This window comes from Oncorhynchus mykiss, chromosome 5 (genome assembly GCF_013265735.2).
Source record: "Oncorhynchus mykiss isolate Arlee chromosome 5, USDA_OmykA_1.1, whole genome shotgun sequence".
In the NCBI taxonomy this organism is placed as follows: domain Eukaryota; kingdom Metazoa; phylum Chordata; class Actinopteri; order Salmoniformes; family Salmonidae; genus Oncorhynchus; species Oncorhynchus mykiss.
In genome coordinates, this window is record NC_048569.1 from 47,085,963 (window position 1) to 47,158,051 (window position 72,089).

Sequence of the window (72,089 nt, forward strand, 5' to 3'; positions counted from 1 at the left end):
TCTTGCAACTAAGCTCAGAAAAGAATGGCTAAACATCACAATTAATCTTTGGAATCAGGCTAGGAATACAAGTGCCTGTTTAATTGATATTAGAGTGGAATATATTAGGTTTTTTCATTTCTTATTCCACAGAAACAAATCTCTATGGTTGTGTCCCAAATTGCAAACCTATTCCTTGCATAGTGCATAGAGCCCTAGTCAAACTATATAGAGAATAAAGTGCCATTTGGGACGCATTCTATATTCTCTGTGATGCAACATAAAGGTTGGGAGTTAGAAGACAATATACAGGACATTTTCCATAGGCTTTTTCCCAAGTGTTTGTAGCATTATCTAGAGAGTTTGGTCTTATATGATGTAAACAATGCTGGGAAGGGAGGCATGGAGGGAAGACAAGAGGAGATACTGAATGATGTACAGTCAGATGGCCTGGGACTTTGCGGTGAATCCGGTGTAGATTTTGAGAGCACAAAGTGCACAACTTTACTAAAAACACCCTATTCTATCGTAATTCACATCTTCCTATCCTCCTACCATATTTGTAGTGTGGACTGAGAAGATGATGTCCACAAGCTTTGTGCTGAGCTATGATGGTGGCTAACTGAATGCCCAGTTTGCCCATCCACCCTCCTACTACTGAAGCTTAGACAGATTGATGTGATAGTCCTGCAGATGCTCACAACAGTCCTTGCAGCCCCTGGCTGCTTATGAGATTGATCCAGCACGCTGCCACCATGTCTGCTGCTGCTGCTTCGTGATAAGTATTATTTCATTTGTATTTCTAACAAAGTGTCTTCACAGTCATTGTCGTGCATGTTATAGAATGCCATTTGGCAACCATTCCTATAATTATGAGAAAGACCGCGGTCAAATCCAAGTGTATTTGTCACATGCAGAGAATGCAACAGGGGTAAACAATGCAGGTAGAATTTTGCGTTCAAGCTCTTCCTTAACAGTGCAGTGTCAATGTCAAAGGGAAGAAAATATAAAATCCAGAATAGTACCTTAAAGAGAGATATGCTCAAATGAAAACTAATTAGAAATAAAAACACAATAATTAATGCTACATACAAGGCCAGTACTGTTGGATCCTGTGTTTTACATTATAGCCATTACCATATATATGATTGAATATTATCTGCTGTTGGCTTGTGTGGATGTATGTATGTGTTATGCAACATAGCTGACTTGAAACATTGTTAAAAGCTTCAGGGCCATGGGCCTTTCTTATGATGGAAAAATACAGAGTAGCATGAAGACAGGAACTGTTCAAATTAGTTGGGAGGGGGGCACATTCAGAGCGGGGTGTTGTGAGAACAAGCGGTCTTTTGTTAGATAACAGGAGCCAGGTGCGAGATAACGGTATCGAGCATGAGCGCATGGATGTTCTTCACAGCAAGAGTTACATCTATCAACAGAAGCGCCAAGAGGCGGGGACCCGCCTGAGCGCCTGCAATAGGCTGAGCAAGTTTAAACCACGCCCAGCCTCTATAAACAGTATAAAGAATACTGTTTACATACATCTTGTCAGTTCTCTGTTCTGCCCTGCGTGGTATTACAGTGAGCCCGTATATACGAAAGTTGCATTTGCCATTTATTACTTAGCTAATAAAAAATACATAGTATACAATCGGTGACTCATTGTTATATTTATCCTGATACCAGATTTGAATTTACGCAACTCTAACAGTACCATTATCATATCAATGTGCAGGGATACAGTGGTAGTAGAGGTAGATACAATATGTACATGAAGGCATGTATAAAAGTGACTGGACAGCAGTATTTCTGAGTGACGTTCAATGTGTGTGTGTGCGTGTGTGTGTGTGTGTTTTTCGTGGAAATTTCCTCTATTTACCAAATCATGGGAGCAAACCACAACACAAGTCAGAGTTAGTTATCAAAGTCCATCTTTAATTATATCAGCTCTATCACAATCCTGTGACTCTCAGATAAATTCAGTGTCTCTCAATGAATTCTCTGAGAGCCCCTTCTACATTTCAAATGAGGTCCTTTATAGCAAAGACACACAGGATAAGACAGCATCGGCATAATTCATCGTTCAGCTTTGTCTCCTTACTCAAACCCCAGAACCATAAACCAACCCTCCATATCTACAGGCATATATCAAATTGTCATTTAGATACAACCAACTCTAAATACAACCTGTGTGTGTGTGTGTGTGTGTGTGTGTGTGTGTGTGTGTGTGTGTGTGTATGTGTGTGTGTGTGCAAAGTGTCAGTGTAAGTGTGTGTGAGTGTGTGGTTAGAGACCTGTGACTCAGTGTAGTTAGAGTCGGTGCAGAATGGAGGTTGAGCAGCCATCACTTAGCTGTTCAACAGTCTCATTGCTTGGAGATAGAAGCTGTCTCTGAGCCTGTTTGTCTGAGCGCTGATGCACCGGTGCCATTTTCCAGGGGGTAGCGGAGTGAACAGCCCATGGCTGGGGTGGCTGATGTCTTTGGCAATTTTCAGGTCCTTACCCAGATCAGGTAATATAGCCCAAGGTGAATGTACAGTGCCTTGCGAAAGTATTCGGCCCCCTTGAACTTTGCGACCTTTTGCCACATTTCAGGCTTCAAACATAAAGATATAAAACTGTATTTTTTTGTGAAGAATCAACAACAAGTGAGACACAATCATGAAGTGGAACAACATTTATTGGATATTTCAAACTTTTTTAACAAATCAAAAACTGAAAAATTGGGCGTGCAAAATTATTCAGCCCCTTTACTTTCAGTGCAGCAAACTGTCTCCAGAAGTTCAGTGAGGATCTCTGAATGATCCAATGTTGACCTAAATGACTAATGATGATAAATACAATCACCCTGGATGAACTGCAGAGATCTACAGCTGAGGTGGGAGACTCTGTCCATAGGACAACAATCAGTCGTATATTGCACAAATCTGGCCTTTATGGAAGAGTGGCAAGAAGAAAGCCATTTCTTAAAGATATCCATAAAAAGTGTTGTTTAAAGTTTGCCACAAGCCACCTGGGAGACACACCAAACATGTGGAAGAAGGTGCTCTGGTCAGATGAAACCAAAATGGAACTTTTTGGCAACAATGCAAAACGTTATGTTTGGCGTAAAAGCAACACAGCTGAACACACCATCCCCACTGTCAAACATGGTGGTGGCAGCATCATGGTTTGGGCCTGCTTTTCTTCAGCAGGGACAGGGAAGATGGTTACATTTGATGGGAAGATGGATGGAGCCAAATACAGGACCATTCTGGAAGAAAACCTGATGGAGTCTGCAAAAGACCTGAGACTGGGATGGAGATTTGTCTTCCAACAAGAGAATGATCCAAAACATAAAGCAAAATCTACAATGGAATGGTTCAAAAATAAACATATCCAGGTGTTAGAATGGCCAAGTCAAAGTCCAGACCTGAATCCAATCGAGAATCTGTGGAAAGAACTGAAAACTGCTGTTCACAAATGCTCTCCATCCAACCTCACTGAGCTCGAGCTGTTTTGCAAGGAGGAATGGGAAAAAAATTCAGTCTCTCGATGTGCAAAACTGATAGAGACATACCCCAAGCGACTTACAGCTGTAATCACAGCAAAAGGTGGCGCTACAAAGTATTAACTTAAGGGGGCTGAATAATTTTGCATGCCCAATTTGTCAGTTTTTGATTTGTTAAAAAAGTTTAAAATATCCAATAAATGTCGTTCCACTTCATGATTGTGTCCCACTTGTTGTTGATTCTTCACAAAAAAATACAGTTTTATATCTTTATGTTTGAAGCCTGAAATGTGGCAAAAGGTCGCAAAGTTCAAGGGGGTCGAATACTTTCGCAAGGCACTGTAGTTACTGTACCACAAACACATCTTCTGTTGGAAAACTTCCATAGCACAACTGAGTTACACGAGTGAGTGAGTGAGTGAGTGAGTGAGTGAGTGAGTGAGTGAGTGAGTGAGTGAGTGAGTGAGTGAATGAGTGAGTGAGTGAGACAAGGAGAGACAGAAAGAAAGAGAGGGTGGAGAGAGAGAGACTCCGACTGGGCCCCCAGGGTGGTCCACAGGAAGTGGCAGGGCAGGGGTGGAGGAGGGAGAAGGGGGGGGGGGGCGAGGATTATGAGGGTGAGGGTGAGGATGAGGGGAGGGAGAGGATGGAGGAAGAAATAAAGGGGAGGGAAGTGGGTGATCAGACACAGATGCTATTTGTGATTACAGTGTGTAATCAGTGTGTAAGCATCATCCTCTCCCATGATGCTTGTTATCCATCCAAGATCCACTGTCACCATAACTGATTGAATGAGATGGGTAATGGAGAGGAGAGGGGAGGGGAGGGGATGTGTGTGGGGCGGCGCACGAGGTGGTGGGATGCAGACAGTAAAGCAGCCATTCTATCTCGAGCTCTCCCAGCATCAGCACCACGGAATTACGAGCAATCTCTGTCTGCTTCTGAAACGGAGAAGAGTATCGGTTTCAAACCTGCAGGGCGAAATCTAGACAAGGCGACACGGATTTCAGTGTCGAAAGGGGAAGTTGGAAGGCAAATAACAGGTGCGCAAACAATCCACAGGTTTGTAGCAATTCGAATGCCATTTTTTCAACACCAGTCAATTTTGTTTCAGAATTAATTATTCTCAATAAACTACAATTGTTATAATTTCCCTTCTCTATGAAAATGTAAGACCGAGCTGGTGTCGGAATTGTTCATGATACAATTAGGCTTGAGACATCGTTTCTGGAGGACAGATGTGATGTGTGCTGCCAACAGGTGTGGTAGACTAGGTTTAACCTAGTCGGAATCACCAAGGCTTCTAACGAGAAATACCTGGCTCTTGTTGTCCATAATCATTGTCATGCATGTAAAGGGGAATTGGAATACATGTTAAAGTGATGCTCCAGAACTTATGTATATATTTCAGCCAGTACTTTTGAATGTAGTGCAATTCATGATATGTTACGAATCCAATTCGTATGATATGTTACGAATCCAATTCGTATGATATGTTACAAATTTGCTGTGATTAAGATCCCAGACTGCGTCTATAAACGACATTAACCTGCCGAGTCTGTCAAAAGAAAGAGAATGGTGGGAGGTGGCATTTCTGCAAAACCCTAACCTCCTCCTCCTTCCCATCGTAACGCCACCGGTTACCGAGATAGAAGTTCTAGAAGTTCTTCACGGCACTGACTGCACTGCCCGGTTTGACATTTCCACAGCTGTCGCTGTGTCATTTTGGACACCATGGACGCGCTAATGAAGGGGTTCTCGAAAGCCAAGGATGGGGTCGTGGCAGCAGCGGAGAAGACGAAGCAGGGAGTAACTGGGGCGGCTGAGATGACAAAAGGTGGCGTTATCTTTGTCGGTAGGTCTTGACAATTGTAGCCGACCTGCTCTTTCCTTTAACTTGCTTTTTAAATCATTGCTGAGATGTCGAATGCTAAGTGTTGCTGAGATGAGATGCTGAGATGTTGAATGTTAGAAATGATGTACGAGCATGGTTAATCAGACCATGTAAAGAGATCATTTTATTGAATGACAGTGGTCCCATTGACATCAATGGGATGTTAAATATTTGTCACCCCTCCTTCACGTTTTTGTTCTTTTTCATAGGCAACAAAACAAAGGATGGAGTCACAACAGGTAGTCTACATGTCACCATTACCAACATTACTCAGTTGAGTACAGGCTTAACTGAATTACAGCAGAGACAGAATACGATATGGAATTGTATTGAATAGTTGGGGTAGGCCTTGTCTCCGAGCAATGGTCCATAGAACGGGGTTCCGATGATGGGCCTTCAGGTTATTATGCTGGTGGTGGTGGGGAGCTGGAAGGTCGTTGGAAGACTGTTGCTGCAAAACATCAAGTCAGAGACAAGGGGTAGGTTGACAAATACGCCCTACATTTATACCTATTGGTTGACAGAAAAGGAAGTGATTATTGCACAAGTGACCCCATAGGTTAATCAGCAAGCGTGGTGGAATTGCCTTAGTGTGCTATGCTCATTGGATGAAGTTAATAGGTGAATGACAGAGCTTTCCACACCTGGATTGTGTAACATTTGGCCATTATTATTTTCAAAATTCTCCAAACTCTGTCAAATTGATTGCTGATCATTGCTAGACAACCGTTTTCAAGTCTTGCCATAGATTTTCCTGTAAATTTAAGTCAAAATTGTAACTCAGCCATTCAGGATCATTCACTATCTTTTCGGTAAGCAACTCCAGTATAGATTTGGCTTTGTGTTTTAGGTTATTGTCCTGCTGAAAGGGGAATTCATCTCCCAGTGCCTGGTGGAAAGCACACTGAACTAGGTTTTCCTCTAGGATTTTGCTTGTGCTTAGCTCCATTCCATTTCTTTTTTATCCTGAAAAACTCCCCATTACTAAACAAGCATACCCATAACATGATGCACCCACCACTTTGCTGGTATATACGAAGAGTGGTACTCAGTAATGTGTTGTATTGGATTTGCCCAAAACGTAACACTTTGTATTCAGGACAAAAAGTGAATTGCTTTGCCACATTTTTTGCAGTATTACTTTAATGCCTTGTTAATTAAAAACAGGATGCATGTTTTGGAATATTTTTATTCTGTACAGACTTATTTATTTTCACTCTGTCAATTAGGTTAGTATTGTGGAGTAACCACGACATTGTTGACCTTCCTTCCCCTTTGTAGTGACTGGGTGTATTGATACACCATACAAAGTGTAATTAATAACTTCACTATGCTCAAAGGGATATTAAATGCCTGCTTTTTTTAACCCATCTACCAATAGGTGCCCTTCTTTGCGAGGCATTGGATAACCTCCCTGGTCTTTGTGGTTGAATCTGTGTTTGAAATTCACTGCTCAATTGAGGGATCTTACAGATAATTGTATGTGTGAGGTACAGAGATGAGGTAGTCATTCAAAAATCATGTTAAACACTATTATTGCACACAGTGAGTCCATGCAACTTATGTGACTTGTAAAGCAAATGTTTACTCCTGAACGTATTTAGGCTTGCCATTACAAAGGGGTTGAAGACTTATTGTCTCAAGACATTTCACCTTAAATATTTGTATTAATTTGTAAAAATTTCTAAAACATAATTACTTTGACATTATAAGGTATTGTGGGTAGGCCAGTGACCAAAGATCTAAATTTAAATCATTAGAGATTCAGGCTGTACACAACAACACACAAAATGTGGAATAAGTTAAGGGATACGAATACTTTCTGAAGGCATTTTCGTCGTTCCACCAATTTGGTGCCTTTTGAGAAGTGTTACTTGGTCCAAAAAAAACATTGATTTCACCTCATTTTAAAATTCTGTCATAAAGAGCACATATTCAACTTAATAAAAAACATGAAACAAAAAGATTATAGTAAATTATAGTAAATGTATTCTTATAAATCATATCTAATTTTATTTGTCACATGCCCTGAATATTTACAAGCCCATATTTATCTGTAAATAGCCCACCCAACTACCTCATCCCCATATTGTTATTTCTTTTTTTTGCTCCTTTGCATCATCATCATCTCTTCTTGCACATTCATCTTCTGCACATCTATCACTCCAGTGTTTAATTACTAAATTCTAATTATTGCGCCACTATGGCCTATTTATTGCCTTACCTCCCTAATCTTACTGCATTTGCACACACTGTATATAGACTTTTCTATTGTGTTATTGACTGTACGTTTGTTTATTCCATGTGTAACTCTGTGTTGTTTGTGTCACACTGCTTTGCTTTATCTTGGCCAGGTTGCAGTTGTAAATGAGAACTGGCTTACCAGGTTAAAGAAAGGTGAAATAAATTAAAATAAAAAATAAATAAAAAAGATTAACCAACACTGCAGTTTTAAGAAAAATTTGTCAAGAAAAAATGTACTTAATAAACTAAAGTAATAAAAAAAGTAACACAATAAAATAACAATAACAAGTTGACCATTTCTTCTTAAATCAGACAGAAATCCCCTTGTGACTGGGAATGGTAGCTTGTTTTTCAGAAATGACTGTCAAAGCAACAAAATAACTAGGGCTTTACAACGAAGGTGAAACTTGGAGAAATGTTAAGATTAAGTGGGTTAAAATCTTCCTAGAAGTGACCACCACATATGTTCTCCCTCTCCTGGTAGTTGCAGGTAAAACAGTGTCTGGCGTTTCCCAGGTGGGCGGAGCCATGGTAACAGGTGTGACAGCAGTGGCTCACAGGACTGTGGAGGGGGCGGGGAATATTGCTGCTGCGACTGGATTGGTCAAGAAAGACACAGCCAAACAGGTGAGAACCTGAGATACCTGACCCATACTCCTACCTTGTTCAATATTTGAAACCATCACTTACACAAACACTTTACAGCTCTCTATCTCTTAGTTTTAGCTCTACCTCTCTCTCACACAACATTTAAATTGAGATGAATGACAAACAAGTGGGGGTTACTTTTTATTCTTATACACATATACAGTGCATTCGGAAAGTTTTCAGACCCCTTGACTTTTTCCACATTTTGTTACATTACAGCCTTATTGTAATAATCAACACACAATACCCCGCTATGACAAAGCAAAAAATTTATATATATATATATATATATATTGCAAAAATAATTATTACCAAAATGCAATATCATATTTACATACGTATTCAGATCCTTCACTCAGTACTTTGTTGAAGCACCTTTGGCAGCAATTACAGCCTTGAGTCTTCTTGGGTATGATGCTACAAGCTTGGCACACCTGTTTTTGGGGTGTTTCTCCCATTTTTCTCTGCAGATCCTCTCAGGCTCTGTCAGGTTGGATGGGGAGCGTCGCTGCACGGCATTTTTCAGGTCTCTCCAGAGGTGTTCGATCGGGTTCAAGTCTGGGCTCTGGCTGGGCCACTCAAGGACATTCAGAGATTGTCCCGAAGCCACTCCTGTGTTGTCTTGGCCGTGTACTTAGGGTCATTGTCCTGTTGGAAGTTGAAGCTTCGCCCCAGTCTGAGGTCCTGAGCGCTCTGGAGCAGGTTTTCATCAAGGATCTCTCTGTATTTTGCTATGTTCATCTTTCCCTCGATCGTGACTCGTCTCCCAGCCCCTGCTGTTGAAACCACCCCACAGCATGATGCTACCACCAACATGCTTCACCGTAGGGATTGTGCCAAGTGTCCTCCAGACGCGACGCTTGGCATTTAGGCCAAAGAGTTCAATCTTGGTTTCATCAGACCAGAGAATCTTGTTTCTCATGGCCTGAGAGTCTTTAGGTGCCTTTTGGAAACTCCAATTGAGCTGTCATGAAGAGTGGCTTCCATCTGGTCAATCTACCATAAAGGCCTGATTGGTGGAGTGCTGCAGAAATGGTTGTCCTTCAAGAAAGTTTTCCCACCTCTGGTGCTCTGTCAGAGTGACCATCGTGTTCTTGGTCACCTCCCTGACCAAGGCCCTACTCCCCCAATTGCTCAATTTGGCCAGATCTAGGAAGAGTCTTGATGGTTTAAAACTTCTTCCATTTAAGAATGATGGAGGCCACTGTGTTCTTGTGGTTTTGCACATGCACTGTCAACTGTGGGACCTTACAAAGACAGGTGTGTGCCTTTCCAAATCATGTCCAATCAATTGAATTTACCACAAGTGGACTCCAATCAAGTTGTAGAAAAATCTCAAGGATGATCAATGGAAACAGGATGAACCTGAGCTCAATTTCTATTCTCATAGCAAAGGGTCTGAATATTTATATAAATAAGGTATTTCTGTAGTTAATTTTTAATACATTTGTTAACATTTATAAAAACCTGTTTTTGCTTTGACATTGTGGTGTATTGTGTGTAGATTGACGAGGGAAAAATAATAATTTAATCAAATTTAGAATAAGGCTGTAACGTAACAAAATGTGCAAAAAGTCAAGGGGTCTGAATACTTTCCAAATGCACTGTAAGAGAGAAAACAGAAGCAACCTTTGCTATTCATTTTAGTCTTGATACCGACATTTCATCAGAACCTATTTCCATCTGAATGCTGTCCTTTCCTTTCAGCACAGCATTTTTCAACCATTTTAAATGTGACAGCTAATTCACTTCTCTTTCCCCCCTGTCAAATGAAGCCTGACCTTGAGTCCTCTGGCTTGTTGCTTTTTCCTTTCTTATCCTCTTCCTCCGGCGTTCTTAGTTCTCTGTCATAAAAAGCAGGATGGATTCTCATTTGTCTGTCTGAAGGTCTGTTTATATAAAGGCAGAGAAAGATCCAGACAGACAGACAATTTGCAGCCCTGATGGTCTCTGAAGATGAAAAATGGATTGTCTCTCTTTCAAAACAAAACTAAACAGAATCGTGGACATATTAAAGTAAAGCTTGCCTGCAATGCTGGCCTTGTAATAGTAGTGATGATTCATCTTCAAACCAACAGCAAAGCAACAAGGTTTCTTCAGTCTGCCCTTCCATGTTCTTCCAATTAATGGGACAATCTGCAATATGTACAGCTGTTCAAATGGTCAATTCAATGAATGACAAAACACCCATTGATTCTTGAGGGAAAAAACTTGCCTCAAGAGTTTAGTAGAACTGAACTCAATCTATGCATTTGAGAATGGTTGCATTTCTCCAGCCCCATCCCTCAGCTTTATAGCAAAAGAAGTGGAGGGGCTGCCATCTGTATGAAAAACAAATGACAGATTGTTGCTTTAACAGTGTTAATCTGCCAAGTGAATTAGCCACCCCAAAGCACCCTGCTGACGTCACAGGTACTCAGCAATCATTGCATTCATTATCTGTATAGTGTCCTTACACACACACACACACACACACACACACACACACTGGCATTATTATTAGAAAAAAATCAACGACATCAATCAGAGAGAAAACCTCACTAATTAGAACAATAACTTTAGCTGCCTTCCTCCTTTGCCTTTGTTAGTTTATGACTAGATTAATAAATTGTTACATGACACACACACATCCGCACACACAGAGGTTAATAAAGTGTTAAATGGGACATAATTCTAGAGGGATTATACAATTAGGCTGTGGTTATGCTACTGAGAGGAAGTTATAAACAAATAGAAGCTCCCTGGGCAGAGAAGAGAACAGTGTACTGCTCAATTGAAGGTTTGTTGAGGAGCTCCTACTGTATGTAGATTTTAGAAGAGGACTGACCACTCCTCATAGCCTGGTTCCTCTCTAGGTTTCTTCCTAGGTTTTGGCCTTTCTAGGGAGTTTTTCCTAGCCACCGTGCTTCTACACCTGCATTGCTTGCTGTTTGGGGTTTTAGGCTGGGTTTCTGTACAGCACTTTGAGATATCAGCTGATGTACGAAGGGCTATATAAATACATTTGATTTGATTTAGGATTTAGAATTTAATGACTGACTGTTAACGAAAATGTTAAACAAATTGAGTAGCTGGCCAGTGTTCACACAGGATTTGGTTCTGGGTTCCAAGATCAAGAACTTCAGAACAATAATTACCGACACACACCCAGAATTGCTACTGATGAATAAGATAAAAGTAGTGGAATTTTTTGCTGCTAAAGGAATAAATATTTTGGTCTGGACAGGGGGCAATTCCATGGAACCACTCTGGTAATCCGAGTAATGTCTTCAGCATTATCTTTCAGCCAATTACAATCTTTGTTTTCTCTGTTAATCGCCTGTGTGTCGACACAATCCCCTGTCCATTTGATTTGTTTTTAAAGACGTTTGATTGTGGCATTTCCTGTGGCCATTGATTGGCTACCTAGCGGTTTATCTCCAAACCCTGTCTAATGCCTAATCGCGTCCTCTGTGTAAAACCTTAACGTGTCCTCCGAGTTTGACAGAAGAAACACAGAAATACAGAAACTACGTCCCAAATGGCACCCTAATTCCCTACATGGGTGCTGTTCAAAAGTAGGAATAGGGTGCCATTTGGAACGAAGCCAGAGATGGTGCACAGAATTGGATTGATCTCATTTAGACAGAGGTGGGTTAGGGAGCAGAGCGATCAATCTACTTTCATCTGGTTGTTCACAGCAGCCAGCCAACTCTCATCAGTTAGTTAGACAGTGTGAGAGATGGGGTGTCTGATGACGAGGGAGGAAGAGCGAGGCTGCTGCCTGTTTGTTTGTTGAATGGAACACCCATCCACCCACACACAAACAACTAGCAGCGCTAGCAGCGATGCTCCGGCTGGTAAATGGATTTGGGCTGGTAAGACAGAACAGAGAACACACCTCACCAGCTCCCGTAGACCGACTCATTGCACTCATGTCACAGATGCTGTTCTGTTGTATGTTCGGTTGTTGAGCCACAAGACAAGAGGAACACAATCAAAATCTTGTTAATGTTTCATATGGGAAAGGCTCAATTAAAAGTGAAAAAATGTATGTATTACAAGTTAATACTTACCTGGATAAGATATTCCAGTTTTTATTTATAATTTCAAATAACTATATCATGGGGCTTCATGGGTTTGGGTTTCTTAAAATTATTAGCAGAATAGAAAATAGCACAGTAGAGACAGTATTTATTGGCCACGGTGGGTGTTGAGAGACGCTGTGTGGTGTGCTTCTTTCTATGTGTGTGTGTGTGTGTGCGTGTGTGTGTGTGTTTCTGGCTGTGCTGCGTGAACAGATGGAGACGCAGTGGGCGGTGTTAAATGGAATGGCAGGAGGAGAGGGCACAAACACACACCTACACATACACACATACAGGAGGAGAGGGCACAAACACACACCTACACATACAGGAGAAGAGGGCACAAAAACACACCTACACACACACACATACAGGAGGAGAGGGCACGGTAATTGCTCTAAGGTTGTCAGCTGGTAGCCATGTCACACACACACACACACACAAACACACACACACACACACACACTAGGAGATGAGTGAAGCTGTATGTGTCACCGGCCTGTATCTTATTAAAGGTCACAACAATGACAAGCACCAATAAATGCCTTGTATTGTAGCACAGAATTTAATGTAATAGGTTTGTTTCCCACAGCCTGCAATTGTTAGCACACTTGTCTTGGAATACACTGAGTGTACAAAACATTAGGAACACCTTCCACCATCAGAACAGCCTCCGTTCGTCGAGGCATGGACACTACAAGGTATCGAAAGCTTTCCACAGGGATCCTGGTCCATGTTGAATCCAATGCTTCCCACAGTTATGTCAAGTTGTCTAAATGGCCATTGGGTGGTGGACCGTTCTTGATACACATGGGAAACTGTGCGTGAAAAACCCAGTAGCGATGCAGTTCTTGACACACTAAAACCGGTGAGTTTGATACCTACTACCATACCCCATTCAAAGGTACTTAAATATGTTGTCTTGCCCATTCACCCTCTGAATGGCACACATACACAATCCATGTCTCAATTGTCTCAAGGCTTAAAAAGCCTTCTTTAACCTCTACAGGATTTCCCAGGACATAGACATGTCTTTTAAGGGCAGAAAGCTTACATTCCTGTTAATCTATCTGCAGTGTCCAATTTACAGTATCTATTACAGTTAAAAAATACAATGCTATTGTTTGAGGAGAGTACACAACAACAAAAAACCTTTTTCATGGCAACTGGTTTGATACATTCACCTCTGAAGGTAAATAATGTACGTACTTACATTCAGTAATGTTGCTCTGATTTGTCATCCTGAGGGTCCCAGAGAGAAAATGTAGCATAGTTTTGTTTAATAAAATCCATTTTTATATTAAAATGTAGGAGCTGGGTTCTACAGTTTCGACCCCTGCTGTCTCTGACTCCACACCCACCCCACCCAGCCATCTAGATGTGTGAAAGTTAGTGTGTAAGCTACTGATCCATCATGTATGACATTCCTAGGAGTGTGTAAACTTACATTTTGCATTACCATATCATTGTTGTTTCTCTATAATGATTTACTTGAAAATGTATCAATTGACCAATTCGGTACATTTGGGCAGACTTGATACAAAATATTGTCCAGTATTGAAATGTGGCTCAATCTGAAATGTTGCACACACACTGCTGCCAAAATCTAAATTGCACCTAAACTGCAATAATACACTATGGTCTTTGTCTTGATGGAACAAAACAATTTTTTTTTGGAATGGTTTGTATTATCTTTTACCAGATCTAATGTGTCATATTCTCCTACATTAATTTCACATTTCCTCAAACTTCAGTGTTTCCTTTCAAATGGTATCAAGAATATGCATATCCTTGCTTCAGGTCCTGAGCTACAGGCAGTTAAATTGGGGTATGTCATTTTAGGAAACACTGAAAAAAGTTTCTGATCCTCTCTTTCATCTACACTGACTGAAGTGTAAGGGTGTAGCTTTCACCTGGATTCATCTGGTCAGTCTATGTCATGGAAAGAGCAGGTGTTTGTAATGTTTTGTGTATACAGCAACCAACTAACAAAAGTGGTCATTGTCTACTGTGGATATTTCCAACACTTCCCCACTGTTGACCTGGTCAGTGAATGTGTGTTATTATTGCAGGATGAAGATACTATGTCTAAAGACTCACCTATCAAGGAGTCACCAGTGGACCCAGAGGGTGGTGATACTGCTGCAGAGGTAGGATATTTACCTACTACTTAAAACATCTTCTAGAGCAGTGGCTCCCAACCTTTTTTAAACGGTGGCACACCTTGTTTTAAAAACAATCGAGATAAAACAGTCAAGATTAGGAAAGGTTTTGGGGCACACCTGAGCATAGGGATGTGAAGAGGTCTTCACGGGTTCAAAAAGTTAGACACGTTCCGAAATGGATCTATGGCTTTCCCACCCAACCCGATATGCATAAATATTACATTTATAAACTAAGACCCGTTCCGAATGGACCCGAGGGTAATCAGACCCATTCCGAAAAGGCTTTTGGAAAACAGAACCAAACAGACACATGACGGTTCGGATGAAAGAGACCCTTCCAGATCCGAGAGTAGAAAGAGAGAGAGAAAGAAACTTCCAACTGGGCACTGCCAGCGCCATCAATAAACAGGTGATATTGGCCAAAAATTACACAGTTCCTTATGTGTCCTTAAACTGCCTATAAGAAATATCAAAACAACAATTTATTGTGTTTCGATGTTAAAAACTTTATAGACTATTGTTGTATTGGTTTTTACTGTCCCAAAACCATAATTGTCCACCTGATTTGAACGCTAAATGCATCAGGGCATTGTATGCATATACAATTGAAGACGGAAGTTTACATACAGTCGTGGCCAGAAGTTTTGAGAATGACACAAATATTAATTTCCACAAAGTTTGCTGCCTCAGTCTCTTTAGATATTTATGTCAGATGTTACTATGGAATACTGAAGTATAATTACAAGCATTTCACAAGTGTCAAAGGCTTTTATTGACAATTACATGAAGTTGATGCAGAGTCAATATTTGCAGTGTTGACCCTTCTTTTTTAAAACCTCTGCAATCTGCCCTGGCATGCTGTCAATTAACTTCTGGGCCACATCCTGACTGATGCCAGCCCATTCTTGCATAATCAATGCTTGGAGTTTGTCAGAATTTGTGGGTTTTTGTTTGTCCACCCGCCTCTTGAGGAGGTTCTCAATGGGATTAAAAGGTCTGGGGAGTTTCCTGTCCATGGACCCAAAATATCAATGTTTTGTTCCCTGAGCCACTTAGTTACCACTTTTGCCTTATGGCAAGGTGCTCCATCATGCTGGAAAAGGCATTGTTCATCACCAAACTGTTCCTGGATGGTTGGGAGAAGTTGCTGTCAGAGGATGTGTTGGTGCCATTCTTTATTCATGGCTGTGTTCTTAGGCAAAATTGTGAGTGAGCCCACTCCCTTGGTTGAGAAGCAACCCCACACATGAATGGTCTCAGGATGCTTTACTGTTGGCATGACACAGAACTGATGGTAGCGCTCACCTTGTCTTCTCCGGACAAGCTTTTTTTCCCGATGCCCCAAACAATTGGAAAGGGGATTCATCAGAGAAAATGACTTTACCCCAGTCCGCAGCAGTCCAATCCCTGTACCTTTTGCAGAATACCAGTCTGTCCTTGATGTTTTTCCTGGAGATAAGTGACTTCTTTGCTGCCCTTCTTGACACCAGAGCATCCTCCAAAAGTCTTCACCACACAATGCGTGCAGATGCACTCATACCTGCCTACTGCCATTCCTGAGCAAGCTCTGTACTGGTGGTGCCCCGATCCCGTAGCTGAATCATCTTTAGGCGACGGTCCTGGCGCTTGCTGGACTTTCTTGGGTGCCCTGAAGCCTTCTTCACAATAATTGAACCGCTCTCCTTGAAGTTCTTGATGATTCGATAAATGGTTGATTGAGGTGCAATCTTACTGGCAGCAATATCCTTGGCTGTGAAGCCCTTTTTGTGCAAATCAATGATGATGGCACGTGTTTCCTTGCATGTAACCATGGTTGACAGAGGAAGAACAATGATTCCAAGCACCACCCTCCTTTTGAAGCTTCCAGTCTGTTATTTGAACTCAATCAGCATGACAGAGTGATCTCCAGCCTTGTCCTCGTCAACACTCACACCTGTGTTAACGAGAGAATAACTAACAAGATGTCAGCTGGTCCTTTTGTAGCAGGGCTGTTTTTTGGGGATTCAGTTCATTTGCATGGCAAAGGGACTTTGCAATTCATTTAAATTAATCTGATCACTCTTCATAACATTCTGGAGTATATGCAAATTGCCATCATACAAACTGAAGTAGCAGACTTTGTGAAAATTCATATTTGTGTCATTCTCAAAACTTTTGGCCACAACTATACACCACAGCCAAATACATTTCAACACAGATTTTCACAATTACTGACATTTAATCATAGTAAAAATTCCCTGTTTTAGGTCAGTTACGATCACTACTTTATTTTAAGAATGTGAAATGTCAGAATAATAAATCAAATCAAATCAAATCCAATTTAATTTGTCACATACACATGGTTAGCAGATGTTAATGCGAGTGTAGCGAAATGCTTGTGCTTCTAGTTCCGACAATGCAGTAATAACCAACAAGTAATCTAACTAACAATTCCAAAACTACTGTCTTGTACACAGTGTAAGGGGATAAAGAATATGTACATAAGGATATATGAATGAGTGATGGTACAGAGCAGCATAGGCAAGATACAGTAGATGGTATCGAGTACAGTATATACATATGAGATGAGTATGTAAACAAAGTGGCATAGTTAAAGTGGCTAGTGATACATGTATTACATAAGGATACAGTCGATGGTATAGAGTACAGTATATACGTATGCATATGAGATAAATAATGTAGGGTAAGTAACATTATATAAGGTAGCATTGTTTAAAGTGGCTAGTGATATATTTACATCATTTCCCATCAATTCCCATTATTAAAGTGGCTGGAGTTGAGTCAGTGTCAGTGTGTTGGCAGCAGCCACTCAATGTTAGTGGTGGCTGTTTAACAGTCTGATGGCCTTGAGATAGAAGCTGTTTTTCAGTCTCTCGGTCCCAGCTTTGATGCACCTGTACTGACCTCGCCTTCTGGATGATAGCGGGGTGAACAGGCAGTAGCTCGGGTGGTTGATGTCCTTGATGATCTTTATGGCCTTCCTGTGACATCGGTGGTGTAGGTGTCCTGGAGGGCAGGTAGTTTGCCCCCGGTGATGCGTTGTGCAGACCTCACTACCCTCTGGAGAGCCTTACGGTTGAGGGCGGAGCAGTTGCCGTACCAGGCGGTGATACAGCCCGCCAGGATGCTCTCGATTGTGCATCTGTAGAAGTTTGTGAGTGCTTTTGGTGACAAGCCGAAATTCTTCAGCCTCCTGAGGTTGAAGAGGCGCTGCTGCGCCTTCTTCACAATGCTGTCTGTGTGAGTGGACCAATTCAGTTTGTCTGTGATGTGTATGCCGAGGAACTTAAAACTTGCTACCCTCTCCACTACTGTTCCATCGATGTGGATAATAGTAGAGATAATGATTTATTTCAGCTTGTATTTCCTTCATCACATTCCCAGTGGGTCAGAAGTTTACATACACTCAATTAGTATTTGGTAGCATTGCCTTTAAATTGTTTAACTTGGGTCAAACGTTTTGGGTAGCCTTCAACAAGCTTCCCACAATAAGTTGGTGAATTTTGGCCTATTCCTCCTGACAGAGCTGGTGTAACTGAATCAGGTTTGTAGGCCTCCTTTCTCCAACACGCTTTTTCAGTTCTGCCCACACATTTTCTATGGGATTGAGGTCAGGGCTTTGTGATGGCCACTCCATTACCTTGACTTTGTTGTCCTGAAGTAATTTGCCACAACTTTGGAAGTATGCTTGGGGTCATTGTCCATTTGGAAGACCCATTTGCGACCAAGCTTTAACTTCCTGATGTCTTGAGATGTTACTTCAATATATCCACATAATTTTCCAACCTCATGATGTCATCTATTTTGTGAAGTGCACCAGTCCTTCCTGCAGCAAAGCAACCCCACAACATGATGCTAGGCTAAACTGTGCGCTTTCCCCCAAATACTACAGTAAATAACAACAACAACTCTAGAAATCTTTGTCAGAGGCTCTAGGCCAGGGCTCACCAAACCTGTTCCTTGAGAGCTATCATTCTGTAGGTTTTCACTCCAACCCTAACATGCAGACCTAACCGCACGCACGCATGCGTCTGCGTGCGCCATTGCACACAAGTTGATTTTGTTCACCCACACCAGATGCGATCAGGACACGCAGGTTGAAATATTAAAACAAACTCTGATCCAATTATATTAATTTTGGGAGAGGTCAAAAAGCATTAAACATTTATGGCAATTTAGCTAACTAGCTTACTGTTGTTAGCTAATTTGTCCTGGTGTACAAACATTGGGTTGCTCTTTTACCTGAAATGCACAAGGTCCTCTACTCCGACAATTAATCCACAGATATAACGGTAAACCAAATTAGTTTCTTGTCATCTCTTCTCCTTCCAGCAGGCTACTTTTTCTTCTTTGGAATTTATATGGTGGTTGGCAACCAACTTTACTGCATTATTACAACTGACCGGAGTGTGGGCCATAGATCATCTTTCAACACCCACGTGGGTATATGCGCCAGCTAAGCAGACGTTTTTTTGACACACACGAGCAGTGTGGGTGCAATGATTGTATAACATGGACGTGATGCGAGCAGTGTGGTCAGCATGTAACCACCCTTTGATAAACTGAAGGGTTAGATAAAACTGGGTTTAGAGCGAAAACCTTCAGGAGGGTAACTCTCCAGGAACAGGGTTCGAGAGTCCTGCTTTGATCTTTTGTGACAATAAAATCAATATTTCAGAGTCTCAAACTGAGTCATTTGCTAGGTTTCCATCCAATTTGCGACAGATTTTCATGCAAATATTCTAAAATCTTCATCAAACAAGATGCACATTTTCCCACCAGTGGTGTTTCCATCAAACTTACTTTTAGTGGATAAAAGGCTGTGCGTTATAACGCAACGTTAGTGCACATAGGGGATGAGAGTCACGTAGTGTGCATAGATTCCCAGGTACCGAATGAAAATATGAATGAAAAAAATAAGTTAAATGGCATACCATCGCATTTTAAAATCTACTGATGGTTTTGCCACAACAACTGTTTCGTTATATAGAAAATGTGCCCACTCTGGTCTTGGCACATGCGCTCTATCCAACAGTTCACAGATACAATGCGGGTAGGCTACCTACGTTATGAGATTAATATGGATAAGAGCGATATTATTTGTATTTGTCAAACGGCAGCCAAGCTTCGATCATCACGTCACCAGAATAAGACTCTAGATATTTATTGGAAAGGAGCATGGATAAGAGCGATATTAGGTGACCTTGTACTTTCACCACCCCTTAAAGTTCATCATCATTTATTTAATCTGTAACCTAATAAACTGCATGCTTTCCCGAGTCTTAGTGGGAGGAACACACAACATATCATCGCATCACTCGGTTTCCACCTCCATTTCTAGCAGAATTAATTTTACAGACACAAAAAGACCCCACCATGTCGAATGAAGACATTTTCTGACTCTGTTTATAAAATTGTAATGGCATTTCATGTTTCTGTCAGACCTGTCATGACATTTTCATCCATTCAGTCAGGAAATTCCTCCATATGAAATGGTTGGATAGAAGCATGGTTAGTGCATCAGCAGTTAATGGTTTACTCCTCATTATCCTGTAACGACTCTTGTTGGTAGAAGGAGACTAAGGCGCAGCGTGGTAGGCGTACATCGTATCTTTATTGATGACACCAAACAAAATAACAAAGTCAAAAAACGAAAGCGCACAGTTCTGTCAGGCTACAGAAACTAAACGGAAAACAAGATCCCACAACCTAATGGTGGGAAAAAGGGCTGCCTAAGTATGATCCCCAATCAGAGACAACGATAGACAGCTGTCTCTGATTGGGAACCACACTCGGTCAAAAATAAAGAAACAGAAGACATAGAATTTCCCACCCGAGTCACACCCTGACCTAACCAAACACAGAGAACAATAAGGATATCTAAGGTTAGGGCGTGACACATCCTCCCCTTTTTAGATAGTCATCCTTTTCCATGTTTCATTCATCAGATTGCTTTACATGGGTTTTTGTGTTAAATTTTTTAATTTGGCTGTTAAGATGGGTGAGGTTCCCATTTCCTCACAATAAGTCCTTTGGGGTTCCATCCACCATCATCATGATCCATCAGCACTATGTGATACGATTTGTTAATTCATCTTATTTTTAACATTATGTACAAATAGGGTAATACTTTACCTTAAGTTACCCTAATACCTATGTAACTACACATTATGTGACCCTTGTATTTAATTTTTGCATTGTCTCTATGCACACTCACAGGACTCTAAACACTCACGCACACTGACACTCCAACACTCACAAGTTTTTCCTGTCTCTACAAACACGTACTGACATACAATCAAAATGGTCCACCACCCAAAGGACATCCAGCCAACTTGACACAACTGTGGGAAGTACTGGAGTCAACATGGGCTAGAATCCCTGTAAAGTGCTTGCGATACCTTGTAGAGGCCGTCATAGTAAATAAGAATTTGTTCTTAACTGACTTGCCTAGTTAAATAAAGGTTACTTTTTTTTAAAGAAATAGAGTCCATGCCCCGACACATTGAGGCTGTTCTGAGGGCAAAAGGAAGTGCAACTCAATATTAAGGTGTTCCTAATGTTTTTACACTAATGTTTTGTACGCTGCTGTTGATCATATATCCTGATACCTAATCACCTTACACCTATACATGTCTACCTCTATCACTTCAGTATTCCTGCACATTGTAAATATGGTATTGGAACTGACCCTGCATATAGCTTCTTATTTTCTGGTGCTCTTCTTATTTCTTATTTTTATTTATTGTGTGTTTTTGTTCTACCTTGTGTTATTTTTAGTGCTACGTTGATATTGATTACTGCATTGTTCTGTTTGGAGCTTGCAAAAAAGGCTTTCCACTGTACTTGTGCACGTGACATTAAAACTTTAAACGTGAAATATCTGTAGTGACATTGTATTAACATGTACTTACATAGTAACTGCTTTCTACATGGTAATAGAGTTTAGTGTTATCAGTTGTTACACAAGTGGTAAAATCATTTCATAATAATTCTAAAAGTAACCTCTCCCCCATCTGTACTTGCAGGAGGATTCCGATGGCTATTAGAAGTACAGCACTGTCAAGTGCCTCATCTCAGAACATTCCAGAACTACTGTAACAATCCAGAATCAACTATCAAAACATTCCATGTCACCCTGCCAAGTCCGGTTGTGCCTCGTTGTGTTCCTTAATGGAGTCTGTACCGTGCGTGTGCGTATGACTCTGTGTGTGTATCTATTAGTGTGTGTGTAACCTGTGTATGGGTGTGTCTTAATGCTTAGTGGGTGTACGCCAGTGTGTGTGTGTGTGTGGGTCAGTGTGTGTCCTGGAGTCTCCGTCAGTCAGTCCTGAGTGGGGTCTATACGCCCATCTTCAGTAACTCCCTCCCACTAAGGCAGCCACCTGGACACAGAAGGGACTACCTTTATGTTCTGTCTATCTGTCTGTGGACTTTGAAGTAAATACAAATACTGTAAACAGGACGGTGTCCGCCCACTCTGCTCCGAGGGTGGGAAAACGCATGTTTTTTTGGTGATGACATGTCACTTCCTTATGTTATAAAATAAATTAAACCAAGACAAATATGATTATTCATGTTCTGAATTGTTCAGTGGAGCCTTTCTCTAACATATCACTAATGATATCCAAGAAGTCGGATTTCCTAACCTAATACAGCCAATAATAAGCACCGCACTCTGTTGACATAGCAAGTTTCTCGTAACAACTTGAGGATTTTACATTTGTTTGGTGGTCGGCTTTGAAAATAAAAAGCTTGGTATACGCTCAGTGCTCTGACATTTCACAGATGTACATTTGTTTTTGTGGGAAATCCCCCAAAATTATAAAAGGAATTTTGAATTAATATGAAGCGTACACTAAAATATGAAAACATGTCTCAAAATCAATATCCATCTTATCTTGATTGTTTTAAGTCCTGCGGATTCGAGAAGAATGACGACGAGTTCAACGGAAAAGTGAGCCTGTCAGGTAGCCAGTAGCCTTAATTCTTGCACAAAATCCAACCTAGCTGAAGTTTTCCAGATTTTCCCCGATTTTTTTTAATTTTTTTTTTACCCCTTTTTTCTCTGGCCTCCACTGATTTAGTCACCCTAATTCTAGCCATCCTAGAAGGGTAATAACTCCAATAACTTTTGAACAGAGTATAATTGAGACATTTGTACCATCCTTCTATCTACACAATTAACATAATTTTTACCCATTGGTCAAAAGATGGGTTTTTGATTGGACACCCGAGATATAAACTCAGCAAAAAAAGAAACGTCCTCTCACCGTCAACTGCGTTTATTTTCAACAAACTTAACACGTGTAAATATTTGTATGAACATAAGATTCAACAACTGAGACATAAACTGAACAAGTTCCACAGACATGTTGTCACGATCGTCGTATTAAGTAGACCAAAGCGCAGCGTGGTGTGAATGCATGATTTAATGAAAAGATGGAAAAAACACGAAGTACACTCAAACTAACTAACAAACAAACAAACAAACAAACAAACAAACAAACAAACTAACTAACTAACTAACTAACTAACTAACTAACTAACTAACTAACTAACTAACTAACTAACTAACTAACTAACTAACTAACTAACTAACTAACTAACTAACTAACTAACTAACTAACTAACTAACTAACTAACTAACTAACTAACTAACTAACTAACTTGACTGCTAAAGAAACACTGTGCTAACAAGCAACATAACATAGACAATAACCCACGAACCCAAACTGGAAAATGGCAACCTAAATAGGTTCCCCAATCAAATCAAATCAAATTTTATTTGTCACATACACATGGTTAGCAGATGTTAATGCGAGTGTAGCGAAATGCTTGTGCTTCTAGTTCCGACGATGCAGTAATAACCAACGAGTAATCTAACTAACAATTCCAAAACTACTACCTTATACACACAAGTGTAAAGGGATAAAGAATATGTACATAAAGATGTATGAATGAGTGATGGTACAGAGCGGCATAGGCAAGATGCAGTAGATGGTATCGAGTACAGTATATACATATGAGATGAGTATGTAAACAAAGTGGCATAGTTAAAGTGGCTAGTGATACATGTATTACATAAAGATGCAGTAGATGATATAGAGTACAGTATATACGTATACATATGAGATAAATTATGTAGGGTATGTAAACATTATATTAAGTAGCATTTTTTAAAGTGGCTAGTGATATATTTTACGTCAATTCCCATCAATTCCCATTATTAAAGTGGCTGGAGTTGAGTCAGTGTGTTGGCAGCAGCCACTCAATGTTAGTGGTGGCTGTTTAACAGTCTGATGGCCTTGAGATAGAAGCTGTTTTTCAGTCTCTCGGTCCCAGCTTTGATGCATCTGTACTGACCTCGCCTTCTGGATGATAGAGGGGTGAACAGGCAGTGGCTCGGGTACTGACCTCGCCTTCTGGATGATAGAGGGGTGAACAGGCAGTGGCTCGGGTACTGACCTCGCCTTCTGGATGATAGAGGGGTGAACAGGCAGTGACTCGGGTACTGACCTCGCCTTCTGGATGATAGAGGGGTGAACAGGCAGTGGCTCGGGTACTGACCTCGCCTTCTGGATGATAGAGGGGTGAACAGGCAGTGGCTCGGGTACTGACCTCGCCTTCTGGATGATAGCGGGGTGAACAGGCAGTGGCTCGCTCGGGTACTGACCTCGCCTTCTGGATGATAGAGGGGTGAACAGGCAGTGGCTCGGGTACTGACCTCACTTCTGGATAATAGAGGGGTGAACAGGCAGTGGCTTGGGTACTGACCTCGCCTTCTGGATGATAGAGGGGTGAACAGGCAGTGGCTCGGCTACTGACCTCGCCTTCTGGATGATAGAGGAGTGAACAGGCAAATCAAATCAAATCTAATTTTATTTGTCACATACACATGGTTAGCAGATGTTAATGCGAGTGTAGCGAAATGCTTGTGCCTCTAGTTCCGACAATGCAGTAATAACCAACAAGTAATCTAACTAACAATTCCAAAACTACTGTCTTATACACAGTGTAAGGGGATAAAGAATATGTACATAAGGATATATGAATGAGTGATGGTACAGAGCAGCATAGGCAAGATACAGTAGATGGTATCGAGTACAGTATATACATATGAGATGAGTATGTAAACAAAGTGGCATAGTTAAAGTGGCTAGTGATACATGTATTACATAAGGATGCAGTCAATGATATAGAGTACAGTATATACGTATGCATATGAGATGAATAATGTAGGGTAAGTAACATTATATAAGGTAGCATTGTTTAAAGTGGCTAGTGATATATTTACATCATTTCCCATCAATTCCATTATTAAAGTGGCTGGAGTTGTGTCAGTGTCAGTGTGTTGGCAGCAGCCACTCAATGTTAGTGGTGGCTGTTTAACAGTCTGATGGCCTTGAGATAGAAGCTGTTTTTCAGTCTCTCGGTCCCAGCTTTGATGCTCCTGTACTGACCTTGCCTTCTGGATGATAGCGGGGTGAACAGGCAGTGGCTCGGGTGGTTGATGTCCTTGATGATCTTTATGGCCTTCCTGTGACATCGGGTGGTGTAGGTGTCCTGGAGGGCAGGTAGTTTGCCCCCGGTGATGCGTTGTGCAGACCTCACTACCCTCTGGAGAGCCTTACGGTTGTGGGCGGAGCAGTTGCCGTACCAGGCGGTGATACAGCCCGCCAGGATGCTCTCGATTGTGCATCTGTAGAAGTTTGTGAGTGCTTTTGGTGACAAGCCAAATTTCTTCAGCCTCCTGAGGTTCACGATGCTGTCTGTGTGAGTGGACCAATTCAGTTTGTCTGTGATGTGTATGCCGAGGAACTTAAAACTTGCTACCCTCTCCACTACTGTTCCATCGATGTGGATAGGGGGGTGTTCCCTCTGCTGTTTCCTGAAGTCCACAATCATCTCCTTAGTTTTGTTGACGTTGAGTGTGAGGTTATTTTCCTGACACCACACTCCGAGGGCCCTCACCTCCTCCCTGTAGGCCGTCTCGTCGTTGTTGGTAATCAAGCCTACCACTGTTGTGTCGTCCGCAAACTTGATGATTGAGTTGGAGGCGTGCGTGGCCACGCAGTCGTGGGTGAACAGGGAGTACAGGAGAGGGCTCAGAACGCACCCTTGTGGGGCCCCAGTGTTGAGGATCAGCGGGGTGGAGATGTTGTTGCCTACCCTCACCACCTGGGGGCGGCCCGTCAGGAAGTCCAGTACCCAGTTGCACAGGGCGGGGTCGAGACCCAGGGTCTCGAGCTTGATGACGAGCTTGGAGGGTACTATGGTGTTGAATGCCGAGCTGTAGTCGATGAACAGCATTCTCACATAGGTATTCCTCTTTTCCAGATGGGTTAGGGCAGTGTGCAGTGTGGTTGAGATTGCATCGTCTGTGGACCTATTTGGGCGGTAAGCAAATTGGAGTGGGTCTAGGGTGTCGGGTAGGGTGGAGGTGATATGGTCCTTGACTAGTCTCTCAAAGCACTTCATGATGACGGAAGTGAGTGCTACGGGGCGGTAGTCGTTTAGCTCAGTTACCTTAGCTTTCTTGGGAACAGGAACAATGGTGGCCCTCTTGAAGCATGTCGGAACAGCAGACTGGTATAGGGATTGATTGAATATGTCCGTAAACACACCGGCCAGCTGGTCTGCGCATGCTCTGAGGGCGCGGCTGGGGATGCCGTCTGGGCCTGCAGCCTTGCGAGGGTTAACACGTTTAAATGTCTTACTCACCTCGGCTGCAGTGAAGGAGAGTCCGCATGTTTTCGTTGCAGGCCGTGTCAGTGGCACTGTATTGTCCTCAAAGCGGGCAAAAAAGTTATTTAGTCTGCCTGGGAGCAGGACATCCTGGTCCGTGACTGGGCTGGATTTCTTCTTGTAGTCCGTGATTGACTGTAGACCCTGCCACATGCCTCTTGTGTCTGAGCCGTTGAATTGAGATTCTACTTTGTCTCTGTACTGACGCTTAGCTTGTTTGATAGCCTTGCGGAGGGAATAGCTGCACTGTTTGTATTCGGTCATGTTACCAGTCACCTTGCCCTGATTAAAAGCAGTGGTTCGCGCTTTCAGTTTCACGCGAATGCTGCCATCAATCCACGGTTTCTGGTTAGGGAAGGTTTTAATCGTTGCTATGGGAATGACATCTTCAACGCACGTTCTACGAAACATGTCCCAGTCCACGTGATGGAAGCAGTCTTGGAGTGTGGAGTCAGCTTGGTCGGACCAGCGTTGGACATACCTCAGCGTGGGAGCCTCTTGTTTTAGTTTCTGTCTATAGGCAGGGATCAACAAAATGGAGTCATGGTCAGCTTTTCCGAAAGGAGGGCGGGGTAGGGCCTTATATGCGTCGCGGAAGTTAGAGTAACAATGATCCAAGGTTTTTCCACCCCTGGTTGCGCAATCGATATGCTGATAAAATTTAGGGAGTCTTGTTTTCAGATTAGCCTTGTTAAAATCCCCAGCTACAATGAATGCAGCCTCCGGATAAATGGATTCCAGTTTGCAAAGAGTCAAATAAAGTTAGTTCAGAGCCATCGATGTGTCTGCTTGGGGGGGGGGGGATATATACGGCTGTGATTATAATCGAAGAGAATTCTCTTGGTAGATAATGCGGTCTACATTTGATTGTGAGGAATTCTAAATCAGGTGAACAGAAGGATTTGAGTTCCTGTATGTTTCTTTCATCACACCATGTCTCGTTAGCCATAAGGCATACGCCCCCGCCCCTCTTCTTACCAGAAAGATGTTTGTTTCTGTCGGTGCGATGCGTGGAGAAACCCGCTGGCTGCACCGCCTCCGATAGCGTTCCTCCAGTGAGCCATGTTTCCGTGAAGCAAAGAACGTTACAGTCTCTGATGTCCCTCTGGAATGCTACCCTTGCTCGGATTTCATCAACCTTGTTGTCAAGAGACTGGACATTGGCGAGAAGAATGCTAGGGAGTGGTGCACGATGTGCCCGTCTCCGGAGTCTGACCAGAAGACCGCCTCGTTTCCCTCTTTTTCGGAGTCGTTTTTTTGGGTCGCTGCATGGGATCCATTCCGTTGTCCTGGGTGAAAGGCAGAACACAGGATCCGCAGGATCCGTGTCGCGAAAAACATATTCTTGGTCGTACTGATGGTGAGTTGACGCTGATCTTATATTCAGTAGTTCTTCTCGACTGTATGTAATGAAACCTAAGATGACCTGGGGTACTAATGTAAGAAATAACACGTAAAAAAACAAAACACTGCATAGTTTCCTAGGAACGCGAAGCGAGGCGGCCATCTCTGTCGGCGCCGGAAGTACAAGAGACAACGATAAACAGCTGCCTCTGATTGGGAACCAATCCAGGCCACCATAGACCTACAATATGCCTAGACTAGGGACACACACATAGACATACAAAACCCTAGATGAGACAAAAACACACATACCACCCTCGTCACACCCTGACCTAACCAAAATATATAAAGAAAACAAAGAATACTCAGGTCAGGGCGTGACACATGTGACTAACAGAAATTTAATAATGTGTCCCTGAACAAAGGGGGGGTCAAAATAAAAAGTAACAGTCAGTATCTGGTGTGGCCACCAGCTGCATTAAGTACTGCAGTGCATCTCCTCCTCATGGACTCTACCAGATTTGCCAGTTCTTGCTGTGATATGTTATCCCACTTTTCCAGAAAGGCACGTGCAAGTTCCAGGACATTTCTGGGGGGAATTGGCCCTAGCCCTCACCCTCCGATACAAGAGGTCCCAGACGTGCTCAATGGGATTAAGATCTATGGGCTCTTCGCTGGCCATGGCAGAACACTGACATTTCTGTCTTGCAGGAAATCACGCACAGAACGAGCAGTATGGCTGGTGGCATTGTCATGCTGGCTGGTGTGGCTGAGTATGGCTGATGGCATGTCAGGATGAGCCTGCAGGAAGGGTACCACAGGAGGATGTCTCCCCTGTAACGCACAGCAAAGGATGTCTTCCCTGCATTGACAACAAGCTCAGTCCGATGATGCTGTGACTAACCGCCCTAGACCATGACGGATGCGCCACCTCCAAATCGATCCCGCTCCAGAGTACAGGCCTCGGTGTAACGCTCATTCCTTTGACGATAAATGCGAATCCAACCATCACACCTGGTGAGACAAAACCGCGACTCGTCAGTGAAGAACACTTTTTGCCAGTCCTGTCTGGTCCAGAGAGTGAGTTTGTGCCCATAGGCGCCGTTGTTGCCGGTGATGTCTGGTGAGGACATGCCTTCCAACAGGTCTATAAGCCCTCAGTCCAGCCTCTCTCAGCCTATTGCGGAGAGTCTGAGCACTGATGGAGGAATTGTGTGTTCCTGGTGTAACTCGGGCAGTTGTTGTTGCCATCCTGTACCTGTCCCGCAGGTGTGATGTTCGCATTTACCGATCCTGTGCAGGTGTTGTTACACGTGGTCTGCCACTACGAGGACGATCAGCTGTCCGTCCTGTCTCCCTGTAGCTCTGTCTTAGGCGTCTCACAGTACGGACATTGCATTTATTGTCTCATCTGCAGTCCTCATGCCTCCTTGCAGCATGCCTGCAGATGAGCAGGGACCTTGCAACCTTTCTTTTGGTGTTTTTCAGAGTCGAGTCAGTAGAAAGACCTCTTTAGTGTCCTAACTTTTCATAACTGTGACCTTATTTGCCTACTGTCTTTAAGCTGTTAGTGTCTTAACAACCGTTCCACAGGTGCATGTTCATTAATTGTTTATTGAACAAGCATGGGAAACAGTCCTTTACAATGAAGATCTGTGAAGTTATTTGGATTTTTACAAATTATCTTTGAAAGACAATGTCCTGAAAAAGGGACGTTTCTTTTTTTGCTGAGTTTAGTGTACTGTGATAAACCACTGACAGTCCTGCACAGATGCGATCTCTATATGCGGAGTACACTGTATTACAATTTATGAAAAAGCACATAAGTGTCTATAACAATTAACTATATGAATTTGAAAGGAAGTATACTTTATTTTTGTGTGTACTGCTGTGCTATATGCGGTATTTGTGAATTTATGAACTTGTATTTTTATGTTCTCACTCTGCAGATTAGTAAAATACCAGGTGGTTTGAAACATACCAGCATGGAACCAAAACATTCAACTAACTGTGACAAGGAGTTTAGTTACATTTGTTAAATGTTGAATAAGGTATAACATATTTCTTAGTTTGTCTTATTACATCTATTCACAAAAGGTGTGTTTGCCTCAGAAATAGAATGCCTAGAAAGTATACTGCTCAAAAAAATAAAGGGAACACTAAAATAACACATCCTAGATCTGAATGAATGAAATATTCTTATTAAATACTTTTTCTTTACATAGTTGAATGTGCTGACAACAAAATCACACAAAAATTATCAATGGAAATCAAATGTATCAACCCATGGAGGTCTGGATTTGGAGTCACACATTAAAGTGGAAAACCACACTACAGGCTGATCCAACTTTGATGTAATGTGCTTAAAACAAGTCAAAAGGAGGCTCAGTAGTGTGTGTGGCCTCCACGTGCCTGTATGACCTTCCTACAACGCCTGGGCATGCTCCTGATGAGGTGGCGGATGGTCTCCTGAGGGATCTCTTCCCAGACCTGGGCTAAAACATCTGCCAACTCCTGGACAGTCTTTGGTGCAACGTGGCGTTGGTGGATGGAGTGAGACATGATGTCCCAGATGTGCTCAACTGGATTCAGGTCTGGGGAATGGGCGGGCCAGTCCATAGCATCAAAGCCTTCCTCTTGCAGGAACTGCTGACACACTCCAGCCACATGAGGTCTAGCATTGTCTTGCATTAGGAGGAACCCAGGGCCAACCGCACTAGCATGTGGTCTCACAAGGGGTCTGAGGATCTCATCTCGGGAACCTAATGGCAGTCAGGCTACCTCTGGCGAGCACATGGAGGGCTGTGCGGCCCCCCAAAGAAATGCCACCCCACACCATGACTGACCCACCGCCAAACCGGTCATGCTGGAGGATGTTGCAGGCAGCAGAACGTTCTCCATGGCGTCTCCAGACTCTGTCACGTCTGTCATGTGCTCAGTGTGAACCTGCTTTCAACTGTGAAGAGCACAGGGCGCCAGTGGCGAATTTGCCAATCTTTTCTGGCAAATGCCAAACGTCCTGCACGGTTTTGGGCTGTAAGCACAACCCCCACCTGTGGACGTCGGGCCCTCATACCACCCTCATGCAGTATGTTTCTGACTGTTTGAGCAGACACATGCACATTTGTGGCCTGCTTGAGGTCATTTTGCAGGGCTCTGGCAGTGCTCCTCCTTGCACAAAGGCAGAGGTAGCGGTCCTGCTGCTTGGTTGTTGCCCTCCTACGGCCTCCTCCACGTCTCCTGGTAGCGCCTCCATGCTCTGGACACTACGCTGACAGACACAGCAAACCTTCTTGCCACAGCTCGCATTGATGTGCCAACCTGGATGAGCTGCACTACCTGAGCCACTTGTGTGGGTTGTAGACTCCATCTCATGCTACCACTAGAGTGAAAGCACCGCCAGCATTCAAAAGTGACCAAAACATCAGCCAGGAAGCATAGGAACTGAGAAGTGGTCTGTGGTCCCCACCTGCAGAACCACTCCTTTATTGGGGGCGTCTTGCTAATTGACTATAATTTCCACCTGTTGTCTATTCCATTTGCACAACAGCATGTGACATTTATTGTCAATCAGTGTTGCTTCCTAAGTGGACAGTTTGATTTCACAGAAGTGTGATTGACTTGGAGTTACATTGTGTTGTTTAAGTGTTTATTTTTTGAGCAGTGTGACTGGGAAATTCATTGGTACACTCAATATGGCTGATCTGTATTGAGGAATGCCATTCTAGGGATTCTATTTCTATGTTTTGCCTTAATGCTCATTGTAAAAGTACAGTATTAGTATGTAACAGGAGAGCCAACTTCAGTCTTTTCCAACACCGACTCCGCCCGACTGTCTCAGCAGGATCTTAAAAGAAAATTCCAAAACGCATCACAACCATCATACTGTGACACTTTCTGTATTTTGAAAGTTCTATATCTTGAAAACTTGATTGCTGACATCCAAAACATTTTGGGACTACACCAACAGTGGACTAATGAAGCAAACACCAAAATTACATTTTTGAGTGGTATTTTTCTTTAAAAATCAAATGCAGCTGTTTTTATCTCTATCAAAGCATTTCTCTGTAACAATTAAGTACCTTACTGTGATTGCTTTCAATTAAAATGGTCAACAATAAATCAAAATAGCTTCTTAGCAAAGAGCAATATCCCAAGCAAGAATGTTGCTAGGACTTTTCTAGGAGTGGTCTTAAGTGGGGAGGAGAAAACTCGCTATTAATGGCATTGGTTTGAAACTCTTATTGGTCTATTAACTAATTTACCACCTGGTGATGTCACCAGGCAGGCCAAAACTCCATCCCACCAAAACAGGCTGAAGTCTCAGGTGGTATTTTCAAACAGCTGTAACACTAAAAGGGCATTAACACAACTTCACAGTTTTATTCCAACGATTGTGGAAATACGACTTTGGCTATTTGCATTTAGAAACGCCCCCGATTAAGCATAATATGGTCAGAATCATCCCTTTAAAGCCCGTGGGGAATATACAACGCCATACCATGAAATAGCCTACAATGGTGCAAAAGAGACTGAAATACATAGCGGTGCTAGTGTCAGAAAGTACGACCAAAAGGTTCGCTCATGTGGTTTGACCAGTAAAAACAGCTACAAAAAGAGGACCAATGGGACAATTCAAGTTGCTTTAGCAATGGCAAAAGAGTAGGCAACAAACCAATAAGCCATCCATCCTCAACAGCTCCCTCTAGGTCTTGCAGAACTTTGCTGTTCTGCAGAATGAACGAGTCCTGCGTTCCACATGGCCACTTCATTCAACAGCTTTTTTTTGCACATCACATAACCTATCGCCTGCACACAAAGAGTGGAAGCCTTTTCTGTTCACATAGTTTAACTCGTTTTGGGATGGTGATTTATAAAAATATAAATACAACATGCAAAATGCAAGCAGAAATAAAAACATGGTCATAATAAAATAACACATTTATCAGTAATAAGGTCCTCAATCAGTTTTCTGAATTGCCCTAGAGGCACCAGAACAACACATTCATCAGTCATAATGTCCACAATCAGCTTTCTGAATTGCCCTAGAGCAGTTACTCCCAAACTGGGGTAACCCCGACAGCATTGCGCGTACTCCCAGGGGTATGCGCAATGCCGTCGGGGGTATGCCAAATAAAAATTGGTTTCACATTTAAATACATATATTCTTTTTTTTATTCTTAAAAAAAGAAAAAAAAAAATTCCTTCACATTTTCAAACAGTCCATTTATATTTTCCAACAGGGCTATAAGTGTGGGTGAGCTGTTTTTCTTGCCTGAGTAGCCTCGTGTCACTGCCAAAAATAAAATTGAATAATCTAGTGTTCAGCGAAATAACAACAATGTCAAATACAAGTAGCCTAGTCAAATAATTAACATCCAATCACATTAACTGTTACTCTCTTGCGGGAATTCTACTAACATGAGCAGCCAAACGTAGCTGCTACTCATGTTGGTATCTGTACTGATGGCGCAAAAGCCATGACAGGGAGACATAGTGGAGTGGTAACGCACGCGTGTGCAAGCAGTTGCTCCCGACGCCACTTGGGTACACTGCAGCATCCACCTAGAGGCTCTTGCTGCCAAGGGAATGCCTGACAGCTTGAAAGATGTTTTGGACATTACAGTGAAAATGGTTAACTTTGTTAAAGCAAGGCCCCTGAACTCTTGTGTATTTTCTAAATTATGCAATGACATAGGCAGCAACCATGCAATGCTTTTACAACATGCAGAAGTGCGTTGGTTATCAAGTATTGACACTTATTTTTTTTACATTGAGAGAAGAGCTTAAAGTTTACTGACCATAGTTTTCACTTGTCTGACCGCTTGCATGATGACAAGTTTCTCACACGACTGGCCTCTGGGTGATGTTTTTTCTCACCTGAATGATCTGAATCTAGGATTACAGGGATTCTTCGCAACTATATTCAATGTACGGGACAAAATTGAGGCTATGATTAAGAAGTTGGAGCTCTTTTCTGTCTGCATTAACAAGGACAACACACAGGTCTTTCCATCTAGAGTTAGCCATCCCCGAGACTGGGTGTGGTAACTAATATGTCTACAGTTTAGTAAAGATGCAGAGACCCACCTGTTTTGAGCCACAACATTTTTCAATTTGTTGGGGTTGCCTGTTTTGCATGTTATTTTGGCATTAATACTTGTCACATATCAGTTTAAAAACAATGTAAAAAAGCTTTAATAAAAAATCATTGAGTTGCTGAAAAGAGCCCGTTGCTAAAAATCCAAGGGTGGATTGCGCTTGGATCTGCACCTGAATGACACGTTTTAGCCTTTTTAAGATAGGTGTTAAATCCTCACAATAATCCTGTAAGAGTGGTTTTAGGAAAAGACATGACAAGCCAATATCTACTTTCTGCCTGGGCCACTCAAGGACATTCAGAGACTTGTCCAGAAGCCACTCCTGACTTGTCTTGGCTGCTTGGCTGTGTGCTTAGGGTTGTTGTCCTGTTGGAAGGTGAACTTTCGTCCCAGTCTGAGAACCTGCTCCAGGGCGATCAGGACTTCATCGGGGTTCTCTCTGTACTTTGCTTCGTTCATCTTTCTCTCGATCCTGACTAGTCTCCCAGTCCCGGCCACTGAAAAACATCCCCACAGCATGATGCTTCCACCACCATGCTTCACCGTAGGGATGGTGCCAAGTTTCCTTCAGACGTGACGCTTGGCATTCAGGCTAGAGAGTTAGGTGCTTTTTGGCAAACCCCAAGTGGGCTGTCATGTGCCTTTTACTGAGGGGGAGCTTCCGTCTGGCCGATTAGTGGAGTGCTCCAGAGATGGTTGTCCTTTTGGAAGGTTCTCCCAGAGGAACTCTGGAGCTCTGTCAGAGTGACCATCAGGTTCTTGGTCACCTCCCTGACCAAGATGCTTCTCCCCGTCTTGCTCAGTTTGCCCGGGCAGCCAACTTTGGGAAGAGTCTTGGTGGTTCCAAACTTCTTCCATTTAAGAATGATGGAGGTCACTGTGTTCTTGGGGACCTTCATTGCTGCAGAAATGTTTTGGAACCCTTCCCCAGATCTGTGCCTCGTCACAATCCTTTATGTGAGCTCTATGGACAATTCCGCCGACCATATGGCTTGGTTTTTGCTCTGACATGCACTGTCAACTGTGGGACCTTATGTAGATGGTTGTGTGCCTTATCAAATCATGTCCAATCAATTGAATTTACCACAGGTGTACTCCAATCAAGTTGTAGAAACACCTCAAGGATGATGAATGGAAACAGGATGCACCTGAGCGCAACTTCAAGTCTCATAGCAAAGGGTCGGAATGCGTATGTAAATATTGTATGTTTTCTATTTTGAATACATTTGCAAAATTGTCTCAAAAACCTGTTTTCGCTTTGTCATTATGAGATTTTGTGTGTAGATGGATGAAACATTTTTTTATTTAATAATAAGGCTGTAATGTAACAAAATGTAGAAAAAGTCAAGGGGTAAGAATACTTTCCGAATGCACTGTATGTGATGTACAAAAAGACGCTGCTGAATGTGGTGGCCAGGTGGAACAACTCCTTCATTCTGCAGAACAGCAATGTTGGCCTTTACGCCTACAGGAGGGAGCTGTTGAGGATAGTGGCTTATTGGTGATTGTTGTCTACTCATTTGACATAGGTTATATTTGCCATTGCTAAAGCAACTTTAATTGTCCTAATGGTCCTCTCTGTGAAGCTATATTTTTATTTGTACTGGTCAAGCGACAACTGAGCGAGCCAAATAAAAACCTTCAGGTTGTACTCCATCTCTGACACTAGCACCTCTATTCCAGTCTCGTAAAAGTTTTTTTCTTAGCTTTTATTGGTTGCGCCGTTGTATTTCATGGTACAGCGTTGAAGATTCCCCAAGAGCTTTAAAGGGATGGTTTTGACCATATGAGCACTGAGGCTGAGTACAATTGGTATTTATCAATGGTTATCGCCTACCAGTGTGTGTATGATGCTTGTGTGATTGATTTATCCAACACACTTTTCTATGCGTACACCATTCTAAATTCCATTCGTAAGTACTATTTTAGAATAGTTTCTATGCAATATTGATAAATGAGGCCCCTGGGATTTTCACACGACAGAGTCTAGGGTTTTCCGATAACGGTGCGACAAAGGAGAATGGCAAGAATCGTGCAAGCTAACAGGCAGTCCACAAACAGGAAAATGACGGCACAGCACAACAGTGGTGTGCAGAACAACATCTTAGAATGAACAACTCGATTGTCCTTGTCATGGATGGGCCAACCAGACAGGGTTCCACTCCTATCAGCTAAAAAGAAGAATAAGCGGCTCCAGTGAGCACGCGATCACCAACACTGGACAATTGAGGAGGGGAAAAACATCCCCTGGTCCGACGAATCCCAGTTCCTGTTGCATCATGCTGAATGCTGTCAGGATTTGGAGTACGCAGCATGAGTCCATGGACCCATCCTGCCTGATGTCAACAGCACAGGCTGGTGGGGGTGGTTTAATGGTGTGTGGAATGTTTTCCTGGCACACATTAGGTACCTTGATACCAATTGAGCAACCTTTCCATGCCTTGTGCCTAGTTAAATAAAAAAATAAAATGTCCTGAAGAATTCAGGCTGTTCTGGAGCAAAAGGTGGGAGGGGGTCGACCCAGTACTAGATGGGTGTACATAATAAACTGGCCACTGAATTTATATAAAACACAGGAAAGTCTAGTTTTTGACTTATCTGGGTCTTTAAGGCAACAAGTTATTTTCATTATATCAGATCCTCAGCGAGACAGGTGACATGGTCGTGGCTGAGAGATGGAAATAGTACGGAAGGCATTGACAGTCCCCATAGACACTACCTGTGGGTGTGTGATAGCTGTGCGTGTAGTCATATCAGCTCTCTGATTGTCGATGAGTGCCAAAGGTATCTTAAATCAACAGACACGGGCATGATAAATAAGATTAGACAAGATGCTTTTTCTAGATTTTTTTATCTAGGAGAAACTCACACAAAGAAAAATGAACATGACTTGCTTGTCCACATTGTTTTTTTATTGACAAATATATAAAAATCATTACTAGGTCAAAGTAGTTTCCCTAAAATGTCAGTCTTATTGTGACCACAGATAGCAATGCACTGTTGTCACTGCATATTATCATATTGACACAGATTGCCATATCTAGAGACAAATGTTTTTTTCCACACCCTTCTGCCACTGTCACTTAAACCTGGAGTCAAAAGGGAAACAGAGCACTTCAACCACCTCTAAAATCACAGAAAACACAGTCAGACAATTATCAGTTTCCAGTGGAGGTTAGACCACAAACTTCAGTGACTTATTGTAAATCTGGAATGCGTTAAGTAGGCACACAATGTATCAGTAACCGCAAGGTGGTACTACCTGAACTCATCACTCCGTCTGCCGTTTATGCTCGTTTTGTTTTAAAAAAATGTTCTCCTCCTCCCTACTTCATCATGACCCTGGACTCCATGCAGTATACTCTAGAGAAACCAAAAAGTTAACACTGTTGCTGGACATCCTAGTGCCACTCCCATATAGACTTTTGGCGGGGAGGAGTCAGTCGTCTGCATCCCAAATGGCACTCTATTCTCTTTATAGTGCACTTTTGTCCAGGGCCCGCAATGGGAAACCCATGGGTCTCTGGTCAAAAGTAGTGTACTACATATTGAATAGTATGTAGTAGTGCACACCACATAGGAAATAGTATGAAAGTGTTTGCACTCACTACTGTAAGTCGCTCTGGATAAGAGTGTCTGCTAAATTACTAAAAATGTCTCCATGACTCGTGTCACAGCAGAGGCCCAAGCCAATTAACAAGCACCCTAGAGATTGAACCTGCTCAACGCCAATGCCCTCACAGGGGAACGAGGCTGACTGGGGCTGGAGGCATTAAAAGAGATAGATATTGTACAGTGATAGACCCACACACAGCACACCAATGTTAGCAGCTAGCTAATCATGAATCCCTATTAAATATGTGGTACATTAAGGCATTACTTAAATCGTATATCCATGAACGTAGAGGCCTTAGCAGGGGAATGAGTCTGACCTGGGCTGGAGGAGTACAAATAGATACACCCACACACAGCTAGATAGCAGTGATGATTGGCTATCTACTGAACATGCAGTATTTATTCACCCTCTCTCTGGTCAAGAGAATACCAAAGATTGAGGCCTTCACAATGGAATGAGTATGGGGCTATAGGCATGGAGGCAGCATACAGATACACCCACATCACACTAATGCCAGCAGCAAGCTAATCCTGACTCACTACAAAACATGTGGTATATCAATGTATTAATTCCTCATTTGGTGAAGACATGTCATCTTATATCCATGACTGTAGAGCCCTCACAGGGGACTGACAACTTGGGCCGGAGGAATCACACAGACACAGATAACACCCACATAGACACAGCACACATCTAGCTATGTAATACATAGCTAATGTTAGCTAATACAAGAGTATTACTTCACCATTTGGCCAACTAAAGTAATCTCATGTCCACGAATGAAGAGATGAAAATGGCATGACAGGAGGGGTTGTAGAAGGGATTTCAATGTGAATCGAGTGTGCGAGCGAACTGTAAAAACTAAAGAAACCAAATTGTCTCATGAAATTCAGATTTACATTTTTGACAGTTCAGATTACGACTTTTAAACATCTCCAAACATTTCAATAGTGCTCAGTTGCATGTGCTTTAGACCACTTTACTGACAAATAGTGGTTGTCCATAGTTCTAATATAGGCTTTTCTTACTGTGCACAAATAGAGGCAACTGAATCTAAAATATCAAGGAATAGATTTACTATCATTATAACCCTATTTGTCATAACACATTATCCACTGCAATGGTGTCTGACATCTTGATTGTGTGAGGGAGGCTACCGTGAAGCTGTGTCGGAAAGTCTTACAGGAAAATCTGTTGCCAAAGTACAGTCACTTCGTCAGTGTTTCCCAATGTGCTAGATGGCCTCCATACCCTCCCGAGTCCCTAGCGGTGCCCTAAGTAAGAGTGAAAAATAGCGGGCATACACCCTCATATCACTATTTCACACGGAGGCGTGGGCCGCACAAACTCCACCCGTCACCGCTACTAACAACGCAATGCTAGCTAGCTAATGAAGACTGTTGTGCTGCAGGTCTTTGGAAGAGAGTGATGATCCACATTTAAAACATGTCAAAACCCTGCGAGAGTTTCAAGGGAGTCCGAGACATTCTTTGTGACCCTATAAAAGACACTGGTCGATCTGAGAGACTGTCAGTACAGTAATAAGGTGGGCCAGCCAGCAAAGAGAGAGAACACAAGAGGCCTTCAAATCCTTTTGGTGGAACTGGAACTATACTCAAGAAACTAAATCTGATTCTAGAAGACACTTTGTAACACACTGAGAAGCAAACATGAGAGGAGCTTCCTATTCCCAGAAATCCCAGTCACTGCAGGTGAGTGGCTCTCGTAGCAGTACGCGGGTCCAGAGCCCCTCTCCCTCCCGGTGTCGCGGTTCCTCGTACAACAACCGTGGGCGGTCCGGGTACCAGGGCGGCAATATGTCATCTGCCGTGGAAATCGGCACAGAGATACACCAACAGCATGCCAACGAGAAGGAGGAGATGCAGGAGCTGAACGTGAGGTTCGCCGGCTACATCGAGAAGGTTCAGGCCCTTGAACAGAGGAACGCCCAGCTGACTGCAGAGCTCGCCGCCCTACAGGGCCGCTTCAAGGGAGGCCCCACCGGCATCGGAGAAGAGTATGAACTCAAGTTCAAGGAGATGAGGGAGCTGATTGAAGCTTTGACCAATGAGAAGGGAGCTGCTGATATCGAGAGGGGATACATTGAGGAGGAGGTGGAGGTGTGGAGGCTGAAACTGGAAGAGGAGCTGTCACTGAAAGGTATGGTAGCAGTCCCACACTGATCACTGGCTGGGGAGATCTACTGATCTCGATCGTCTTCCATATTGACATTATTGTATGATGATATAAACCAAATTTCCATGAAGAACGCAGGATTTCTAGCTATAATTTTATTCCTTGAATAATCAAAACGCCAAATTTGACTACACAATGTTTCTAGACATACCATTGGTTGATTGAGATTGCTTGTACTCGTAGGGGTGTATGATCAGCCAACGTTTTGTCTACATACACCAAGTGAACCTGATCGCAATACTATAATATCATTGTTGTTGTAATGTTTTAAAACATCTACTCACCTCCCCCATTTATCCATCTCCAGAGGAGGCAGAGATGATCCTGAGGGAGTTCCGTCAAGACGTAGACAATGCCACCCTGCAGAAGGCGGAGCTTGAAAAGCGTGTCGAACAGCTGGTGGCCGAGATTGAGTTCCTCAAGAAGCTTCACGACGAGGAAGTCGCCGACCTCATGAAACAGATCGAGGACTCCAAGGTGACTGCGGAAATTGACGGTGACCGCCCAGACCTGGCCGCATATCTGCGCAACATGCGTGCCGAGATCGAGGCTGTGGCGGCCAAAAACGTACAGGAAGCCGAGAAGTGGTACAAGGGCAAGTTCGAAACCCTCAAAGAGGTTGCCGGCAAGAAAGAAGAGCAGATGAAGTCGATTAAAGAAGAGATCACCACTTTCCACAACCAGGTGACAGACCTCCAGAACCAGATTGATGGGCTGAGGGCACGCAACATGGCCCTGGAGCAGCAGCTGGAGGACATGGAGATGGCCCACATGGATAAGGTTGGAGGCCTGGAGGGCATCATTGCCCAGCTGGAAAACCAACTCTGCGAGACCAAGCTGGAGATGGGCAAGTACCTGGCTGACTACCAGGAGCTGCTGCATATCAAGCTGAAGCTGGATGCTGAGATAGCCGTCTACAGGAAGCTGCTGGAGGGAGAAGAGAGCAGACTGGGGATCTCGGCAGGGAAAGAGCCAGAAGTTTAAGGTGGGTTGATCACCGATGGATGGGTAACTGTAGTGTCCTCAAAGTCTAAGTGGTGCTTTGATGTAGAGAAAGAGTTACAGAGAAAGTTATGTGACTGACTGGATGGCTTTATGGCTCATTGTGATGCTAAGGCTTACAGGAAAATATGTTGACATCAGAAAATGATTTGAATATTTACTTGCAACACTAAAGCACTGTTCACACTTTCAATACTGCATAACTGAAACATTTATTATATTTGTAGGTGTCCAAATATCATTCGAGACAGAGAACTTCAAATAAAAAAAAGGTACCGACCTTATTTAGAATTTCCATAGTCACTTTCAATTGTGCTGTGTACCACTCAGGCTATGTACCCTGATTCAATCCTCCATATGAAACCTACTTCTCCATGTAGGAGCGGTCAGAGAGAGGACCACCTCAGTGTGGAGACCCACACAGCTGCCAGAATGTCTGCCTGAGCACCCTACCGTATCTCCCACCCGGCAGCCCTCCCAGACTTAATTGCCCGTCAACTTCTCCCTCCACTACTCCAGCTCTTCCCGTCCAACCCTTTCAACACGCAGACCCTCAGCACCCTACCTTCTCCCCAAGTCCTACCCACCACAGCTTCCGCTCCCCTGACCAGCCCTCGTCATCGGTCGCTCCCATTCCTGCCTGACCCTGTCAACCTCTCTCGAACATTGGAGTGCCCTGCTACAGTATGGTTAACTCCTCAAACAAAAACATTCCCTTTATTTTAATTTAAACCTTGTGACTCACCCATTCTATGTAAGATAACTAAAGCTGTTTACATAAATGTATACCCACTACTACATATTAAATAAAGCTTAACTTGAGTGCATACAACTGCTGTGTTTTGTTTCTGGTAATCATTTTTAATCTCCTAATAGTTTTTGTCTAAAATGATGTCTGGGTTTGTCAGAGATGTAAAAGCTCCCAACCACTTTGTATTAGAATAACCAAAACCTGACTAGAAATTGTTACTGCACACTCTGAAATGTGGGGAAATACCAAAACCTTTCCACTCACACGAAATGAAAGCAACATAAATAAGGATGTTTATTACTTTGAACAAAAGCATATCTTTTTTTTTTTTTTAAACGTACATGGTAAGATTACACAAAGTCAACCAGGATGGTCTGTTAGAACAGGAATTACAAGATTGTTAGAATACTGTTACTGCATCAAATGCTTGTTTTATGCAACAGAATATTTTTTTTTTAAAGAACACCCATCTGTGTTTGAGGCCCACTTTCAGTCCAGGGAGATTTAACACGGACAGAATATTTACATGGTCTTTGGGTGATAAGCCTAACAAGACCGCATTCCATCGCATGAGTTAATGTTTCTGTACTGGGTACCAAGGGGAGAAGGCCCCAGGGCCAGAACCTGGTCTCAACATAATGAGAAGTTTTTACAGCCGATACTGTTTGCGGAGAATTATTAGTATCTTTCATATGAAGCCTAACCTTGTGACCCATTCCATACATCTGCTGTTTGTCATGAACTTCCAGGAGGATGGACTTTGCTATAAAACGCCGTGGCTCAAATCCGCTTGTTGGGCTCTCAACAAATTACCTAGGGGGGGGGGGGGGGGGGGGGGGGCTCGTTGACAAGCTCCATTACTGCAGGAAATAAATAAAAAAGTTGACTTGTTTTGAAATTTAAGTCTCACCTTTTGATTACAATAATTCCACAACAAGTCTCAGACTAGACATAACATAGTGAACATATATCCAGGAAACTCAAATGATTTTTGAAATGTTACGTTTGGTATGGTTGCACATAAGACAGAAGGTTACTTAAAGCAAAAACTAAAAGTAGGGTGGTTGGTTGGTTGGGTGTATAACGCAAACATCTAGCTCCCCAAAGGTTGCATGTTTGAATCTAACCACAGACAACTTCAGCATTTTGGCAACTTTCAACTACTTTGCATGTTAGCTAACCCTTCCCCTTAACCTTACTCCTAACCTTAACTCTAAGCCTAGCAAACACTAGCCACAACAAATTGGAATTTGTAACAAGTTTTGTAAATTAACATATTGTACATTTTGCAAATTTTAAACATTGTACATTTAGAAAATGACATATTGTACAAATATGTTATACAAATATAACATATGAAATGGATGATGATATCCACAAATTAATACAAATCCTGCACGTTGTTCTCAGCAATTTTATTTTGCAATGTTTAAAACAAAAATATAATAGAAAATACTACAAAGTTTGTAACTGACAATACAAAGCTGTTTTGAATAGGTCAGTGTCTGCTGTTCTTCCTTCTCTTCAGAGCCTTCCACTCCCCCTCCTGGGTGGCCAGACTGCCAAACAGCTCCTTCACCTTCCTCTTCCTCTCTGCATCCCTACAAACAGAGGGAAGAAAAAAAACATTAGGTCATCTGCACATGAAAAAAGTCCATATATTTTCAAGCATTTAAAAAAATAAAAGGTTAAGTGGGGGGTGAAAGGTGAAGGGCACAGAAGAGAAAGTGGCCAAGGCGGGGCTCAAATAACCGTCAGGAGTTGGCAGCGCTACCACTAGACCAGACTCTGGCATGTGTTATAGTGATAAGTGTACGTAATGTCATACAGACCTGCCCATGACCTCGTTGAGTTTCTCTCGGGCCAGGAAGCGGGTGTCTTTACGGATCTCTCTCAGAGCTCCCTTGAACTCTTTCTTATACTTGTGGTTCAACCTTTCCTTCTCCCTCTCCTCCTTTGTGTTCCCTCGCTTTTTCCCATAGTCCAGCCTGGAATTGAGAGGTTTACAAAATGGAAGGTGAAACTAAAGGGGAACATAGTTCTTTTGTACGCCAATTTTCATAGGCGTTTGTTATACATAAATTAATTTAGTCTCACACAATCTTTCTACAATATTTGATGTAAGCCAAATGGGTGCATGTGACACTACAAGGGAAAACAATCCATCGCTATCTTAATCAGGGGTGGCAGGAAGCCTAGTGGTTAAAGCATTGGGCCAGTACCCGAAAGGTTGCTGGATCGAATCCCCGAGTTGACGAGGTGAAAATCTGTCATTCGGCCCCTGAACAAGGCAGTTAAACCCACTGTTCCCTGGTAGGCCATCGTTTTTAAATAAGAATTTGTTCCTCAACTAACTTGCCTAGTTAAATAAAGGTTCAATAAAAAATTACATCTTAAGTGGGGTAATGCTACGCAAATAACGGAATTAAGATGAGTCTCACTCTACAATCTCGGATTGAAGATGACATTACAAGGGAATACAATCACTTTGTCTTCCTTTTTCTCCACACAAATAACTGAATTTAGAGGTCTCACTCACACTTCCACAATCTTTGGTGTGAACAGTTTGAGGGGAATGGGTTTCTTCTTCTGAAACACCAGGAGAGGACGTGATGTCAGTGAACCGGATATGGTCGCAAGGATTTCCCCATGAAGGTCCTGGGACAAGAAGATAAAAAAAAGTGCACAATATTAGAAAACCGGCCTAGTTACCCGGCCTAGAAGACTCATTTCAATAAGTAAAAAGTAAAAATGTCAATAGTAAAAAACGCTCCTATACAAAAACACCATGTGGTAGACAACTTGCAAGTAAACAAATCCTACATCAATTGCAACTAGTGGTGAAATAGTGAGTATTTCTGTGAGGGTGAGCAGCTGAACTGTGACAATGCTCCATTGTAATAAGCATCTTGCTAGCCTGTGTGAAGGTAAATGTATTATACTGCTTTACCACTATTCCCATCCCAAGATGGATAAAACAAGGACTCACTATAGTGAGGGGTAGTCCAAGTTGGGGGTCAATTCCATTTACAGTCAGTCAATTCAGGAAGTAAACTGAAATTCAAATTCTCCTTATAGAAATGAACCATGACACAGACCATGGGCAGGGTAGTTTACTTTCTAAATGTACCCTGTTATAGTTAGTAGTTAACAGTTCAAAATTGTTAAATCAGTAATTTAACTTTTAGGTTAGCCAAACTCAGTAAGGTAATCTGATTACTTTGATAACTTTACCCTTAAGAGGCATTAGAACAGAGGTAATTTTGCCCTGGGGCCGCATTCGGTCTTCGAGGCCCGGAGGACCGCACTGGAAATTGGTACCAGTCAAGGGTTTCTATTTATTTCTACATTGTAGAATAATAGTGAAGACATCAAAACTATGAAATAACACATATGGAATCATGTAGTAACCAAAAAGTGTTTTATTTTATATTTGAGATTCTTCAAAGCAGCCACCCTTTGCCTTAATGGCAGCTTTGCACAAGCTTGGCATTCTCTCAACCAGCTTCATGAGGTGGTCACCTGGAACACATTTCAATTAACAGGTGTGCCTTGTTTAAAGTTAATTTGTGGAATTTCTTTCCTTCTTAATACGTTTGAGCCAATCAGCTGGGTTGTGACAAGGTATGGTTGGGTATACAGAAGACATATCAAATAGGGCGAAGACCAAGTCCATATTATGGCAAGAACAGCTCAATTAAGAAAAAAGGAGAAACGACAGTCCATTACTTGAAGACATGAGGGTCAGTCAATGCGGAACATCAAGAACTTTGAAAGTTTCTTCAAATGCAGTCGCAAACACCATCAAGCGCTATGACGAAACTGGCTCTCATGAGGACCGCCACAGGAAAGAAAGACCCAGAGTTACATCTGCTACAGATGATAAGTTCATTAGATCTAACTGCACCTCAGATTGCAGCCCAAATAAAAGCTTCAGAGTTCAAGTAACAGACACACCTCAACATCAACTGTTCAGAGGAGACTGTAAATCAGGCCTTCATGGTTGAATTGCTGCAAAGAAACCACAACTAAAGGACACCAATAATAAGAAGAGACTTGCTTGGGCCAAGAAACACGAGCAATGGACATTAGACCGGTGGAAATCTGTCATTTGGTCTGATGAGTCCAAATTTGAGATTTTTGGTTCCAACTGCAGTGTCTTTGTGAGACGCATAGTAGGTGAACGGATGATCTCCGAATGGGTGGTTCCCACCGTGAAGCATGGAAGTGGTGGTGCTTTGCTGGTGACACAGTCGGTGATTAATTTAGAATTCAAGGCAGACTGAACCAGCATGGCTACCACAGCATTCTGAAGCAATACACCAATCCATCTGGTTTGCGCTTATTGGGACTATCATTTATTTTTCAACAGGACAACGACCCAACACACCTACCTCCAGGCTGTGTACGGGCTATTTGACCAAGGAGAGTGATGGAGTGCTGCATCAGATGACCTGGCCTCCACAATCACCAGACCTCACCCCAATTGTGATGGTTTGGGATGAGTTGGACCGCAGTGTGAAGGAAAAGCAGTCAACAAGTGCTCAGCATATGTGGGAACTTGTTATGGTATTACATTTTTGCACTATACCGATATCCAATATTTTCCTTGCCAAAAAAACAATACCGGTAACAGATAGTAAAACTTTTAGCGGCCATTTAAGCAGTTAAAAAGTTCACACACACAGCAGTCTAAGGCACTGCTTCTCAGTGCAAGAGGTGTCACTACAGTCCCTGGTTCGAATCAAGGCTGTATCACGTCCGGCTGTGATTGGGAGTCGAATAGGGTGGCACACAATTGGCCCAGCGTTGTCCGGGCCGTCATTGTAAAAAAAAAAGAGTATTATTTACTGACGTGCCTAGTTAAATAAAAAGGGTTACACTTACACCAAAAAGTTATTTTGTTGGCATTTACGCATGTCCCCGCTACCAGTAAGACATAATCAAAACCTATTTATTTTGCTGACTTGCGGTGCTGTTTCTTTGTTCAGCCGTTTCATTAGTGGAATTTGCAGTTCACCTTCAAAATAAGTGTAGCATAATTCTACTATTTGTGTTCATTTGCATCACTGTCAATGTCATATATTTATTTTGAAGGCAAACCGCAGATGCCATTATTGTGTGTAATCCTTATTGTGGCTAGCTTCACAACACATAACCAGGTCCGGTCGAGCCTCACTAGCCAGATAAAGTTAGCTGGCTGCTTATAACGTTAGCTTTGGGCAACCGTGTTAAGTAGCTGGTTGGCTATTTATTTTCATGATGTTCAATTTCAATAGGCGAACAACAACACTAACAAGGATTCCTAAATCATTGCTAAGAATAATGAAAATTACTGTAGTTTCTACTGGTCATTGTTTTCAGGCTGGTTGTGTTGGTGCTAGCTAGGTACCAAGCTAAAGCTAGCTACCACAGAAGTTGCGGTCGAACAAAATATGCTTTATTACCAACGCGGTATTGTAAACACATCGTTCGTGGACGGTGTTTCCAAACTTTTTGGTACAGCTTTGACAGTGCTACTGTATCTTTTTTGACACTCAAAAGACCCAAACAGCATTCCATAGTATGCATGTAGTGCAGCCAATAGCATTAATGTGTAACTCCGGTAGGGCAACATCTGAAAAATAGCACACTTGGTAGTGTGTACCGGTGCTCGACCAGTTGGTGAAAGCCAACATCGTCCACGACAGAGAACGGTTGATTGTCAAGGGCAATGAATTCCATTATCTTGACTTTAATGGATTTCGCCTTTGAGTTGCCTTGCTGAAATGTTCTCGCTCTTTCAAATGACTGCTCGACTTCTTGATCCACACACACACACACAGTAGACATTGTGGGCTAGGTTAGGAATGCCGTGTTGTACATGTAGCGCAACATTTTTACGTGGCGTCATTACGTCCTGAACCTGTGTTATATAGGTACGCACGGTAGCTTTGACATCGGTTTTTAACATCGCCGTTAAACTAGACATCAGGCCGATACCAATGTCGGCATTTTTTTAAAGCTAATTTCGTCCAATTCCGACATATCGTGTATACCTAGTGGGAACACCTTGTTGGAAAAGCATTCCAGGTGAAGCTGGTTGAGAGAATGCCAAGAGTGTGCAATGCTATCAAGGCAAAGGGTGGCTACTTTGAAGATTTGATTTGTTTAACACCTTTTTGGTTACTACATGATTTCATGTGTTATTTCATTATTCATTATTATTTTAATTAAGAAAACCCATGGAATGAGTAGGTGTGTCCAAACTTAACTGTTTTTGCAGCAATTGCAGACCTTTGTCATTCTATTTGTCAATTTGTTAAAGTAATCTGAAGAGATCTCACCCCATGCTTCCTGAAGCACCTCCCACAAGTTGGATTGGCTTGACGGGCACTTCTTAAGGTCAAGCTGCTCCCACAACAGCTCAATAGGGTGGAGATCCGGTGACTATATAATGGAGTGGCCAGCACAGACAGAATACCAGCTGACTGCTTCTTCCCTAAATAGTTCTTGCATAATTTGGAGCTGTGCTTTGGGTCATTGTCCTGTCCAAACTGGCTCCAATTAAGCGCCGTCCACAGGGGAAGGCATGGCGTTGCAAAATGGGGTGACAGCCTTTCTTCTTCAAGATCCCATTTACCCCAGACCATCACATTGCCTCCACCATGCTTGAAAGATGGCGTCAAGCACTCCTCCAGCATCTTTTCTGCATCTAACGAATGTTCTTTGTGATCCGAACTCCTCAAAATTAAGATTTGTCTGTACATAACCTTTCCCCCCAAATCTTCCTCTGTTCAGTGTCTGTTCTTTTGCACACCTTTTCTTTTTATTGGCCAGTCTGAGGTATGGCTTTTTCTTTGCAACTCTGCCAAGAAGGCCAGCATCCCGGATTCGCCTCTTCACTGTTGACGTTCAGACTGGTGTTTTGCAGGTACTATTTAATGAAGCTGCCAGTTGAGGTGTCTGTTTCTCAAACTAGACACTAATGTACTTGTTCTCTTGTTCAGTTGTGCACTGGGGCATCCCACTCTTTCTATTCTGGTTAGAGCCAGTTTGCTCTGTTCTGTAAAGTGAGTAGTACACAGCGCTGTACGAGATCTTCAGTTTACTTGGCAATTTCTCACATGGAATAGCGTTCATTTCTCAGAAAAAGAATAGACTGACGAGTTTCAGAAGGAAGTTGTTTCTGGACATTTTGAGCCTGTAATCGAACCCACAAATGCTGACGCTCCAGATACTCAACAGTATAAAAAAGGCCAGTTTAATTGCTTCTTTAATCAGAACAGTTTTCAGCTGTGCTAACATAATTGATAAAGAGTTTTCTAATGATCAATTAGCCTTTTAAAACGATAAACTTTGATTAGCTAACACAACGTGCCATTGGTTGCTGATAATGGGCTTGTACACCTATGTAGACATTCTATAACAAATCTGCAGTTTCCGGCTACAAGTCATTTACAACATTAACTTCTCTAGGGTAGAGGGCAGCATTTGGAATTTCGGATGAAAAGCGTGTCCAAATTAAACTGCCTTCTACTCAGGCCCAGAAGATAGGATATGCATATAATTGGTAGATTTGGATAGAAAACACTAAAGTTTCCTAAACTGTTAAAATAGTGTGCGAGTATAACAGAACTGATTTGTCAGGCGAAAACCTAAGAAAAATACATACAGGAAGTAGTTTTTTGTGTGTGTGTAGTTTTCTATTCAAGTCCATTACAGTATCCATTGACTTAGGACTCAAATTGCAGTTCCTTTGCCTTCCACTAGATGTCTTTAGAAATTGTTTCAGGCTTGTATCCTGAAAAATGAGGGAGTAAGAGCAGTCTGAATGAGTAGACCCTGCCGTGTCACAGAGCTTTTTCATGCGCCCGACCTAGAGAGTGCCTTTCTTGTTGACCTTTTATATTGACGACGTTATTGTCCGGTTGAAATATTATCGATTATTTAGGCTAAAAACAACCTGAGGATTGATTATGAACTACGTTTGAAATGTTTCTACCAACTTTACGGATACCATTTGGATTTTTTGTCTGCCCGTTGTGACGGCGTTTGAGCCTGTGGATTACTGAAGAAAACGCTCAAACAAAAAGGAGGTCTTTGGATGTAAAGAGAGACTTTAGAAACAAAAAAAACATTTATTGGATAAATGAAGGTCCTCGAGTGCAATCATATGAAGATCAAAAGTAAGTGAATAATTTTCTCTCTTTCTGACTTGTGTAACTCTTCTACTTGGCTGGTTACTGTTTGTAATGATTTGTCTGTTGGGCTATGTAGTTGGATTCACAAGAAGTTCATCTTTAAACCTATGTAAAATAGTTGCATCTTTTCTGAATTATTATAATGAGTATTTCTGCATTTGAATTTGGCACTCTGCAATCTCACTGGATGTTGGCCAGGTAGGACGCTAGCGTCCCACATACCCTATAGAGGTTAACAATGTCTACACTGTATTTCTGATCAATTTGATGCTATTTTAACGGACATTTTGTTTAAAAAACAAGGACATTTCTAAGTGAACCCAAACTTTTGAACAGTTGTGTAAGTGTGTGATATATATACAGTGCCGTGCGAAAGTATTCGGCCCCCTTGAACTTTGCGACCTTTTGCCACATTTCAGGCTTCAAACATAAAGATATAAAACCTGTATTTTTTTGTGAAGAATCAACAACAAGTGGGACACAATCATGAAGTGGAACGTCATTTATTGGATATTTCAAACTTTTTTAACAAATCAAAAACTGAAAAATTGGGCGTGGAACATTATTCAGCCCCTTTACTTTCAGTGCAGCAAACTCTCTCCAGAAGTTCAGTGAGGATCTCTGAATGATCCAATGTTGACCTAAATGACTAATGATGATAAATACAATCCACCTGTGTGTAATCAAGTCTCCGTATAAATGCACCTGCACTGTGATAGTATCAGAGGTGCGTTAAAAGCGCAGAGAGCATCATGAAGAACAAGGAACACACCTGGCAGGTCCGAGATACTGTTGAGGTGGGAGACTCTGTCCATAGGACAACAATCAGTCGTATATTGCACAAATCCGGCCTTTATGGAAGAGTGGCAAGAAGAAAGCCATTTCTTAAAGATATCCATAAAAAATGTTGTTTAAAGTTTGCCACAAGCCACCTGGGAGACACACCAAACATGTGGAAGAAGGTGCTCTGGTCAGATGAAACCAAAATGGAACTTTTTGGCAACAATGCAAAACGTTATGTTTGGCGTAAAAGCAACACAGCTGAACACACCATCCCCACTGTCAAACATGGTGGTGGCAGCATCATGGTTTGGGCCTGCTTTTCTTCAGCAGGGACAGGGAAGATGGTTGAAATTGATGGGAAGATGGATGGAGCCAAATACAGGACCATTCTGGAAGAAAACCTGATGGAGTCTGCAAAAGACCTGAGACTGGGATGGAGATTTGTCTTCCAACAAGAGAATGATCCAAAACATAAAGCAAAATCTACAATGGAATGGTTCAAAAATAAACATATCCAGGTGTTAGAATGGCCAAGTCAAAGTCCAGACCTGAATCCAATCGAGAATCTGTGGAAAGAACTGAAAACTGCTGTTCACAAATGCTCTCCATCCAACCTCACTGAGCTCGAGCTGTTTTGCAAGTAGGAATGGGAAAAAATGTCAGTCTCTCGATGTGCAAAACTGATAGAGACATACCCCAAGCGACGTACAGCTGTAATCGCAGCAAAAGGTGGCGCTACAAAGTATTAACTTAAGGGGGCTGAATAATTTTGCACGCCCAATTTTTCAGTTTTTGATTTGTTAAAAAAGTTTGAAATATCCAATAAATGTCGTTCCACTTCATGATTGTGTCCCACTTGTTGGTGATTCTTCACAAAAAAATACAGTTTTATATCTTTATGTTTGAAGCCTGAAATGTGGCAAAAGGTCGCAAAGTTCAAGGGGGCCGAATACTTTCGCAAGGCACTGTATGCAACATGTAAAGTGTTGAACTGAAAATACAAGATCCCTGAAAAGTTGTGTATGGAAATTATTTCACTCAAATTTAGTCCACAAATTTGTTTGCATCTCTGTAAGAGAGCATTTCTCCTTTGTCAAGATAATCCATCCATCTGATAGATGTGGCATATTAAGAAGCTGATTAAACAGCACGATCATTACACATATGCACCCACAACACAATTCCACAGATGTCAAGTTCAGGGAGCGTGCAATTGGCATGTTGACTGCAGAAAAGTCCACTAGAGCTGTTGCTGGAGAATTTATTGTTAATTTCTCTACCATAAAGTTGTTTTCGAGAATTTGGCAGTATGTCCAACCGGTCTCACAACCGCAGACCACGTGTAAGCACGCCAGCCCAGGACCTCCACATCCAGCTTCTTCACCTGCAGGATCGTCAGACCAGCCATCTGGACAGGTGATGAAACTGTCTCAGGGAAGCTCATCTGCATGCTCGTCGTCCTCACCAGGGTTTTGACCTGACGACAGTTCTGCTCACCTTCGATGGCCATTGGCACGGTGGAGAAGTGTCCTCTTTACGGATTAATCCTGTTTTCAACTGTACCAGGCAAATGGCAGAAAATGTAAGGCGTTGTGTGGAGCAGTTTGCTGTTGTCAACGTTGTGAACAGAGTGCTTCATGGTGGCAGTGGGGTTATGATATGGGCAGGTATGAGAAATGAAAATCCACAATTGCATTTGAACTATGGCAATTTTAATGCAGAGATACAGGGACGAGATCCTGAGGGCCATTGTCGTGACCTCCATCCGCCGCCATGCCCTCACGTTTCAGCATGATAATACACGGACCCATGTGGCAAGGATCTGTAGACAATTCCTGGAAGCTGAAAATGTCCCAGTTCTTCCAAGGCCTGCATACTCACCAGACATGTCAACCACGGAGCATGTTTGGGATGCTCTGGATCGACGTGTATGACTATTTATTATTTCATTTTTTCTACTCAAAACCCCCGCGGGCCAGATTGGACCCCCTGCATTAGAATTAGACAAGGAGGATCCATCAAACATGGTCAGACCCACTTAGGTGGAACAAACTTACATTTGCAACTATTGGGCCTCCCGGGTGGCACAGTGGTCTAGGGCACTGCATTGCAGTGCTAACTTTGCCACCAGAGACTGTGGGTTCGTGCCCAAGCTCTGTCGCAGCCGGCCACGACCGGGAGGTCCATGGGGCAACGCACAATTGGCCTAGCGTCGTCCGGGTTAGGGAGGGTTTGGCCGGTGTGGATATCCTTGTCTCATCGCGCACTAGCAACTCCTGTGGCGGGCCGGGAGCAGTGCACGCTAACCAGGTCGGCAGGTGCATGGTGTTTCCTCCGACACATTGGTGCGGCTGGCTTCCGGATTGGATGTGCGCTGTGTTAAGAAGCAATGCGGCTTGGTTGGGTTGTATTTTGGAGGACGCATGGCTTTCGACCTTCGTCTCTCCCGAGCTCGTACGGGAGTTGTAGCGATGAGACAAGATAGTAACTATTAACAATTGGATACCACGAAATTGGGGATTTAAAAAAGTTACCCAAGAACTAATCTAGTTTTACTAGTTTTCAAAAGTATTCATATTTTTTCTGCTAACAACTGATTAGTTAGTTTTTTTTGTAATCAGATGTAAAAACTCCAGGGTTCACTGCCCAGTGGAAGGCATGCAAAGCCATCAACCTTCTAACTGTTACTATTAAATAAGCCTTGTAAGTGTTTCAATGACAGATGAAGGGAATGAACATGCTCAACTATCCTCTTGAAAAAAAAACTAATTAAAACAGTGCTTGATTGACTAATTTAACTAATCCCTGATTTGTAAACCACAACACTTTGTCATGGTCTTCAAATGTTTTACTGCAGCAACATTTGCCCAGGGCAGCCCAACTAAGTTGTCTTTGGATGACACTACAGTTCCACTCACCTGTAATGCTGCAGGATACGTTTTGATTGGAAGATGTTTGGAGAGCAGGGTTGTGATTGGCTGAAAGATGTGCGAGTAGGAAGTGAGTTCTCTGTAGAGTGAAGAGCAGTGTTTCAGCAGGTCCATACAGGTGGCCACAGCAGACAGTCTGGGGGGGGCATCATTAAGACAGAAGACACTGGTTAAATGACCACACTCAGACCCACAGAGACACATGCAAAAACACACACATGGACACACACTGACTCTGTTTATTATCTATGAATAGTCATTTAAATAACTATACCTACATGTAAATATTACCTCAATTAACCTGTGCCCACAACCATCGACTCGTTACCGGTACCCCCAGTATATAACCTCGCTACTGTTATTTTACTGCTGCTCTTTAATTATTTGTTATTTACTTATCTATTTTTTTACCTAACACTTACTTTTCTTAACTATTGTTAGTTAAGGGCTTGTAAGTAAGCAAATGTGTAAATGTGTTATTTATTTTTGCAAACTTAAAAAAAAAAATGTTTATGCTTTGTCATTGTGTGTAGATTGATAACGGGGAAAAAACTTTCGTTTTTAAGTTTAAGGCTGTGATGTAACAAAATGTGGAAAAAGTGAAGGGGTCTGAATACTTTCCAAATGCACTGTACAGCCTATTGGCGCACCTGATAACGCACACCCAACTAGGACAGGAGGTGCTACTGAACTTGAAGCAGCGAATGATGTGTGAATAGTGCGACAGAGGTGCTTTTAATATAGTTGTTTGGCGAACGCATAGCCTACAAAACAGAAAGACGACCGTTTCCAAGTTGCCTAATAATGTTTCATCCCAAAGTTGCCTGTCTGCGCGTGCTAGTGATATGCGGATCAGCTGTTTGTTCACCCACACCCACCCACAATTTCGAATTACCCATTCGCAACTGCCTGACGATATGTGATAGTGAAAATCTGAGCTCTGCACAGACCCTAAACTGCAAATATAGTAAATGTGTTGTACAGTCAGAGATGGCAGAACAATTTATGTCTTCTTAGTTACGTCTGTTTTCGCTTATCATTTCCGACATTTAGGTAGGCTATTTGTAAGTCCACTTGTCTATAATTAGATAGCCTATATGCTGCTTCTCTTCTGTCATTAATTGTTGCCCTAGAAGACAAAACAATTGCCCACCAGAATGTCATAAATTGACCGAATAAATGCTGCAATCTAGTTGACATTGGTAAGGTTAGTTTTTTCTTTCATCTCTGCTTCTCTCGCCCAGCATTGACATTTAGAGAACGGGGAGAAAATGCTAAAAAAAAAAAAAAAACAGGAAAGATTTCGCCAACATTTTCTAATGACATCAGCCTGACCAGTTAAGGATATTAAACTGCTTGGATGCATATTTTGTGGTTGAAATACTATCCGCTTCTATGATGCTGATAAAGATAGCTCCTTTTTTCCATAATTTGAAAATAAATAAAAAATGTATTTTCCCCCCTCATTTTGTCTGTCATAGTTGAAGTGTACCTATGATGAAAATTGCAGGCCTCTCATCTTTTTTAAGTGGGAGAACTTGCACAATTGGTGGCTGACTAAATACTTTTTTGCCCCACTGTATATATATATTTTTTTATTTTTTAAATTTGCAATGAAATGTGTGGTTTGTTTTGTGTGTGTGTGTGTGTGTTGGTTTGTTTGGGTTCCTGCTGCCCCTCTGTATGTATAATTCTGCGGGCTTAAATCAGATAATGCAAGTCATCACAAGATGCCAAGCGCTTCAAGCCAAGCCTCCTCTTCCACCCTCTCTCCCCACACGCAAAATTTTAGTTGCATCTCGCGCCGGACACTTGTCTTCCCATGTAAACAACTCGCTGATCTATAGCGTGCCCGCTCCATATCAAGCTGCTCTTTCCGCAATGCATAGCTGGTGAAGTAATTTAATGTTGAGCTAAATGTTGTTGTTTAATATTAAAACAATTTGTTTTTTTTTGGTTCAGGACTTAATTGGAAAATGATTTGTTCCAACCCTTGGTTTTATTACGTGTTTTTTTTTTTACATATAAAATATGTCTTGACTGCGACAAGGGCTCGATAAATGAGTGTCTAGTCTGCTGAATTAACCAAAAAAAGTATATGCCACTGCACAGCTGTAGGCTTCTACGAGCAAGCAACACTGCTTAAGGATCGGACCCTTTTTAAAAAAAAAATTGGTGCTCAGCTCTCTATCTTACCTGTAGTGGTCTGTGTCCAGGTCAGTGGTCAGTGTGAGTGTCTGGGTGGCAGACAGAGGTAGGGTCTTCTTGCTCCATGTCTGGCTGGACTCAGGGTCTGACAGCACCAGCAGGTCACTAACCTTACCATTCTGCCTGAAGGGTGGCACCACTGAGTAACCTGGCAGGAACACAACACAGCAGCCAGTCAAGATAGGGCCCTAGGTGTCACACTGTCTACATCAGTGGAGTCTGCTGAACAGCTCTTAGTAATGGCTGGAACAGAGCGAATGGAATGGCATTAAACACATGGAAACCACGTTTGATGTATTTGATACCATTCCACTAATTCCTCACCAGTTATTACCACGAGCCCATTCTCCCCAATTTTGGAGCAACCAACCTCCTGTGGTCTACATGTAAAATAAATACAGACAGGGCTCCAGTCTTTTACATGACAAATAAACCCACTAGAACAACTACGGAGGAGACATACTTTTTTAGAATAACAAGCGAAGTGGAACAAGGCAAACAAAATATGCGTAACAGCATGATTTATTTAAATTCCACTAAATCCAATCAGCATCAACGGGAATTGAGATCTTGACACCTAGCAGAGGTTAGCTTTCATTCTGCCGATGACTTGGCATGGCGGTGAAACTATTTCACAGGGCACCACTACTGCCATGGTGCCCCGAATGCACTCTACAGCATCGTGCAGTATCATACTGTAGCTGGCAGAAACACAGAGGCAATCACAAACAGGTAGGTGGGCAGGCAAACGTTTTTGGTTATTTAGAAGTGTTCATTCAGACCTCTGCCCACATTTATTTGAATATTCGAACTGATATTAGTATTTAACATCAAATCAACATTTATTGGTTGTGTACACAGTTTAGAATACATTAGCCCCTAACAATGCAGCGGATTTATATATATATATAGCCATTAATTCCAATTATCCTCATATATATATATATATATATATATATATATAATGCTTTATGTCGGAACAAATCCAATGAATAACCCAAATAGGACTGTAGCAAAGTATTTCAAACGCAATCTACACAAATATACACAAAATATACTAAGAATATGTACAGCAGTAGATATTAGAACGAGCTATGTCAAGAATCCAATATATAAATAAATGTGGTGAGTTTAAAGTTGAACTAAAATGCACAGTAAGTGGTAGAATGAACTCAGTCGAGAATACAGTATTTAAATACACAGTACAAAACCCCCATGGCAAAATTTATAAAATTGCAGGAAATTAGCATCCGGACCAGAGTCCACAGCTTAAGTGGCTAAGGCCCTTGATCTTTCTGGCCTTCCTGTTACACTGGGTACTGCAGATGTACTGGAGGGCAGGCAGTGTGCCCCCGATGATACGTTGGGCGGACCGCACCATCCTCTGGAGAGACCTGCGGTTGCTAGGAGTGGAATTGCCGTAACAGGCAGTAATACAGCCTGACAGAATGCTCTCGATGGTGCATTTGTATTAATTTGTGAGGGTCTTCGGGGCAACGCAGAATTTCTTCAGCCTCCTGAGTTTGAAGAGGCGCCATTGCACCTTCACCACACACAGGTCCTCTGGAACTTGAAGCTTTTGACTCTCTCCACTGCGGGCCTGTTGATGTGGATGGGGACGTGCTCACTCTGCTGTCTCCTATAGTCCACGATCATATCCTTTTGTTGACGTTGAGGGAGAAGTTATTCTCCTGGCACCACTCTGCAAGGGCTTTCACCTCCCCTCGGTTGTTGTCTCGTCGTTGTTGGTAATAGGGCTTACCACTGTTGTGTAGTCAGCACACTTGATGATTGAGTTGGAGGTGTGCACGGTCATACAGTCATGCGTGAACAGGAAGTGCAGGATGGGGCTGAGCACACATCCCTGCGGGGCCCACATGTTGAGGATTAGCGTGGCAGAGGTGTTATTGCCTACCTTCACCAGGTCGGCCCGTCAGGAAGTCTAGGACCCAGTTGCACAGGGAGGGGCTCAGACCCAGATCTTTGTAATAAGCTTTGATTACTTATTGAGTATTCATTTTTGAGAAATAAATTATATGCCTATTTTAACAATGAAAAGGCATTGCCTAAATGAAATGATCCATGTTACATACATAACTAATTTGCTTCCAGGGCCGAAACACATCTGGGTTTTTTTTCTACCTGGTAGTTAATTGCACTCACCTGGTGTCCCGGGTCTAAATTAGTCCCAAAAAGAAGGAGAGGATGAAATCCAGAACGGTTTCGGCCCACCAAGCCCGGAATTGGGCAGCCCTGCTCTATACTGAAGTGGACGGGCAGGAAGTGTGCCCCCGGGTTTATTGGGATCAGAATCACTGGTCACTCGCTGACCAGTAATCCCCTCTCTCGCTTCGTCTCACCTGCAGTGGTTGCAGAGCACAGTCGCTCCCTCGCGCAGCAAGTGCTCAGGTTAAAAACATAGCCAAATAATATTTTAACATATTTCGAACAGCACCCAAAAAATCCTGACATTGGGTGTGGCTGCTTATGGTACTGTGCTGAATACCGTGAGAAGGCAGGGACTGAGCTGGATTGGGGTCAATTTCATTTCAATTCAGGAAGTAGCCATTAATTCCAATTATCCTCATAAGACCTGACTGAATTAAAATGGAAACAACCCCAACCCTAATGGAGAAAACTAATAACCAGTTAGGCCTAGTTGATGAGGAGATATGACAGTAGCCCATTAACAGAAAGGCCGTACCTGTAGAGGTCTTATCTTGCACGGCCAGGTGTAGTACTCCCAACAGGAAGTTGATGAGCTCAGGACAGAACCTCTTGGAGAAGGAGATGTACTCCACCGCCAGACAGCACAGCACCAGGCCTGATGTCACATCCTCTAATGACATCACGGGACACTGATGACATCACACAAACACAGGGAAAATAGGTCAAATTTAGGCATAAATCACCACCTCAAAACTACTTTGCCTACTAAACATAGTGTGTGTGTGTAAATGCATATGTACTAACAATCTTCAGAAGGGGACAATAATGTGCTTTCAATCCTTTTTCCTTCTCTATGACCTTGTGACACTTCTGTGCATCCTCAGCTTTTTCTGAAACAAAGCCATTAGCTTCAACTAGCTAGCCAGTCTGCTTTCTTTTTCTAGTGTGTGTGTGTGTGTGTGTGTGTGTGTGTGTGTGTAAATGCATGTCTGCGCGCGAATCACGTTGAGAAAGTAACTCAGAGGTTCTCTAGCCTGTTTTCACCATTCGCATAGCAACAAACTCATTGTTGGCATGTAGATGTTACATAAGAATACAACTTCATATTTTCCCCTGGAAAGGTTTGCTTTGACATCACCACCATATTCAACACTAAGAAAGGACATGACTCCACAGGTCAAAAGCTTAGTGAAAATGCAGGCATGTAGCAACAGAAACAGTGTGTGTGTATGCATGCATGTTCCTTTCCATTGAGCAAAATCTGGAGCTGAGCTATCTACATAAACACCATGATTAAACAAAGGGTTGGTGGCAGGAAGGAAGGATAAAGCCCTCTTCTGCAGACCCGGGTTCAACTAGTACTTTACATTTTTCAAATAGTTTGAGCATTTGCTCTAACCTGCCTAGAGTGCCAGATGGGCAGGGTTAGCAGCTTTGGGAATATTCTAATGATCCGTTAAGACAGCCAAGTTGTCAGGATGAGTTGAACCGCAGAGTGAAGGAAACGCAACCAACAAGTGCTCAGCATATGTGGGACCTCCATCGAGACTGTTGGAAAAGCATTCCAGGTGAATGCTGGTTGAGAGAATGCCAAGAGTGTGCAAAGCCATCAAGGCAAAGGGTGGCTATGGCTTTGATATAAAATATATTCTGACTTGTTTAAAGCTTTTTTGGTTAAAACATGATTCCATGTGTGATATTTCATAGTTTTGATGTCTTCACTAATATTCTACAAAGTAGAAAAAATAAAATAAAAACCCTTGAATGAGTGGATGTTATACAACTTTTGACCGGTAGTGAGTGTGAGTGTGTATTCTAAAATTGATTTCCCCCTTGTCAATCTACACACACTACAACATAACGACAAAACCCATAAAAAAAATTGTTTGCAAATTTATTAAATACGAAAAACTGAAATGCCACATTTAGATAAGAATTCAGACCCATTACTCAGCACTTGTCGAAGCACCTTTGGCAGCGATTACAGACTCTAGTCTTATTACATGTATTTGGGGACTTTCTCCCATTCTTCTCTGCAGATCCTCTCAAGCTCTGGCAGATGGGGAGCATCGCTGCACAGCTATTTTCAGGTCTCTCCAGAGATGTTCGATCGGGTTCAAGTCTGGGCTCTGGCTCAAGGACATTCAGAGACTGCACTGTCTTGGCTGTGTGCTTAGAGTCATTGTCCTGTTGGAAGGTGAACCTTTGCTTAAGTCTGAGGTCCTAAGCACTCTGGAGCAGGTGTTCATCAATGATCTCAGTACTACGTTCATCTTTCCCTCGATACGGACTAGTTTCCCAGTCCCTGCCGCTGAAAAACATCCCCACAGCATGAGTCTGCCACCGCCATGCTTCACCGTAGGGATGGTGCCAGGTTTCCTCCAGACGTGACGCTTGGCATTCAGGCCAAAGAGTTCAATCTTGGTTTCATCATACCAGAGAATCTTGCTTCTCCTGGTCTGAGAGTCCTTTAGGTTCCTTTTGGCAAACTCCAAGCGGCTGTCATGTGCCTTTTACTGAGTGGCTTGCGTCTGGTCACTACCATAAAGGCCTGATTGGTGGAGTGCTGCAGAGATGGTTCTCCCATATCCACAGAGGATCTCTGGAGCTCTGTCTGAGTGACAATTGGGTTCTTGGTCACCACCCTGACCAAGGCCCTTCTCCGATTGCTCAGTTTGGCGGATCCAAACTTCTCCCATTTAAGAATGATGTAGGCCATCATTAAGTTCTTGGGGACCTTTAATGCTGCAGACAATTTTAGCTACCCTTCCCCAGATCTGTGCTGACACAATCCTGTCTCGGAGCGCTACGGACAATTCCGTCAAGCTCGTGGCTTGGTTTTTGCTCTGAAATGCACTGTCGACTGTGGGACCTTATAGACATGTGTGTGCCTTTCCAAATAATGTCAAATCAATTGAACTTACCACAGGTGGACTCCAATAAAGTTGTAGAAACATCTCAAGGATGATCAATGGAAACAGGATGCACCTGAGCTCAATTTTGAGTCTCATAGCAAAGGGTCTGAATACTTATGTAAATAAGGTATCCATTTTTTATTTTGAATACATTTACAAAAATGTCTAAAACCTGTTTTCGCTTCGTCATTATGGGGTATTGTGTGCAGATTGAGGAGGAAACATTTTTATTTAATCCATTTTAGAATACGGTTGTTACGTAACAAAATGTGGAAAATACTTTCCGAATGCACTATTTATTAACTGCCCGACTAAAACAATCTACCAAACAATCAACCAGTCGACTAATTACGGTCAGTCCCATTGTGAGGGAAGACCATTTTTATCCAGACAACTTGACACAAGCTCTTCACACACACAATCTGTCTGTCATACACAGACACAGGCTCAAACACACTGTGCGATAATTACCTTGGTGAGGGCCTGGCTGATGTACAGTAGGGCTGGGGTGGTGACAGGGTGGCGGAAGTCTGAGGTGGGGAACAGCAATGCTGTTATCTTCAGGTAAATGAGCTGAGAAAAAAAAGGAGAGAGACGGTGAGAGAGAGACGTCACCAACACGTCAACTTGACAGAACACTGTCATAGGAAACCAATTTACAGACAAGCTTGGTGCTCACTGTTAGGGCTAGTAGTAATTGCCAGGGACCTCACGATACGACATTATCCCGATACAATATGTATTGCAATTCTCACAATTCTATACGCACTCACTATGTCTGCTGCAGAGAGACGAGAGCGTGAGAAAATTTGCATTGATCAGTCATGGAAATAAAAGTGCAGAAAAAATGTTGGCTCACTATTTACAAAGAAGATTGAGAACAAGCTATAATATGAAACATACCAGAGATTTTGCGCAGCTACAGCCGAGTGGCACTAGCTATGGCTGACTAGCAATTAATTTAAGAAAAATTGGTAGTCAAGTATCGCTATAATATCGTCAAACCTAAATTTGCAATATGTAATTGTATCGATTCTCCCCACATCACTTCTTTGTATTAAATGTTTTTATTTCACCTTTCTTTAACCAGGTAGGATGGTTGAGAACAAGTTCTCATTTACAACTGCGACCTGGCCAAGATAAAGTAAAGCAGTGCGACATAAACACAGTTACACATGGAATAAACAAACATACAGCCAATAACACAATAAAAAAATCTATATATAGTGTGTGCAAATGTAATGTAGTAAGTTTAGGGAGCTACGGCAATAAATAGGCCATAATGGCGAAATAATTACAATTTAGCATTAGTGGCGTGATAGATGAGCAGAAGATGAATGTGCAAGTGGAGATACTGGTATGCAAAGGAGCAAAAAAAATGAATAAGAATATGGGGATGAGGTAGTTGGGTGGGCTGTTTACAGATGGGCTGTGTATAGATGCTCAGACAGCTAATGCTTAAAGTTAGTGAGGGAGATATGTGTCCAGCTTCAGTGATTTTTGTAATTTGTTCCAGTCGTTGGCAGCAGAGAACTGGAAGGAAAGGTGGCCAAAGGAGGAGTTGCTTTGGGGATGACCAGTGACATATTCCTGCTGGAGCGAGTGCTGCGGGTGGGTGCTGCTATGGTGACCAGTGAGCTGAGATAAGGTGGGGCTTTACCTAGCAGACTTATAGATGACCTGGAGCCAGTCGGTTTGGCGCGAATATGAAGTGAGGGCCAGTCAACGAGAGCATACATGTGGCACTGTGGCACTGTGATAGACTACATCCAGTTTACTGAATAGTGTTCGATGCTATTTTGTAAACGACATCGCCAAAGTCAAGGTTCGGTAGGATAGTCAGTTTTACGAGGGTATATTTGGGGGCATGACTTCTCACTGTCAGAGAACAAATGGAACAGGATCAACAGATGTCAGAAGGGTATTTCATTCAAGATGGCGTAGCAGTCAGACGTCGTGTCGTGTCCCTTGTATATATCCGTTTTAAAAAAAAAAAACATATTTTTCTTCGCATATCTTTTAAAACATTTTTCTAAACCTCAACATCTAAATACTCTCCTGCAACCCTCCTCACCCAATGTAGCGTGGATCTGCTTTTTTTTCCCTAAAGTATTCATATTTACTTCGGATCCGGAACCCCTCAACTGAAGCTAGCCAGCTAACTACCAGTCAGCAAACCATTGCTAGCGGTCATCAGCTAACCTTTAGCTCGGAAAGCTCTCGCCAGTTCGAACAACGCGACTCTAACCAGAGCATAACGGACCTATTATTTTTATCCCCGGATTCCCACCGCAAACTGAACTTTTTAATCTGGATCTTCACAACTAGCTAACCGCAACCCCGGATGACTACTCCTGGCTAGCGTTTCCATCCACTTAGCTTGAAGCTAGCCCGGCCAGAGCTCCTGTGCTACCACCGAAGCATACTCCTGGGCTACAATATCGGGACCCACGACCGGTCTATCGATGTCACCGCATGAAGAGGCATAAACAGACTTAACCCCCATCGCGACGTCCCCCAAAGGCTAACTTTCTAGCCCGTGCTATCTGCTTGCTTGCTAATTCGGGCCTGGTAACTGCTAGCTTGTTTAGCCCCGGTCTGCTAACTGCTAGCTTGTTTAGCCACGGCCTACTAACTGTTAGCTAGTTAGCACAGACCTGCTAACTGTCTGAATCACCGCGTCCCCAGCCAGCCCATCCACTCATTGGACCCATATTTACTTTCAATCTCTTTTCGATTTTTTATTTGATTATACCTTCCGGTAACCTGCCTCACCCAATGTGATACGGAATCGCTATTATTTTGTATTTTTAGAACACATTCAAGAACCTCCAGAAGCCAACCAGCTAACTAGCTACAAGCTATTTAGTCATTGTTAGCCACTGCTAGCGGCTTTTACCTGCTGCACAGCCAGCCAGTTTTTCTAGCCTGGATAATACTCGCCAGTCTAGCTTCCCTGTCCCATCCACCGCTGCCCCCTGGACACTGTGATCACTTGGCTACATAGCTGATGCCTGCTGGACTGTCCATTAAACATGGTACTCCATTCTGTTTGTTTATGTTTTATCTGTCGGCCCCAGCCGCACTCAGGCTCTGTGTGTAGTTAATCCGACCCTCTCTGCCTAGTCAACGCCATTTTACCTGCTGTTGTTGTGCTAGCTGATTAGCTGTTGTTGTCTCACCTACTGGTTTAGCTAGCTCTCCCAATCAACACCTGTGATTACTGTATGCCTCGCTGTATGTCTCTCTCAAATGTCAATATGCCTTGTATACTGTTGTTCAGGTTAGTTATCATTGTTTTAGTTTACAATGGAGCCCCTAGTTCCACTCTTCATACCCCTGATACCTCCTTTGTCCCACCTCCCACCCATGTGTGACCTCACCCAGTGCCTGGGCTTACCTCCGCTGTACCCGCACCCCACCATACCCGTCTGCGCATTATGCCCTGAATATATTCTACCATGCCCAGAAATCTGCTCCTTTTATTCTTTGTCCCCAACGCTCTAGGCGACCAGTTTTGATAGCCTTTAGCCGCACCCTCATACTACTCCTCCTCTGTTCCGCAGGTGATGTGGAGGTAAACCCAGGCCCTGCATGTCCCCAGGCACCCTCATTTGTTGACTTCTGTGATCGAAAAAGCCTTGGTTTCATGCATGTCAACATCAGAAGCCTCCTCCCTAAGTTTGTTTTACTCACTGCTTTAGCACACTCTGCTAACCCTGATGTCCTTGCCGTGTCTGAATCCTGGCTCAGGAAGGCCACCAAAAATTCTGAGATTTCCATACCCAACTATAACATTTTCCATCAAGATAGAACTGCCAAAGGGGGAGGAGTTGCAGTCTACTGCAGAGATAGCCTGCAAAGTAATGTCATACTTTCCAGGTCCATACCCAAACAGTTCGAACTACTAATTTTAAAAATGACTCTCTCCAGAAATAAGTCTCTCACTGTTGCTGCCTGCTACCGACCCCCCTCAGCTCCCAGCTGTGCCCTGGACACCATTTGTGAATTGATTGCCCCTCATCTAGCTTCAGAGTTTGTTCTGTTAGGTGACCTAAACTGGGATATGCTTAACACCCCGGCAGTCCTACAATCTCACAAAGCCCTCAATCTCACACAAATCATCAAGGAACCCACCAGGTACAACCCTAAATCTGTAAACAAGGGCACCCTCATAGACGTCATCCTGACCAACTGGCCCTCCAAATACACCTCCGCTGTCTTCAACCAGGATCTCAGCGATCACTGCCTCATTGCCTGTATCCGCAGTCAAACGACCACCCCTCATTACTGTCAAACGCTCCCTAAAACACTTCTGTGAGCAGGCCTTTCTAATCGACCTGGCCCGGGTATCCTGGAAGGACATTGACCTCATCCCGTCAGTTGAGGATGCCTGGTCATTCTTTAAAAGTAACTTCCTCGCCATTTTAGATAAGCATGCTCCGTTCAAAAAATGCAGAACTAAGAACAGATATAGCCCTTGGTTCACTCCAGACCTGACTGCCCTCGACCAGCACAAAAACATCCTGTGGCGGACTGCAATAGCATCGAATAGTCCCCGCGATATGCAACTGTTCAGGGAAGTCAGGAACCAATACACGCAGTCAGTCAGGAAAGCAAAGGCCAGCTTCTTCAGGCAGAAATTTGCATCCTGTAGCTCTAACTCCAAAAAGTACTGGGACACTGAAGTCCATGGAGAACAAGAGCACCTCCTCCCAGCTGCCCACTGCACTGAGGCTAGGTAACACGGTCACCACCGATAAATCCATGATTATCGAAAACCTCAACAAGCATTTCTCAACGGCTGGCCATGCCTTCCTCTTGGCTACTCCAACCTCGGCCAACAGCTCCGCCCCGCCCGCAGCTACTCGCCCAAGCCTCTCCAGGTTCTCCTTTACCCAAATCCAGATAGCAGATGTTCTGAAAGAGCTGCAAAACCTGGACCCGTACATATCAGCTGGGCGTGACAATCTGGACCCTCTATTTCTGAAACTATCCGCCACCATTGTCGCAACCCCTATTACCAGCCTGTTCAACCTCTCTTTCATATCGTCTGAGATCCCCAAGGATTGGAAAGCTGCCGCAGTCATCCCCATCGTCAAAGGGGAGACACCCTGGACCCAAACTGTTACATATATCCATCCTGCCCTGCCTATCTAAGGTCTTCGAAAGCCAAGTCAACAAACAGGTCACTGACCATCTCGAATCCCACCATACCTTCTCCGCTGTGCAATCTGGTTTCCGAGCCGGTCACGGGTGCACCTCAGCCACGCTCAAGGTACTAAACGATATCATAACCGCCATCGATAAAAGACAGTACTGTGCAGCCATCTTCATCGACCTTGCCAAGGCTTTCGAATCTGTCAATCACCATATTCTTATCGGCAGACGCAGTAGCCTCGGTTTTTCTGATGACTGCCTTGCCTGGTTCACCAACTACTTTGCAGACAGAGTTCAGTGTGTCAAATCGGAGGGCATGCTGTCCGGTCCTCTGGCAGTCTCTATTGGGGTGCCACAGGGTTCAATTCTCGGGCCGACTCTTTTCTCTGTATATATCAATGATGTTGCTCTTGCTGCGGGCGATTCCCTGATCCACCTCTACGCAGACGACCATTCTGTATACTTCCGGCCCGTCCTTGGACACTGTGCTATCTAACCTCCAAACGAGCTTCAATGCCATACAACACTCCTTCCGTGGCCTCCAACTGCTCTTAAACGCTAGTAAAACCAAATGCATGCTTTTCAACCGTTCGCTGCCTGCACCCGCATGCCCGACTAGCATCACCACCCTGGGTGGTTCCGACCTAGAATATGTGGACATCTATAAGTACCTAGGTGTCTGGCTAGACTGTAAACTCTCCTTACAGACTCATAAACATCTCCAATCTAAAAATCTAATCTAGAGTCGGCTTTCTATTCCGCAACAAAGCCTCCTTCACTCACGCCAAACTTACCCTAGTAAAACTGACTATCCTACCGATCCTCGACTTCAGCGATGTCATCTACAAAATAGCTTCCAACACCCTACTCTGCAAACTGGATGCAGTTTATCACAGTGCCATCCGTTTTGTTACTAAAGCACCCTATACCACCCACCACTGCGACCTGTATGCTCTAGTCGGCTGCAGGTCATCTACAAGTCCATGCTAGGTAAAGCTCCGCCTTATCTCAGTTCACTGGTCACGATGGCAACACCCACCCGTAGCACGCGCTCCAGCAGGTGTATCTCACTGATCATCCCTAAAGCCAACACCTCATTTGGCGGCCTTTCGTTCCAGTTCTCTGCTGCCTGTGACTGGAACGAATTGCAAAAAAATAAAATAATTTTTATTCATTTTTTTTAATCGCTGAAGTTGTAGACTTATCTCCCTCACCAACTGCAAACATCTGCTATCTGAGCAGCTAACCGATCGCTGCAGCTGTACATAGTCTATCGGTAAATAGCCCACCCAATTTTACCTACCTCATCCCCATACTGTTTTTATTTATTTACTTTTCTGCTCTTTTGCACACCAGTATCTCTACCAGTACATGACCATCTGATCATTTATCACTCCAGTGTTAATCTGCAAAATTGTAACTATTCGCCTACCTCCTCATGCCTTTTGCACACAATGTATATAGACTCTTTTTTTCTACTGTGTTATTGACTTGTTAATTGTTTACTCCATGTGTAACTCTGTGTTGTCTGTTCACACTGCTATGCTTTATCTTGGCCAGGTCGCAGTTGTAAATGAGAACTTGTTCTCAACTAGCCTACCTGGTTAAATTAAGGTGAAATAAAATAAATAAATAAATAAATAAATAAATACATTTCCCTGGCTTTTTTCCTGACTTGACATGTAGAGCAGTGTTTCACGCAGAAAAAGATAGTCCATGGCAATAACATAACAGAGAAGTGGGAAGCAAAACCATTTGAGAGGAAAGTCAAGGGTACCATGTCTAGTTGTGGGAAGGCGGCCCGACCCTTGACCTCCAGTACCTCCTCCATCCTGTGTGCGCTGTCAACCAGAGTCGTCTGCATCGCCTTGGAAGCAGCTTCAGGGAACAGCTGACATAGACCATACAGCTGCCTGGAGAGCAGCAGGGAGAGACAGAACAAACCAGCACTATCACAATCAATACACCTGGCACAGTCAAATCCTATAGCATATCAAAACTAGAGAGCGTTACTCACGGTATAATTTTGTCTATTGTGGAAAGTTCTGGTGGACTCCTGGAAGCCAACTCGCCCACATACTCCAGCAGAAAGCCAAATAATTTCTAAAAGAGGAAGTGAGAAATACACAGCAGTTGAATCAAATAACTATTTTGATCCATAGCAAAACATCTGCATATCAGTTAACAATTCCATCTTGTGATTCAGGCTGAACACTGACTTGTAGTTTGAGTTTGTTCCCCACAGCCAGACTGGGATGGTTACACTTCTGTGTCCTGGCAAGGATGATACACTGGTGGTCAGCAGGATGACCCTGCAGTAGGCCCTTCAGGTCACTGTAGCTCTCCGGAGCTGGGAGGAGGGGCAAGGGGGAGAGAAGGACATTGGACATGGGTGGAGAAGGCAGACAAGACAATGATGGTGTTGTGTCAGGGCATGACCACCAGGGAGAGTCATGTTTTGTTTTGCTGGATGACTGGAGAGCAGTCAATGTTAGCTTTCAATTGAAACATAAATCATTTTAGATCAATCCGTCAATTATTTTTCCTATATACCAATATATTCCAAAAAACTATCACCTACCGAAAATGATGTCCAGTTAGATCATATAAAACAGGGGTCTTACCTTTGAAAGTGTATGGTAGTTCTGTTTTAGCTGCCTCTGCTTGGGCCTTCCTCTCCTCCTCACTCAGCTGAGATTTGGTTGCAGGCACTTCATCCTTCTCCTCCTCATCCTTCTCCTCCTCTTCCACCTCCTCCTCTCCTCCCTCACTCTCCTGCTCAGAGTCCAGGTCTGAGTGGCTATCCTCGCCACTGCCCTCCTCTCCACCAGATTCCTCCTCACCACTCTCTCCTTCACCACCCTCCTCCTCGTCATCCCCCTCTATCTTTGCTCCTTCCTCATTTATGTTCCATTTCCCATCCTATAGAGAGAGAACGAGAAAAAAATGAATTTTGTTATGTGCTCTTCTTTCAGTGAACGCCTGTAAATTTGACTGTGTCACACACTCCCCTATGTATTTATTTGGACAGTGAAGCTTAAATATTTATTTTGGCTCTATACTCTAGCATTTTGGATTTGAGATCAAATGTTCCATATGAGGGGACAGTACAGAATGGCACCTTCTATTTGAGGATATTTTCATGCATATCGGTTGGGCACAACAAAAACAAACTGCAAATGCAGTCATTGGAATATCGGACCAAATACACGTTTTACTAAAAATAATTGAATTTGTCCAAACACCTATGACACCTTCAAATGGGTGAACTAGATACATGGCACTTTTATTTCTAAACGGTAAAACAGATATGTCTGAAAATACCCTCAAATAAAAGGTGGCGTAGGTAAGCATTTCACAGGAAGGTGGCGCATGTGACAAATACAATTTTATTTGATTTAGATTTTAGACTGTCGCCTAATATGAAACATTTGATCTCAAATAAAAAAGGATGGAATATTAGAGCCAAAATAAACGTTTTAGCATCACTGTCCAAATAAATGTGTGACCCTTCCTACTACTTCCTTCCATTGAGAGAGTAGCGATGATGCGATGTCTGAACTCCAAGACACAAGGTCAAATCAAAATCCACACACAGGCAGAGCGAGCTTGGTCCCTTCCCCGACAAGGCAGAGCCTGCCTGGTCCCTTCCCCGACAAGGCAGAGCCTGCCTGGTCCCTTACCTGATAGGCCAGAGTCGGTTTTTCATCACCGTCTAGGATGAAGCCGTCGTTGAGGTCGTCAGCTGACATGTGAGCCTGGGTCTTGGTGCAGTCTTCTACTACATCTCCCATCATCCTCCTCAGCCTGTCAGCCTGGGGCAAGGGTCAAACCACAGAAAGGAAATAGCTTCAGTACAGTAGACAGGTCAAACCACAGAGGGACAAACTGTGTCAGTGTGTCAATAGTTAACATCCTTCCCTTTCTCAAGTCCTTTTCGCTATGATCACTGTCTGACAGGTCAGGTGAAAGCAGACCCATTAGCCATCAATGGTCATAAAGAAAATATTACAAGGAAATGGTGTTGAGACACATCCATACCTCTAGTTTCTGCAGGCGTTCCCTTTCCTCCCTGGCCACTTCCTCTGGAGTCTTCATCTTCTCAGATGGTTGAGCCTTCATCTCAAAGCCCAGCTCTCGCACCATCATGTCATACTCATCCAGCTGGAACATACAAGGGAAGAGACAAAGATGAATATGTGTTTGTGACCAATAAAATTTGATTTGAGATGAGACAAAGGGTTTTTTCCTTGGGCACAATCATTTTACTTATCCGGGTTCATCTCCCTGAGATAAGGTCTCCTGGAAACATTTTAATTTAACCTTGATGTATACAGGTTAGACTCAATAAGATACTAATTATATTTTGTATGAGGGACATGTTTGACTTGGTGGATAATCAATTAAAAGTTCCATTGGAAGCATGTCCTGTTCTTTTACCTTGGGTTTGTCTTCCTCCTCCAGTCTGTCAGCCTTGGGGGCATTCTTGTGAGCCAGCAGCCCCTGAATGCTTTTCCAGTCCTGGTCCAGCTTCTCTGTCAGCACCTGGGACTCCTCCTTCTGGTTCTGCCTCTCCCTCTGAGGACAACCAACAGACCTGTCAGGCATCTGATCTCACCTCAAGACACCCGTAGCGCTATTGCTAGTACTGGAAAAGTTCACCAAATATCTGGTGGACCACAATACACAACCAAGTCAAGACGAAGGGTATTAAACCCCTCCTAAAAAGGAAGAAAATGCAGCACACTGATAACCTTGGGATGCTCCCCAAACAATTGAATGGACCTCCCACCAACGTTTCAGTGAATAAACCTTAATACCGTTCCTAATGTGTCTTAAGACATTAAGGCACATCCTAGAATGAGACTAGAGGGATTGACGCTCACCTTCTCTTGTTTCGACTTGAGGATGAGCTCCTCTATGAGTTCCTGTCTGGACTTGGCTCTCTGGTTCCCCCCGTTATCCTTCTCCCCTTGGGTCTTCCTCCTCAGCAGACCGCCTCCCCCGAAGTGGGATGCAGTCAGCTCAGCTGGAGGAAAGATGGATGAGAAAATATTGTCCTTGTTATGGTCACTACTTCAACAGGTGTCACCAATAGTGACACCTTCTTTTTTTTACAGACAAATACTTAGCCAATGTACATCTTTATGTTCTCTCGCCACCACCTGCTGGCTTTCCCTCCTCCCCTTTATCTTTCTCTCACTTCCCCCCACCCCTTCTCTCCCTCTCCCTAGTCTACAGCTCCCCCGGATTCTGTGAAGACTGGGGCCGTTGTGTCTCACCTGAGAGCACTCCTTTCTCATCTGCATCATCGTCGCTGTCCACCATGTCGTTGAGCTTCTCCATCTCAGACAGAGACTGGCCATAGTGGGTCAATTCCTCCTCCTCATTCAGGTTATACATGTCCTTCTTGTCTTGGGTACGCTGAAGGGGGAAAACATCAAGAGAGGACCATGTTAAGTTATGGACTACGGTACATCTTTATACAATACACATGTATTTGTCCAAATGTTACTTTGGAAATGAGTCTTCTCCTCTGGTCTCAACCCACCCACATAACACACAGATTTGAGAGGAGCACAGGGCCAGCCAAAGTGCAGCTCCACAGACTCTAGTTTAATGAATTATTTTATATTGGATATGCTGTAAATCGACAATGGTAAGGCTGGGGTGGGCAAACGTCTTGGCTCAAGGGCCACATCGGGATTTTGAAAATCAACTAAGGGACACACAGATTTGTTAAAAAATATGTCCAATTTGCAGGCCAGCAAATATATAAATCCATTATAATTTCAACATTTTGGGGGTTTTATTTTTAAAATTAACAGCGTGTCCCATTGAGAACAAGGTTTATTTTGCAAGGGAGCCCTGGTCCCTATACATTCTCTCTCATTTTAGACATTCAAGTGTGGCCTGGAGTGTTTTTTAACAACCCCAAATAATCATATCTAAAAAAAAAAAAGATGCCGGCCACAGACCTTAGTTTGCCCACTCCCGTAGAAGGTGTTTCATGCAGTGACAGTGGGGTGAAGAGAGATACTGTATGTCTGTCTGTATTGATCTCACCTGTCTTTCCATTGAAAACCTCTGAAGGATTTTCTCCTCTGGGTCCATCTTGGTGTCATATTCACCAAACCGTTTGTCTATGAACTTATTGGCCTTGTCCTTTGTCTTATATTCCTTCAGCAGGGTCTCTTTTCGCTGGGGGAAGAAAGGAATATTTTATAACCATAAGATCCACACTGGCACAATAATAAATAGAATCAAAGAAACATGGTAACACACGTTGCAAACCACTCTAGCTGTGATTTGAGATATTGTAAAGCTTACCGTATGCTTCCCAGTCAAAACAGTTCACACATACATTACTACATTTAGTTGATATGGGCTGCTAACAGGAATGACTTTCAGCTCAAAAAAGCAGGTGTAAAATGCTGTTAATTTCTGTATCATGCATTTTGAAAATGCATCACTGTTTATGGCTGTAATGGCAGGCTAC

General features: G+C 42.9%; 3 protein-coding genes across 10 annotated transcripts in view; 2 read left to right on the forward strand and 1 right to left on the reverse strand.

Annotated features, from left to right (window-relative positions):
• Positions 1-4,331: 4,331 nt before the first annotated feature.
• LOC110523967 (alpha-synuclein) lies at positions 4,332-22,054 on the forward strand. Of its 6 annotated transcripts, none has more exons than XM_021603151.2 (6): positions 4,332-4,512; positions 5,179-5,324; positions 5,573-5,602; positions 8,092-8,234; positions 14,392-14,469; positions 21,513-22,054. In XM_021603151.2, the coding sequence occupies exons 2-6, from the start codon at positions 5,204-5,206 to the stop codon at positions 21,531-21,533; spliced, it is 393 nt and encodes a 130-aa protein (XP_021458826.1). In that variant the 5' UTR covers positions 4,332-4,512; positions 5,179-5,203; the 3' UTR covers positions 21,534-22,054. The 6 variants fall into 6 exon arrangements, with proteins under 6 accessions (XP_021458826.1, XP_036833596.1, XP_036833595.1 ...); XM_036977701.1 differs by having other exon boundaries at positions 4,339-4,531; positions 5,179-5,306; XM_036977700.1 differs by having other exon boundaries at positions 4,339-4,512; positions 5,179-5,306.
• A 16,760-nt stretch (positions 22,055-38,814) lies between these two features.
• On the forward strand, positions 38,815-41,323 carry LOC110523969 (desmin). The gene is made up of 4 exons (XM_021603159.2): positions 38,815-39,453; positions 39,797-40,474; positions 40,719-40,763; positions 40,872-41,323. Exons 1-2 carry the CDS (start codon positions 38,964-38,966, stop codon positions 40,471-40,473), a joined length of 1,167 nt encoding a protein of 388 aa, XP_021458834.2. The 5' UTR covers positions 38,815-38,963; the 3' UTR covers position 40,474; positions 40,719-40,763; positions 40,872-41,323.
• A 1,315-nt stretch (positions 41,324-42,638) lies between these two features.
• nop14 (NOP14 nucleolar protein homolog (yeast)) overlaps positions 42,639-72,089 on the reverse strand; it is a 32,862-nt gene continuing 3,411 nt past the window's right edge. For all 3 annotated transcript variants that reach the window (XM_021603156.2, XM_021603157.2, XM_021603158.2), the window contains exons 3-19: positions 71,657-71,791; positions 70,873-71,014; positions 70,477-70,619; positions 70,031-70,168; positions 69,632-69,754; positions 69,274-69,405; positions 68,215-68,512; positions 67,810-67,940; positions 67,608-67,693; positions 67,368-67,503; positions 60,902-61,003; positions 58,051-58,204; positions 55,335-55,494; positions 53,127-53,274; positions 43,782-43,900; positions 43,075-43,230; positions 42,639-42,843 (exon numbers count right to left, since the gene is read on the reverse strand). In XM_021603156.2, the coding sequence (XP_021458831.2) occupies positions 42,741-42,843; positions 43,075-43,230; positions 43,782-43,900; positions 53,127-53,274; positions 55,335-55,494; positions 58,051-58,204; positions 60,902-61,003; positions 67,368-67,503; positions 67,608-67,693; positions 67,810-67,940; positions 68,215-68,512; positions 69,274-69,405; positions 69,632-69,754; positions 70,031-70,168; positions 70,477-70,619; positions 70,873-71,014; positions 71,657-71,791 (2,406 nt within the window). In that variant the 3' untranslated portion in view covers positions 42,639-42,740. The remainder of the gene's footprint in view (positions 42,844-43,074; positions 43,231-43,781; positions 43,901-53,126; positions 53,275-55,334; positions 55,495-58,050; positions 58,205-60,901; positions 61,004-67,367; positions 67,504-67,607; positions 67,694-67,809; positions 67,941-68,214; positions 68,513-69,273; positions 69,406-69,631; positions 69,755-70,030; positions 70,169-70,476; positions 70,620-70,872; positions 71,015-71,656; positions 71,792-72,089) is intronic.

Coding starts and splice junctions, on each gene's coding strand:
- LOC110523969 (XM_021603159.2), top strand. CDS start 38,964: ATGAGAGGAGCTTCCTATTCCCAGAAATCCCAGTCACTGCAGGTGAGT. Junction 39,454..39,796: donor AGAGGAGCTGTCACTGAAAG/GTATGGTAGCAG, acceptor ATCCATCTCCAG/AGGAGGCAGAGATGATCCTG.
- LOC110523967 (XM_021603151.2), top strand. CDS start 5,204: ATGGACGCGCTAATGAAGGGGTTCTCGAAAGCCAAGGATGGGGTCGTG. Junction 5,603..8,091: donor AAAGGATGGAGTCACAACAG/GTAGTCTACATG, acceptor CTCTCCTGGTAG/TTGCAGGTAAAACAGTGTCT. Junction 14,470..21,512: donor GTGGTGATACTGCTGCAGAG/GTAGGATATTTA, acceptor CTGTACTTGCAG/GAGGATTCCGATGGCTATTA.